This window comes from Wolffia australiana, chromosome 20 (genome assembly GCF_029677425.1).
Source record: "Wolffia australiana isolate 7733 chromosome 20, ASM2967742v1".
In the NCBI taxonomy this organism is placed as follows: domain Eukaryota; kingdom Viridiplantae; phylum Streptophyta; class Magnoliopsida; order Alismatales; family Araceae; genus Wolffia; species Wolffia australiana.
This window is the reverse complement of record NC_135854.1, coordinates 5,831,843-5,903,931: the sequence shown is the minus strand read 5'-3', so window position 1 is coordinate 5,903,931 and position 72,089 is coordinate 5,831,843. Positions and strand designations below refer to the sequence as shown.

Below are 72,089 nucleotides of genomic sequence, written 5' to 3'. Positions count from 1 at the left end.
TACAGTAACCAAAAAGGGTTGAGGGCCAGTACATAATTATGAGTAGCACAAACTTTTAGTTTTGTTCAAAATATAGCACGCGCCAATCAGAAGACGCCATTTGGCGTCTTCTTTTTTTTGTTTGCCAGCGATGGTCCAGAAGCTGACGTGGAGTCCACCTGGTAGCCAGGTAGGCTCCACGATGGCATCCACGCCAGGTGGACTCCACGTCAGCTTCTGGACTTCGCTGGCCATTGCCGCCGCTGCCCGTCGCGGACGGCCACCGCGGGCGCCCGTCTCTGGCCGCCGCCGCCCGTCGCCGCCCGCTGCCGCCGCCCCTCGCCGCCCGCCGCCGCCGCCGCCCGTCGCCGGCCGCTGCCGCCGCCGCCGTCCGTCCGTCTTTTTCTCGCCCTCGCTCACCCTTCCCGTTTTCTCCTTCTCATCGTCTCTCCCTCTCTCCACTCGTTCTCTCTCTCTCGACCTCTCTCCCCCTCTCCTGCTCCTTCTCTCTCCCTCGCTCTCTCTCCTCTCTGTCTCACCCTCGCTCCCGCTAGTTCTCCGTCTCTCATCCCTCTCTCGTGCTCTCGTTCTCTCGTGCTCCCTCTCCCCCTTCTCTTTCTCGTTCTTTTGGTCTCCCGCGGTCGTTCTCTCCCCAAACTCTTTCTCGCCCTCTCTGTCTCTCATCCCCTCTCTCTTTCTCGTTCTCTCTGTCTCTCATCCCCACTCTCTTTCTCGTTCTCTCTTTTCCCCCCTCTCTCTTTCTCGTCCTCTCTGTCTCTCATCCCCTCTCTCTTTCTCGTTCTCTCTGTCTCTCATCCCCTCTCTCTTTCTCACTCTCTCTTTTCGCCTTCTCTCTCTTTCTCGTTCTCTCTGTCTCTCATCTCCTCTGTCTCCCTCGCTCTCTCTCTTTCCGCCCTCTCTCTCTCTCTCGACCTCTCTCCCCCTCTCCTGCTCCTTCTCTCTCCCTCGCTCTCTCTCCTCTCCGTCTCACCCTCGCTCCCGCTAGTTCTCTGTCTCTCATCCCTCTCTCGTGCTCTCGTTCTCTCGTGCTCCCTCTCCCCCTTCTCTTTCTCGTTCTCTTGGTCCCCCGCGGTTGTTCTCTCCCCCAAACTCTTTCTCGCCCTCTCTGTCTCTCATCCCCTCTCTCTTTCTCGTTCTCTCTCTTTTCGCCTTCTCTCTCTTTCTCGTTCTCTCTGTCTCTCATCTCCTCTGTCTCCCTTGCTCTCTCTCCTCTCCGTCTCACCCTCGCTCCTGCTAGTTCTCTCCCTCTCTCTCTGTCTCTCGTGCTCTCTGTCTCATTCTTCCACTTGTTCGCTCTCCCTCTCCCCACATTTCTTAACACCTGCCTCTCGCCCTCTCCCCCGCTCTCTCCCTCTCGTTTTCTTTTCCTCTCCGTCTCTGTCTCTCTCTGTCTCTGTCTCTCTGTCTCTCTGTCTCTCTGTCTCTCTCTCTCTCTCTCTCTCTCTCTCTCTCTCTCTCTCTCCCGCTACTGATGTAGCCCTCTGTCTCGCTCGTTCTCTTCCGCTCTCTCCCTGTATCTCTCTCCCTCGTTCCGGTCTCACCCTCCCTCTCGTTTGCTCTCCCTCGCTCCTATATCCCCATCTCTCCCGCTCTCACTCTCTCCCTCCCGTTTTCTTTCTCCCTATTTCTATCCTACTCTCCCATTCCTCCCTCCCTTCCTCTCTCTGCCACCGGCTCTCCCTCTGCTTTCGCAAGGCCCTCTCACTCTCGCCCTCTTGCCCTCTCTCTCACCGTCTCTCCTGTTCACCCTCTCCTCCTCTCTCACCCTCACTTTCTCTCTTACTCTCTCTGTCCACCTCCCTCCGGCTTCACCTCTCTCTTCCTCTCGTTCTCTGCTCGCTCGCCCTCACTTTGGCTCTCCTTCTCTCCCTATCTCAATCTCTCTCATTCTCTCTCATTCTCTCTCATATTCTCTCATACTCTCTCCCTCTAGCCTGCTCCATCTCCCTCGCGCTCTCTTTCCCTACTGAACTCTCTCCTTCTCGCCTGCTCTCTCACTCTCTCTCCCTCTCACTTCCAGTCTCCAGCTCTGACTGAATATCGATTGTCCATCTCTCCGAGAACGCCACATCATCTTCCCTCTATTGGAGATCGATTTTCTCTCCCTCACAGTCTCGCTCTATTGAAGATCGAGAGGTGTTCTCAGCCACTTTAAGCCAGGTATAGCAGCCTTTTTCTCTCTCTCTTTCTCTCTTTTCAACCCCGCAATCTCTATTTCCATCCACTTGGAAGATATTCAGTGTGGATACTCCAATATCCATATTTGGATATCGTTATCGATATTGGGACATGGATATCGATATCGGTTATTTAGATTTGGATAATTGGTCATGGATATCGACATTCCACGATGTCCATATTTCGACATTGGAATCCATTTTTCAGATTTCCATATTTGGATATCGATATCGACCTTTTAGATTGTCATATTTGGACTTCGATATGGATATTTTAGTGCAGGCCATAAGGATCCTCCTGTGTCGTGCAACTATAAGATATTTAGCCAAAGCAAAAGAGAATGTAAGTATCATACTGATTACCAAATTGCCTCTGTATAATTATTTACATTATGCTTTTGTACCTGTTTGTCAAATAGGGCTGATGACCGAAGTTTTCTTTTTGGTTCGGACTCAAGTGATGTGTGCTCAAGTGACTCCGATGGATATTCAAGTGAAGAATGGAATGAAGAATTTTGTAACGGGCGAAGAAGTAGAAGAGAAGAATGTCAAGCAGAGCTATGTGGTGATGATGGGGGTGAAATTATTTTGAGCACACACAGCGGTAGAAGATATGATCCTGGGTGCCCCAACGATAAAATTACAATGCAATTGGGCATGACATTTGAATCAAGTTCACAATTTAAAGCAGCCGTGAAGAACTACGCCGTATACAACGGGTTCAATTTTAGGTTTAAAAGGTCTACGGAGAATATAGTGGAAGTTGTATGCCAGGAACATTGTCCATGGAGGATATATGCCAGTTGGGGTCCTATGAGGGAGGCCTTTGTCATAAAGGCAGTAAATGATGAACATAGGTGCAATAGGGCTCCCACGAACATACAAGCCGATTATCGTTGGATCGCGGAACACTTCTTAGATGCTATTCGAAGGGATATGAACTATAAGGTAGATCATATGATGCAAGAATTGCTGGAAAAGTATGGAATCATAGTTTCGCGGGGCACATGTTATAATGCAAGGTCCTGGGTGCACAAGATTCTTCATGGTTCTTTGAATGAGCATTATCACAGGCTACCCTGCTATGTGGCCGAGTTACAGAAAGTGGGTAGGAACAGTACCTTCCAGTTGGAGGTGGTGCATGTCATTCATAATTCTTTGCCTAGGTTTAGCAGACTCTATATTTTCTTCGAACCTCTAACAAGGGGGTTCTGTGAGGGCTGTAGACCAGTGATTGGGCTGGATGGTTGTTTTTTGAAAACCGAATTGAAGGGGCAGTTGTTGAGCGCCGTTGGGAGGGATGGAAATAACCAGATGTTTCCTATTGCTTGGGCGGTGGTAGAAGGGGAAAATCAAGCTTCTTGGACTTGGTTTATTAGCCTGTTGATGACTGATTTAAGAATTATTGATGGCTACGGTTGGACTATTATAAACGATCAGCAAAAGGTATTTAACTTTCTCATTCGCCGTATTCTACTTATCTTAAGACTTACTTGGTTAAGGTAGAACCAATGTTGTGCACTAAAAACCTGATACGCTTTGACATTTCGCAAGGTCTAGCAAATGCAGTGGCAGGCTTGTTACCTCATGCGGAGCATAGGAATTGCGCAAGACATATTTATTCAAATTGGAAGAAGAAGGGACACTCCAGTGACATCTTGAGGAACCTATTTTGGAAAGCAGTGAAGTGCACAACCCGTGAAGGATTCCAGAGGGTTATTGGACAAATGGAGACATTGAAAGAAGCAGATGCGCAAGATTTTGTAGAGGTAGGCGTACAAAAGTTTTGCAGGGCTTTTATTTCTGAAAAGCCGAAATGTGAGGTTATTGATAACAACATGTCTGAGTGTTTTAATAGCTTCATCTTGCCGAGTAGGTCTCAACCTATCATCGACATGTTGGAATACATTAGAAGGGCAGTCATGGAGCGTATAGTGAAGAAGAGGGAGTTATTCTCCGAGAGTGTTGATTCCTTATGCCCTCAGATAAGACGGGTACTCGAAGATAATAGACTCAAGTGTAGGACATGTAGTGTTATTCATGCAAGCTATCTTAAATTCGAGGTTAGCACACACGGAGAAGGGTTCGTGGTTGACCTGCATGCCCAACACTGTACCTGCAGATATTGGGCTATCACGGGCATTCCATGCCCGCATTCTATTGCTTGCATTCACTTTATCCGAGCAGACCCTACTAATTACGTCAACGAATGGTTGAAGACGGATTCATACCAGCTAGCTTAAAGTTATGGTATTCCGCCGATGAATGGGAAAAACCTTTGGAAGGAAAATGAGGGAAGCTACCTCTTCCCCCCATTGGCGAAGAAACAACCGGGAAGGCCAAAGTGCAGAAGAAGAATTGACGCTAGTGAAGCCGGTCCCAGTGGTGTACGATTGACCAAGAAAAGCGTGCAAATGCACTGCTCTCTTTGCAACCAAGGCGGCCACAATAGAAAGACATGCAACAATACAAGGCCACAACCTGCATACGAAGTATGGATTGAGTTTTATATTGAACTTCCATTATATCCTCGATTTTCCGTAAACCTGAGATATTAAGCACATCTTGAACAATCATACAGGGATCGCAGTCTTCTTTGGGGGGATTCAGCAAATTGTTGAAGAGCATGACCAAGTTCCAAGTTTGACTGTTTCTTCATTTTAATTCACTACTCAGATATTTGTTGGGCAGTACTCAGATATTAATCAGTCAGCATATTTTATAGGTATTAGTATGCCACCCGTCTTTGTTCTCGAGTGTTACAAGTCGTACAGGGGAATATTGGATTCCCTATATAATTCAGGATATTGAAATATTGAATATCAATATCAACTTATATCGATATCAATATCCAAAAACTGATTTCCGGGAATATCGATATTGATATCGAATATTGATAATGCGGAATATCGATATCAATAACTGAGAGAGAGACTGCAAGAGTTGTGGAGGGATAGAGGGAGTAGCTAAAGAGAGTAGAAGCGGGAGAGAGCAACAGAGAGAGAGGGGGTGACAGGGAGAGCCGGAGACGGGAAGTGAGGGAGCGAGAGTGAGAGAGCAGACGAGAAAGAGGGAGTCTCGTCCATCATCATCCATCATAATCATCATTCATCAATCATTATCATCACAATCTCACCGCAGCTGCCGGCGAAATGCTCGTCGCAGTCGTTAAGAACGGCATCGAAGCTGTCCACGTAGCCCTGCAGGCCGGATGATTTTCCATGGCCTTCGTACTCTATGCCGTAGACCGCATATCCCGCCTTGGTCAGCCGAATTGCCGTCCCTGCAGCGATACCATTCAATTCCAAGTCCGTCAATCCTCCGCTATTCACTTATTTGTCCGCTTATACCATCCGATATTCTCCATCCACTCACCTCTCATCGAGATGCCGCCCTCCATCGCATACCCTGTAGGACACAGATAAATGGGAGAGAGATGCACATCGATCCGTAGATTGATAGACTGATAGATAGAGAGAGAGATGGGGAGACAAGATATAAGAAGAAGTTGAGATAGATGAGAGAGGGATGGAGAGACGAGACATAACAAGAGATGGAGATAGATGGGAGGGAGAGATGGGGAGGCGCGATATAACGAGAGATGGAGGTAGACGAGAGAAAGATGGAGAGACAAGACATAACAAGAGATGGAGATAAATGGGAGAAAAAGATGAGGGGACACGATATAACACGAAATTGAGATAGATGAGAGATAGATGGAGAGGAGACATAACAAGAGATGGAGATAGATGGGGAGAGAGATGGGGAGACACGATATAACACGAAATTGAGATAGATGAGAGAGATGGAGAGGAGACATAACAAGAGATGGAGATAAATGGGAGAAAAAGATGAGGGGACACGATATAACTAGAGATGGAGGAAGACAAAAGAAATATGGAGAGACAGTACGCAACGATTTATGGAAACGGATATATGTGGGAGAGAAAGAGAAGGAGAGACAAGATATACCTTGAGATAGAGATGGGGAAAGATGAGAGATAGATGGGGAGACAAGATATAATAAGAAATGGAGATAGATGAAAGAGAGATGGAGAGACGAGACATAACAAAAGATAGAGATAGATGGGAGAGAGAGATGGGGAGACAAGATTTAGAAAGTGATTTAGGGGGAGAGAACGACCGTGGGAGACCAAGAGAATGAGAAAGAGAAGGGGGAGAGGGAGCACGAGAGACAGAGTGCACGAGAGAGGGATGATATTGATTTGTGGAAATATTGATTTATTGCCATAGGTTTCATAGCGATCGTTAAGTTTGCGACCATCATAGGCATACAACTTTGTTAATGCAAAATAGAAACCCATTGTTTGATTGTTGTAGCTGAGGACGTCTTTATCGATTGCGCACTTGTCCTCGAGTTTTATTGAGATTTTGGTTGGACTGCAAAGGAGATGTATCTCATAAAGTATGTAAGAACTCAGAGGTGGAATCTCAGGTAACGTCTTGAAAACATAAATCCTGATGTGTGAGTCTAAGATTTTTTAGATTACTGAAGGAGAGACCTTTATACACTCAATGATGCAACGAATGATCTTAGAAACCTGGGCAACATAAAGTTCAGAATTCTGCATACGAAAGGTGGTAAGTCAAGATGATCTCCATTGAGGGCTTCAATAGGCCTAATTAAACTCCTCTTTAGTTGATTTTAAGAACATTTCTGGTTTTTTTATAATGAATGATAATCATATAAGTGAGCAATTTGTTCTGGGAATGATTAAAATATTTCTGCGAAAGCATCTGACTAACTTTACGATGAAGATGAGGAAAACACAATTCTCTCGACAATATCAGTCATGATTTTAAGGGATCAATCCGATGCGAGATTGTGTAGCCTACAAGTTTTAAATAACTCGAATCTCCAAATCATGTCTGAGCGAAAGATTCATCTTAATCCAAGCCTTGGAGGCTACCCACGGCCCTCATTTCAGCTTTTTGAGATTCCTACAGACCGATCTCCGAAACCAATTCAAATAAAAAAGAAATCTTTCTGGAAAGGCCTCCGAGCGTCGATATTTCAGAGCTGGAAATCGCATGAGAAAAAGAAACAAATAACAATGAATATCAGAGACGACGGGATTATCTAAAGCGAAAACCTTGTATTTTACTTTCCGCTGCTAGAGAGAGAGAGAGAGAGAGAGAGACCGAGAGAGACAGAGAGAGACAGAGAGAGAGAGGCAGAGAGAGAGAGAGAGAGAGAGAGAGAGAGAGAGAGAGAGAGAGAGAGAGAGAGAGAGAGAGAGAGAGAGAGAGAGAGAGAGAGAGAGAGAGAGAGAGAGAGAGAGAGAGAGAGAGAGAGAGAGAGAGAGAGAGAGAGAGAGAGAGAGAGAGAGAGAGAGAGAGAGAGAGAGAGAGAGAGAGAGAGAGAGAGAGAGAGAGAGAGAGAGAGAGAGAGAGAGAGACAGAGACAGACAGCGACAGAGAGAGAGAGAGAGAGAGAGAGAGAGAGAGAGAGAGAGACAGAGACAGAGAGACAGAGAGACAGAGAGAGACAGAGAGCACGAGCGACAGAGAGAGAGGGAGAGAACTAGCGGGAGCGAGGGTGAGACGGAGAGGGCGAGAAGGAGTTTGGGCGAGAAGGAATGGAGATACAATAATATTTACGTTAAGAATCAAGTAAATGACAAAAGAAAAGGCGAAAACCATAAAATTTGACGGAGCCAAGAAAAGAAAACTAGAAATTGTAAAATAAAAAATAATAATCATGGCCAATGACCGGAAAGGGTTGCTAACCTTGCCGAGTATGTTCCAAGTAACGCCTTCGGTACAAGGTGGAGTTGTGAGGGAACCGACGTAGCGATAATACTTGTTGTGTGTTGTGTGAGGGCTCTTGTACTCACAAACCCTGCACTCACGTTCGCATGGGGACTCCCATTCTTGACGGCCCTCGTTAGAGTCGTCACTTTCTCCGCCAGCTGCACCAGTCGTAAGACAGATGATCTTAAACGCAAGAATTGGGTTACGCCGACTAAGCCAAGGGAAGAATAAGCTTGCATACCTGGGAGAGGAACGGATCAGCATGGCCGTATTTGTATAAAACAGCCACCACACTGATATCCCCGGTTTCACGCAAATGAACTAGGTGCATCTCTACTGGGTATCTGGAGACCAAATTAGAAGCATTAGAAGACAGCAGTGTAAATCAATAATGATAATAATCAGTTGAACAAGTCAACGAAATGATGACAAGGGCAAAAAGAAGAGAGAGGTGAAGAAGAGAGAAATCGTGATGGGGAAAATAAAATAAAATGATGACGTTGAAAAATAGAGGAAGACGGAATAAGAGCGATTAGCGGCTTACTGGACACCATCAATAGTATGCTCGGAAGGCGAATGCCAGTGGAGCTGCTGAAGTTTATACTTCTTCCCGTCGATAACGATGACCCCGACGTCTTCCCCGTATTTGAGCTGCAAAAGATAAAGTTTCTCTCTTAAAACTTTAATTACTCTGGATTAAGACTTTAACCAGAAGAGCTAATAATACGGTTCTAACCATGACGTTGAACCCATAGTCAATAAGAGTCGCGCTGCCAGGGTTGTACACGCTACCGAGAGGTTTTATATTTGGATCGGCTACAGCGGCACTGCGAACGATATCGATAGGTGACTGGCGAGTCCCGGTGGCGCAGAGAGCGTATTGGGGGCTAAGATCAGCCCATTTCTGTGGGGTTATACTTCCATCATACGCAAACCTTGCACGGCCTGGAGAAACAAAAACAACGTGTGACGAAATGTTGTTTTGTTTCTAGAGAGAGAGAGATAGATGAAGAGAGAGAGAGAATGAGACATGAAGAGAGAGATGGGGAGAGAGCGAGAGAGAGAGTGAGGGGAGAGAGACATGGAGACAGAGTGAGAGTGAGAGAGAGCGAGATGAAGAGAGATATGGGGAGAGATCGAGAGAATGAGAGAGGGAGAGAGAGATGGGGAGAGGGCGAGACAAAGAGTGAGAGATAGAGCAAGAGAGAGAATGAGAGACGAAGAGAGAGATGGGGAGAGAGCGAGACAGAGAGCGAGAGATAGAGTAAGAGAGAGAGAATGAGAGATAAAGAGACAGATGGGGAGAGAGCGAGAGAAAGTGAGAAAGAGAGTGAGAGAGAGAATGATAGATGAAGAGAGATGGGGAGAGAACGAGAGAGGGAGTGAGAGAGAGAGAGATGAGGAGAGAGCGAGAGAGAGAGTGAGGGGGAGAGAGACTTGGAGAGAGAAAGAGTGAGAGTGAGAGAGAGTTGAAGAGAGATGGGGACAGAGCGAGAGAGAGTGAGAGTGAGAGAGAGTTGAAGAGAGAGATGGGGACAGCGAGAGAGTGAGAGCGAGAGAGAGTTGAAGAGAGAGATAGGAATAGAGAGAGAGAGAGAGAGAGAGAGAGATATGGAGAGCGAGTGAGAGACAAAGAGTTGAAGAGAGAGATGGGGAGAGAGCGAGAGAGAGATGAAGAGAGAGATGAGGAGAGAAAGATGAAGTGCGAGACATGGAGAGAGAGTGAGAGAGAGAGCTGAAGAGAGAAATGGGGAGAAAGCGAGAGAGAGAGAGTGAGAGAGAGAGAGAGATGGAGAGAGATGAGGAGAAAGCGAGAGAGAGAGTGAGGAAGAGAGACATGGTGAGAGAGTGAGAGAGAGAGAGAGAGTTGAAGAGAGAAATGGGGATAGAGCGAGAGAGAGAGTGTAAGAGAGAGAGATGGAGAGAGATGAGGAGAAAGCGAGAGAGTAAGGGAGAGACATGGAGAGAGAGTGAGGGAGAGAGAGTAAGAGAGAGAGGAAGAGAGAGATGGGGAGAGAGCGATAAAGAGATTGAGGGAGAGAGAGATGGGGGGAGAGCAAAAGAGAGAGTGGGAGAGAGCGAGAGATGGGGAGAGAGAGAGGGCGAGAGAGACGGGGAGAGAGCGAGAGAGAAAAAGAGTGAGAAAGAGGGATAGGGAGAGAGCGAAATGGGGAGAGAGCGAGAGAGAGACAAAGTTAGTGAGAAATAGAGACAGGGAGCGAGCGAGCGAGAGAGAGAGAGAGAGAGAGAGAGAGGGGGAGAGGGCGAGAGCGAGAAAAAATGAGCGAGGGAGAGAGATGGGGAGAGAGCGAGAGCAAGAAAAAATGAGTGAGGAAGAGAGAGAGAGAGAGAGAGAGAGAGAGAGAGAGAGAGAGAGAGAGAGAGAGAGAGAGAGAGAGAGAGAGAGAGAGAGAGATGGGGAGAGGGCGAGAGCGAGAAAAAATGAGCGAGGAAGAGAGATGGGGAGAGAGCGAGAGCAAGAAAAAATGAGTGAGGAAGAGAGAGAGAGAGAGAGAGAGAGAGAGAGAGAGAGAGAGAGAGAGAGAGAGAGAGAGAGAGAGAGAGAGAGAGAGAAAAAAAGTGAGTGATAAAGAGAGATGTGGAGAGAGAGAGAGTGAGTGACAAAGAGATGGGAAGAGAGCGTGACAGAGAGGAAGATGGGGAGAGAGTGGGTGAGAGAGAGAGAAAGAGATAGGAGAGGTGCAGATATAGATATAAACATAAAGGATAGAGAGGTAGAAAGTATGTATTCTGCCATCCTGAGCCTCGACACTTCCAGCAAGAAAGGGAACCACAAAGATTAGGCCTACAAATATCAAAGTGGCCATCGGGTAGCGATATATATCCATCTGGGTTCGCCAATTATCTCTTCTAACTTTTGACGTTGCACAGAGGAGAAGGAAGGATGGTGGGAGCGAACTTGACCCGCCCATGTAACCTTATATAGGCCATGGAACAGGCTTGGCCAATGGTGGATCGCATACGGTCCTCTTATTTCTACCAGTAATCACAGAATCTCTTTTAGTCAACCCATATCCGTTCCTCACGTCCTTCCCGTCAACCATACGCCATTTCTTCTTTCAGTCAGAGAGGAGAGTAATACTACTCGAAGTGATAAAATACACTGGGTTCTGAAGAACAGGAGGATGGCCGAAAGAGACAAATCAAAGAAAACGATGAACTCAAGTGTATTTGACTTCTTTATAGCCTCAAGATTATGAACTACTGGAATTCTCCTCTCGCCATAGCTCCTGTGATGACTTATTGACAAGAAATGGCGCGCAATGGACTTGGACGCCTTTTTGTCAATGTCCATATATTTAAATCTACATGGAGCCCCATATCCTATAAAGTCCACGCTATCACTTCATTCGGCTTCCAAAAAGAAAAGTATTAAATAGGAGAGTTGCTGCTTTCGACTGGTGAGCTGGCATGAAATGAAAAACAGTGTCGCGTGCGTTCCACCTCCTGCCTTCAACATAAAAATAGACAGCGGACCGAGTAAAAGGAAAGAAATATGGATGCATACTTCTATGCATTTATGTTCGAACTGGAAATGGATGACATTAAAAGTTATCCTGATAGTTGTTCATGATTTAATGCTACGTTTTTCTCTCTTAATTTGAATTCGTAAGCATTAATTTTTACATGTAAATTTATTTTCACCTTTAATTTTTTATTTACGTGGTAAAATTAAAACTTTTACTTTAATGTTAATGGTTTTTCATCTATTTAATATCTCGCCCTAAACTTTGAAAGGTTTAAATACTGGAATGCATAATTATAGGCTCATTTTTCAACAAGTGTGTCCCGAAATCTTACTTCATTCCCTGTCACTGACCATTCCAATTTTTGTCTCCGATAGTCTCCCTTACAAGTCAAAGGGAGAATCCATTGCGATCCCAATGGATTTTATCCAAATCTTTGCTCGCCTACAAATATTCCTGCATCTCTACGAATCAATCAATTCACGGAGAAACTTCTTTCATTTCTTTATTAGTTTGACATGTATCGCCATACAGGTGTTATCGTGACAGGCTACAACCTAAAGTAAACAATATTCTTTTTTTGACGCTTCACAATCGATGCCCTCGCATCTTTCTATTTCATTTATATCTATTTATTTCGTCCCTTATTACACACAAGAGCTACCGATAGGCCAGTGCCGATGAACGATTAATCAACGTCGGAGTTCCATGCTAGCCACAACTGCAGTCTATTATCAAGCGATAGGTGTCGCCCAGTCAGATTCAAGCCAAATATATTCTTTTGTATGTTCTCTATCTTCCACCACCGAATGTATAAGCCAGAGGGCGATAGTGACCTGTAAGCGTTGACTCAGATAAAGGCTGCAAATATCAGCCTGCAATTCTACATGGAATCTTACCCATCAATTAGTCCACGATTAAATTTTCTGGACCCGTCATTTCTATCAATTCTTGAGTATCTACAATACAGGCAGGAGTGTAAATTGTTAAATTCGAATTCACCAAGAGGTAAATTTCCTGGTTATAACTAACAACGAAGCACCTCGAATACGGTAATTAGATAAAAATAACATAATATTAGCCTATCGAAGGACAGCCCATTTGTGTAGACGGATATTATAACTCCGAAACTGTTCAGCGCTCTGCTCACACATCTCCGCGTATATATTGGATTTGATATTGTCCTGTCCCTGTAAATGTTAGATCACACATGTTACGTTCAAATAGTCATAAATAAAATAGAAAATGTGTCTAGAAGCGAAATGTTCGCCAAGAATAATGAGCACTGCAATAGCATTGTATCGATGTTTTTATTGCATTATGAACGGTAAAAAAGGATAATAATTTCTGGAATTACATGTACCGTAAGTTCACTTGCATCTTTCGTGCCATTGTAAAACCGCAACGCCGCGATAGCGATTAGCGAAGTCAGAATTAAAAAGAACGGTTATAATAAATTAATTTCAACAAACTAGGGAAGTATTTACCGATTCCTTACGTTAGATCGCCATCGGAACGTTAGTAAATATTTATTATTACCCGGCACTGAAACCGTCCCCCATTATCGTCAGCGCGTTCGGCAGCGCATAGGGGGAATATACTTACACACTGAGCTACAGAACCGTAAGCCTCTAAAAGAAGAGCCCACCCCCCTCCCCCATCTTAAAGTCGATCAAGGACCAATGCCAGGCGGCTAATAACAAAAAAAAAAGAATAGGAATAAAAAATATTCAAATTACATTATAAACTCTTCCGTGCTCTACCACCGTATCTTCCCGCATGCCTTCTCTTTAGTCACTTCCTGGGGACAAAGATTTGATTTTTCATTCGTTTGACTTCTCTCCTGTGACAGATGTTCGTGAAAGGGGAGAGGCTCATGTATTTAATATTAATCTTAGCCTATGAAAATATTTTTCATTCGTTCTGTTTGGTTGGCAATAAGTGGTGGACGCTTGCATGGCGCAGTCTTCAAAAGCGATTGATTGACGTGAAGGTGGAGGCTGACTGGCGAGTATGGGCGTAGTTGAAGCCATACGTGTCATCTAAATCTGACTACAGTGCAACACATTTCGCTATCTTGCGCTCTCTTCCCGAAGCGTTGACTAAACTACAGGACGATATTCTCTATAGAATCCGACTTATCAGTGATCCTACTCATTGTAGGCCCATTATGCCTATTTCTTTTTCTCCTTATTTTCAATACTCCTTTAGCATAGGCATATCATTTTCTCTCTTTTCACAGTAATTATGAAATAAGGAGACGTAGGGGACCAGAATAGATAGAGGCAGATAACAGACACACAACACCAAAGAGTAAATAACAGAGCCACATAAGAGACACAGATAGGCCGAGAGGGAAATAGGGAGGGACGCTGATAACAGACAGAGCGAGAGTCAGAGCGAGAGTCAGATACACAGAGAAGCGTAAAGAGAGAGAGGCGTAGACAACTAAGTCTGTGGCGTTCAGGCGAGTAACGAGCGAGAGAGGCTGCCTCGTCTTTCCTGTTGAAAGGATTAACCTCGTCAAACTCCTTAAATTATCTCTGACCCACGGAAACCGTGATCAAGTAGTGAGTAAATAATGAACGAGAATATCATGAGGACCAAAACGTTAAGGAAAAAAAAAGACGAGAAGATAATGCTATACGAGGTTTCTCAAACTTGGGTACCAACACACAGAGAATCATGGAGTAATCCCTTAATATCAGTAAAAAATGCTCATACAGTTATCTACCTATGATCCATAAACTCGCACATCTTGCGTTTGTAAGTACGTATATACCCTTACACTCTATTTTCTTTCTCCTCTCCTTATGTGTGCCTGATCTTGTCTAATGACCTATATCTAATGACCGATATATCTCATTAACATCAACTGATATCTATAGTATTGTGATCGAATATACTTGCAGAAAAGAGTGGAACCACATATTTTCTTTTGACTTGTCAGTCACCTATTTCGGTATTCAGTGGAGGAGAAAGAACGCACGCGACGATACTTTTAGTTCATCATGGTAAACCGAACGATTGCACCAGGTATATCTATAAAGAAGTGTGATCATCGAGGGAAGAAGAGTAGAATTCGAAAAACAAAATCAAGAACGGCGTCAGATGAAAAGGAGAACGAGAGAGAAGAGAGAGAAAGATACATGGTTAATATTAGTTATTTTCATTCCGTATAGTAGTTAGTTGTCTGCGGCTTAATCCTAGCCGTTTGAATAAGCATAAAGGCTATATCAAGATGAAAGCCTACCGCTACATTGGTTCATATCTATGTGCAATTCCGACCATCTACGTTCGATCTTATCTATGTGTAATCCTTTCTTTAACCTAGCTGTCTATTCTGAGCAGTATCAGGGATACTTGTTCACTTCTTACAATCTAATATGATAGTTAAATGCTATTGGTTCATTTTCAGCTCCTTGCTAACTTGGGTGATGACGCAATGACGATTTGATGACTAGTCTACACCCCTGGGCAAGTACAATTGGGGGGCAGAGATGATAGCCTTGGAACTCAACATCAACGGCTCGAAGGTTCTATCAATGCGTCACCTTGCTGTTTTTCACTTCGAACAAATTGTAGTTGAATATTCTTGGCAGAAACTTGTTCTCTGCTGAAATGAAAATCAATCTTTATATGCAAAGTCCTTCCATGAAATACGCAATTTGCAGCTAGATCTGTTTGACCAGTATTGCCACACCACAGAGTTGGTGATATTTTCATATCAAGATGGATTTCTTTTAGAAGGGATTGAATCCATATGAGTTACGAGTATGTAAATTGTCTGAGCGTTATATTTAAATTGTGACAGAATAAAACCATTTTCATGCTTAATAAACTATATTCCTGAGAAATAGTGTGCATGACCCAGATCTTTAATCACAAATTCTGAATATGTGACTAACTAGATCTTCAATCTATTTGGATTTTATTATTGTATAATCTACATGCATATCAAGATAAAATTGGGTTCTCTAGACAATGAAAAAAAAGCAGTATATATTCTTCATCATAACAACCTAAGATTCACAAGCTAAACATATAATTTCATGAATTAAGCTCTAGGCAATTGTTTCAAACCATAAATTGACTTTTTATGATGACAAAATGACTCAGGAAGTTTTTTTGTCTTTGAAGCCAGGTAGTTGTTCCATGCATACGGTTTCATGTAAATATGCAGGCAAGCATGCATTACACACATCCAATTCATGAATTTTTGAGTTATTTGTGTCATCCAATAAAAGTTGAAAACACATTGCAGTGTGCTTATATTATAACTGGACTGAGGGTCTCAGTCAAATTGAAACCGTTGTGTCCATTGTATCCTTTGGAAACCAAATTAGCTTTATAATTTTCAATTTATATTTTATTTACAAACCAATTGGCATCCACTTACATGCAAATTAGGATTTCTGATTTTTGTTAGAATTAAAGCTCAATCTTTGCACACTATAGCTTGCATCCAATATTTGTTAATTGATGCAGTTGTAAATGATGTGCAATCATCATTTACAACTACATTAGCTGACAAGAAATATGGCATGGGATGTTTGCTAAAATAAAATTTAAACATTTACATCTGGATTTGACTTTTTAATGGGAGCATGGTCATGCTTATTTAGGTCAACTCCTTCCGATTCATAGACATCTCGAAGTGTCCCAGGTTATGGAGTTCAGTCCAAGTTGGAATAATATCTTGATCAGTTTCCACTAAAGACATAATTTTAACTTCAAATACATGATTTCTTTTATTATTCTATATTATTTCCATTTATATATAGATTGGTCTTGAGATGAAATTGGTTTGGTAAAAGATATCTGATCAGATTTTTCATTGCCAATTTCAGGGAAATTAGAATTTTTTTTGAACAATAATAAATGACAAATCCAAATACTCAGGAAAATTATAATTATTTCCATGTTTAAATCCGAGTATTCCACAATTTCCTATCCTAGATATGATTCAAAAGGAAAACTTTTTTTGAAACAAATAATGTGTCGTGAAATAAGAACTTTACTGTGGATCAAGAGAGGCATCTCTAACCAATATGCAGGGAACTATATCCCAAAAAAACACATATTTCAGATCTTGATTCAACTTTATTATGTGCGTAAGGGCTTAGATAGGGATAACATAAGCAACCAAAGGTACAAAGTTAAGAATACTCCCATTGTGTCTTAAATCAAACTACATAGGGAGATTGATCGTTTTCATTTGCGAGCTTTGCACACACTAGCACCTGTAGGCATAAGAACTGGCACTTGAACAAACGACAACGTCTAGATCTGAACAAACCTGATGACTCTGATACCATGTAAAGAACTGTTTTCGTCGAGGGAAAAAAAACTTTTCATGCTCATCTTGAGCTCCTTCTAGGCTCGAATACCATGTAAAGAACTATTTTTGTCGAGGGAATAAGAGCAAAATCTGAAGAAGAAAAAAAAAGGGAAAAGAGGAAAATAAAAGAGATACAATAGAGAAAAAAATATGGTTAAGATCGTGGTACTCTTCCATAATTGAACAATACATATTTGTTCGTAATTGTTAGTTCTCTACACTGTAATCCTTGCTCTAATAACAAACATACCAACTATATCAAGATGAAGACCTACTATTAGATTAGTTCACATCGATGTATAATCCTGACCGTCTACATTTGATACTATCTTTGTTTGGTCCTATCTATAACCTTAGCCATCTAATCTCATAAAAAGTATAAAGGATATGTGTTCACTTCTCACTAGCTAATCTTAACGTTAAATAATCTTGGTTCAAATTTGGCTCCTAGCTAACTCAAAACAATCACATAAGTATAAATGTTTTCTGGAATCCTATTTAAGCCATGTGTTGGGTTATTAACGTTTGGATTTGGATGAAGAACTCGGAATGATCTGGATTAGAAGGCTTAAATCGGAATCACAATGACATCAATAGAACATTGAAAGGACTAACCGAGCCATGGATTGCAACCCTGATTACTTCGATCCTTGAGTGAGTGATGTGGAGCTGCTCATGTGTGCAGCCTCTAAATGTATCCACATGATGCCCGATATACCAAATCACCTCCCTCACCATGATGAGCTTTGTTGAACCTCTGTCATAATCGCTATGCCATCCTGATCACATCGAGAATGGAGTGGAGTTGTGTTGGAGAAGGGAGAAGAGGGGGAAGACTCTTAACAACTCTAGCCAAGGTAAACTTTGTTCAAGGCCTTTCCTCATTTATACTGAATAGTGTTCATAAAGATTCCAAATTTTAGGTATCTTTTGATGTCTAAAATACCTTTTGCATGTGATCCTCTAGGCCCGTGTACTAATTTTGCTAACTACTCTGGCTGCCCAATAACCATTATTTGCCTTCCAAATTAATCATTTTTTAAAGATAAAGCTTTAATGCCATTTTGGCAAATGTTTTGATATGTGTTTTGATGAATGTACAAAGTAATGTATGCCTTAATAAGGGGCGTGATCAACGCATTACAGGTCCTCAGTTAACTAGTTGACTGATTGTAAAAGTTGATAAAATAGCACCCTTACTTATATTAAAAGGCTACTTAGTTTGACAATATGGTGAAGAAGCCAAATAATCTATTTAGGACTTTTATTTTACCTGACATGAAGATACACATATTCTATAACAACATTTAACTATTTGTCTTAAGTTGACTTCATTATGAGGTTCTTCAACTTCATAACTACTACTTTTGTTTATTTAAGGCTGAATTTATTGATGCTTTAATGAAAATTAATTGCATGAGGATTTACTATCCAATGGTAATATCTTAATTAAAAAGATGTTGTAAGCATACCTGATATTTCTGATTATTATAAAGCTAAAATTATCTGCATAATGGCTAGTTTTTACTCCTAACATTTAAGAGGTATTTTGAACTTATGGCAAAACAGTAAGTATTGAAATTCCAATTTAAAATGATTACTGTTTGATATTGTGTAATAATAATCCATTCATATGACTTTTAGACCATCAAAAAATTATATTATGCCCTTTCTACTTCTATGTCCAAATACACAACTTTGAGCCTTCACTTCAAACACCCCTTATCCTTGCACGTTGAAATCAGAGTCCAAGAGATAGAAAGATCTTTCAATTCATGAGCACATTTTCAAACAGTTTTGAGAATTTTGTGAAGATGATATTTGTTGCTGACATCAATTTAACTTGTAATTGTTGTTTTTGGTCTAGAGGGGTTCAAGATTTAAAGGAAAGAAGCATGCCCTATGAATTTCACACATCCTCGACCTTGTGATAAGTTTTAAATCTTTAACATAATGCTTACATTGATGTCGAGACTATGTTCAACTTACGAATAGTTGGTAACATCCCCACGAGTCCAAAGAATTTGGAGTCACATCTTTTGGTTGAGTATTGAAAGTACTACGGGTGTTTGCACTTGGACACAAAGGAATTAGGTGGTCAACTAAGATTGCAAAAATATTGATCTCTGGAGCTTTATTTGATTTGATTTAGAACAGTTTGTATGAGATTAAATTTGTGCATAATTGTTCTACAAAACTGTTCCCGATAAAATCATCATATTGGGCACAGGAATGAAGAATGTATTTTAGGTTTAAACACCAAATATCAATCATGAATCGAGGAATTTAATCCAAAGAGAAACGAAGAAGGGAATAGGACGTAAGGAAAGCACAAACACAAATAGGGAGACATTTCCATAGGGAACTCATAATTACATTTTTTCACTTTTATCTCTAAAGTAATGAATTTATGATCTAAACTATTTATTTTGAAATAAATGATATTAGTCTTTGTCTTGAATACTACTTAAGGAGTTGTTATAGTATGTGTTGTTGAGAAGAAGATATTGTTGAAAAATATATTATTTCTCTAGATCTTTGTGGTGAATCAGGTTAAGGCTTTGGGGTCATACGACGAAGACTTTAGGGGCCATGTTGAAGTAGGTCAAGCAATATCATTCTGTAGAAGACTTTAGGATTTGAAGATAACAAAGCTTCATCAACTTTTTCCTTTCTTGGTATCCTTGTTCACCCTCAGTTCTAAATGATTTCATTGGGGGTCATTCACACAAACACGATTAGGGAACCTCATCACCTGGCACATATACCCCTGAATAGTATTACGGATTAGCCTAAGCTGTCTAAATAAAGTGTTACATCTCCCATTTCCGCTAGCTCATTTTCCACGTAGAAAAGCCATCTTTAATTAAAAGTTAAAGATATAATATAGCTACATAAGCTAATTCACCCTCCTCTTAGGTTATTCCTTAGCCACTTTAACTAACAAATATATCATCATAGATAATAATAAACATTGTATTGATTTAATAAAATTGATAAAAAGAGTCTCCAACCCGAGGGGTGCCAAGGTACACCTCGTGCTCTAAAAGATACAAAGGAGGGCATTTTGACTCACTCATGGAACCTGTTCATCATTCGTTACCATCCGTGTTTGGTCCTCGTAGTTTGTACTAATGTGTTTGAAAACCATCAGAAGACTCTTCTCTGATATTTCACTATATTGGCCAAGGACTTCATCGCATCATCTTCCTTGAGCTATCTCCTCTTATGCTAAGGGTGGATTATCCTAGCTTTACTACTTAGTCATCTTCATGAACTTTTTGATGCACCCCAGCTAAGCCTATTTAGAAACCCATGACTAGAGACTTGTAGATCATAGTCAAAGTGCGACTGCCCATCCACAAAACATATGTGGCATCGATGTTTAAGGACCACTAACAAGATTGTGACGTGAATGAACCTGATTTACAGTTAGGTATACTACTATTTAGAGATTTGTAGAAATGCATTTATTGGACTCTTTCTTAGTAGCTCCACAATAATTGCTATAAGACTGGCCATACTTATCATATGAGTGAGGCTAGATAGTGATATTCTATTCGGATACATTGGTGTCTTTCTTGAGTGTCCTTGAAATAGGAATTTATAGAATTCATGCACAAATACTAGTGATCTCCGTATTACAATCTCATCATTATTTACAAAAGTGAATCATATATTCATGGGCTTTGTCATAAGCATCACACATACACTATAAGGAAGATGTAACATCAATGATCCTATAATGAGATATGTAATGTGTCATTGGCTTGCGGGCCACATACTTTTTTAAATATGGTGGACTTTAGAGACCTATCATTGCCTTATAGTTATGACTATTTGAGCAATCAACGAAATGATATCAAATGATAATGGTTTCTATTTCTTACACCTAAATTTGATTTCCACTGATTACTCAAGGTTTGAATTTTTTATTACAGTGGGACAATTATTCGCGCATTGACATTGTAAAATGTAGAGTGTGCAAATAAAATATATAGCAATGAGTTGCAAGCATTGTTGTGGTTTTAATCACGCATAACACAATTGGTACAAGATAAACTTAACAACTAATTGTTTCTCTCCTCGACCCACCCAGGTTTACAATTCTTCAGTGTTAAGTATTTAATTATACTTTATACTTATTTATTATTTTACTCGACATGCACTTGAACTAGAGTTCCTAAGTTAAATGAACCAAGTTACCCAAATTGAAGGAAACATTGGTTAGAATAACTCATGTTTTACTGAAGTTAATGCTACTGACCTTCTTTACTAGACTATGCGTATACAAAGTCTATAATCTAGCTGTTGCCTCTAGCTTGAGGGGAAATTCGGCATTCTATTTAAAAGGACTGTCTAGAAGTTATGTATCTTGAAAATAAATTATTAAATTTTTCAGAATCAGTAAGATAAAATCGGCTCCTTGAGTTATAGTTTCAACATGGCTTGCCCAACACAGTAGATAAACATTTGTGAGCAAATAAAGGAAATTTGTTTGATCACTGGACCATTGAATGAGGAGACCGGTAAATTAGTGCACACAATTTTCCTGAATTCCCCATGATTGCTTTGTTGTAACTTCGGCTCTGTATTCTTTACTTTTCCTCCGCACACTCACCTATATAGGAGACGAATTGATCACTTCGTGGATCTAAATCCTTCTGTTTCCATTTTAAGTGATAGCATCTATCATCCCTCTTGCCACTAAGTATGTATTATAGAGTTAATCTCCTTGAGCCGTACTGGGAATCAAAACCTCTTCAGAGAAGTAAGGCACATCTCTTCCAACGATGGCACATGTATAGGATGGGCACGATTTGGACTTAGTGCATGAGTTTTATTGCTAATAATCTGTTCAAAAGCCTTCAATTATGTTAGCAACTTAAACTTGATTATATTAAATGATCGTCTGTAAGGATAACTATAACACAAAGAATACACATTGGTTGATATCATTAACTCTAATGTTAATGAAGATTTTTGAATGGTCTAGAATTTTTTAGACTCTTCCAGAACATTCTAGATTCTTCTAGGACCTCCAAAACATCAAGAATCTTCTAGAATCTTATGGAGTCTTACAATCTCTTAGAAATTATTCTAGAACCAAATGGATCCTACTATAAGCTTGAGGCTCTTCCAAGATTTTGTAGAAAGGCGGAGAAACCTTCTACAGAGGGTGGTTCACAGAGGCTTCCGTGGTGCTCACCACAAGCTTCTGAGATCTTCGTAAGGGTCCATTTGAGCATTATTTAGAATCACCTTTGAGGGTTCAACCTATGTAAAATGTATAGTTTTATCAGTTTGGTATCAACATAACATGCTTGAAAGAGGCTTCTGCGGGGAGGTAACATCATGTATGGCTATTCTTGGTTGTTTCTCCATTTGGTGAACTTGTACTATTTCTCAATTTTACCCATCTTTTGAATCTCTATTTTGAACATTGATCATCCCGTCAAAGAATTTTGTAATCTCACAAATCAATGTGTATGGTTTGTTTTGTACCATGCAGTAGTCTTGGTGTACTGTTGAGATTGGTGGGATACACATTTGACACTCAATTTAGTTCAAATTCTATTTATAGAAAAGACTCTATCATAGGCCAATCTATTTATAAGATGTTCTTTCTAGCCCAATACAAGAAGCAAGTTTTACAGTGAAAATCTTGATGGGAACATGGACTTCGGCCTTTAGAAAATTGAAATGAAGGCTATTTAGAACCATCAAGGACTTCATCAGGTAGTATTAGTGAATACAAATATGGCCAGAACATTATCATTGGAGGAAAAGTTACGATACTTGAATGAAAATCCACTTGCGTGTCATTCAACTGTGCGTATCTAATGGGATATGGAGAGAGGTCTCTTATTAAAACTTTAATATTACAATTGTATGAGGTAAACTCATTCTATAGGAGCAAAATGCTTACTTGAAGGCTATATTTGAAGCAAAGGTTAATTACGCTTGGAATGGTCGATGGAGCTTCTCTCAAATCTCATATGAGTTTTTTAAATCCGTTTTCAAAGACAGATAATATCCATGTGAAGATCAAGCTCTTTGAGCTACTTTTCTGATTACCGCCTTCTTACAAGAACGTCACGAAACTTTGTTCTAGAAGGGAGCCAGTTACCCATAAGATGTGAAAAATATCTCATTGTGCAATGACATTTTGGATGAAGGGCTTAGACGTGCTAGTGTTGAAGGGAAGGATTTTGAGGATTATTTTCCAACAGGGCATCCTCCAATAATTGTAAAATGAAAGAGGATATTAAGGCTTATTGTTGGAGGCGAGTCTGGACAAGGAGGAGATAAGTGAATAAGTTCTTTCTGTTAACACCATTACACCCAAACATGATTGCATTTTGGATTCAGCATGTACGCATCACAAGAGACCCAAAACATAAATCGTCTCCAGAATGAAAATATTAATAGAGGAGCTGTCTTGAAAAGAAAAAAAATTGCTATACCGTCTGGAGCAGTGTAGAACAGATGCTTGAAGTAACGGAATAAACTAGAGAAGGATAAAATGGAAGAATCTTAATGAGTCAGCACGCAGTAGAATCATTGATTGCGAGGATTCTATTTAGAATCTCCGCCTCTAGTTTAGTCAACGCGTCCGAAAGAGAGAGCTAGATAGAGAAATGTCTTGCGCTATAGTCAGATTAGATGAGTCGGATGACTTGGCATTCATCCGTAGTTGGTGGCTACCCTCTAACTCTCACATTGACCAATCGTTTTAGGCACTGCTCGAAGCTTGCGTCCTCAAGTTAAATGATCAGCCAAACAGACAACGATAAAAAGGAACGATATGGATGCTCCGCGTGTGAAGCGTAAGCAAAGGATAATATTAAATAACATGAGTGTTTACCCTGTCACGAACACCTTTCACAAGAGAAGTCAAACGAATAAATAAATCAACTCTTTGTTCCTACGAATTAAATGAAGCGTGGAGGTCCAGGGAGATGCGGTCGTAGAACACGGAGTTGTGATTTAATTTAAACCAATTTGGAGTGCATTGTTCTCGGCCGCAAGTTATTGGTTCTCTTAATGAGGTTAAGAGAACCATACAGTGCAATAAAAACAACCATACAATGGTTGTCAGTCCCCAGACCGTCTAGTTTTAATAAAACATTTTTTTATTTAATTTATCTCCATTTAGACTTTACATGTGTGGTCGAATATTTATAGGGACTGGATAACACCCAATCCGGTGTCGCCTAAATGAGAATTGGCCATATATGAAGATAATTCGCCGGTTAATTAGCCTTTCAATCCCTCAGTTGAGTCAATAGGAGCTGGAAATGGATAAAATTAAAAAATAGTACAATAATTTTGATTATGTAATCGAACATATCCTGGTTTTAATTTTAATTTTCAGTTTATATTTTTTACAATCAGCTTTATTGAAAATGTTTACTTGTTTGCACTTAAGTATATATATTTATGTATCATAATTAAAGATTTTACTTATAATCTCAATGGCTTTTCTTCTATTTTATGTATTGCACAACACTTTGGAAGCTTTAAATGCTGGAATGGTTAATTATAGATTTACTTTTACGCTTAAATTTATAGTTACTCATAATAATTTAATATTTTACTATCATCTCAATGGTTTTTCTTCAAATTTATGTATTGCCCAACGCTAAGAAATCTGTAAATGCTGGAATGGTTAATTATAGATTTACTTTTACGCTTAAATTTATCTGTATGTATTATAATTAGAGATTTTACCAGTAATCTCAATGGTTTTTTTCTATTTTATGTATTGCACAACACTTTGAAAGCTGTAAATGCTGCAATGGCTAATTATAAATTTACTTTTACGCTTAAATTTATAGTTATGTATTATAATTAAAGATTTTACCTATAATCTCAATGGTTTTTGTTTAATTTTATATATTGCCTCATTTGAAAGGTGCAAGTTCTGTTTCATGTAGACAATAAAATCCTATTTTTGATTTTGTCTCTCGTTTTCCTCGGCGCGCTCTGAACCGATTGAAGTAATTCAGAAAGAAGTACCACTTCTTGAGGCGCAGGAGGCTGAGAGTCCCTCCATTGCGATCGAAGTCGATTTTACCAAAATCTTTCCTATCATACTCATCTTCTGGCATGTCTCTGAATCAATCAATTCCTCAGAGTCGTTTTTATTTATTTACTTCTTTGACATTTTTGGTGCCAAAGGTATTATCCAGACAGGCTACAACGTAAACTATTTAATATTTTCATTTTTTGACGTTTCACGAGCGAAACTCTCGTTTCTTTATATTCCACTGATATCTATTAGTTGGCCCCAGATAAGACCCGAGGGCGGCCGATGGGGAAATACCAATAAACTATTAATCAACGTCGCCCAATCAGATTGTGGGGCAAGAGTTTTTTTTGTACACACTTTCGTTTCCACCACTCAATATATAATCAAACGGAGATGTTGACCTGTGGGGGTTGACTAAGATAGAGGCTGAGATTCTACATGAAATCTTTAGTATCAATTATTACATGATTAAATTTCTATACCTGCCGTTTCTATCAATCTCCAGTACATGCAGGAAAGAAAATCTTTGAAGGTCGAAGTTGCCATGATGTAAATTTTGACGTTATCGCGACCCACTAACTCCCCAGAGTTGGGAAAATAGTTAAAAATAGCATAATCTCATGCCCAGAACGCTAGGCCTATCCAATAACAAAGCTATCAAATTAGATTAATTACTTTGGTTCATTATGTTTATGTGTTTGACACGCTACAGATAATCGTGACACGCTACACGCTGATGAATTTATTCATCTTTCCTTGATGTTTGACCCTTGTAGCTGCCATATCTTCCTACTTCATCGTTCTTTATTCGGTAGACGACATAACGAAAGACTTATGCTAGCTCTTGTTCACTTGGGCTAGCTCTCATTTCAATCACATAATGTTTAAGCCTGATGGAGATATGAGCCTGTGCCGTTCAAAGCATCAAAGAAATAAAAAAAAAGAAATATTGGATGAAATAAACAAAAACTAATAATTAAATGAGTGAGAATATAAGGAAAGAGGAAGAAGTTAAAAAAAAGAAGAAAGAAATAAAGAAAGATTGTCCTGCGGAAAAAAACAGTGAGATAATCCCTTAAGTCAACAAACAACTTGGAGAGTTCGAAAGCTTGCATCTAGAAACATGCAGGGAACCTTCAACTAATCATTTTAAATATATTTACTAATTCTTGCTTTTACCGACCGTTAAAGTTTTGCGAATTCTGTGCACGCTGATGCACATATATTTGTTTCCCCGTGGGTCTTTTTAAGTGAGTCTGGTACTGTGTATCTCTATACCTATCAACGGATCCTTCTCTTTAGATATCAAACGATTCTATATTCACATGTTCGAACATACCTTATAGAAATATGCATGCATATATGCTTTCTTTTACTTTTCTGTTGTCTATTATTTATATTCGAGGAGGAACTGAAACGCACGCGACAATAGTTTTTCGTTTCATGACAGCTCACCAGACGACAGCGCCAACTCTATGCTTTTTAATACCAATTTTATTGGAATCCAATTGAAGTCATAGCGTGGACTTATCGGCTTACCATTTTGTAGCATAAGCGGCCTTGAAGAAGAATGGATTCCGGTCCCCCAGTTGATTTAAAAATATTTCCACAGACGCGAAAACGTCCAAGTCCATTGCTCTCCATTTCTGTTCAATGCATCATCGGAGGCTATGAATGAGTTGATCAAACATGAGGCTATGAATGAACCAAATACACTTAAGTGCGCCATTTCATTTAATTTATCAGTTTCCCTCATTCTTCTGTCACAAACCGGGTTATGGATTAGACCATTTGCAGCAGCATTACTCTCCTCTCTGACTGAAAGAGGAAACGGAGGAAGATAGACATGAAGGACGCGAGGAATAGATATGGGTTGACTAAAGGAGAGGCTGTGATTACTGGTAGAAATAAGAGGGCCGTATGCGATCCACCATTGGCGAAGGCTGGTTCATGGTCTATATAAGCTTACATGAGCGCTGCAAGTTCTATTCCACCATCTATACTTCTCCTCTGTGCAACGTCAAAAGTTAATAGGGTAAATAGGCGAACCCAGCTGAATATATCTGGCCACCCGATGGCCATTTTGATTTTTGTAAGCCTACTCCTAGTTCTTAACTTCCATGCCGGAAGAGTCGAGGCTCAGGATGGTATAACACATCTACATCCATATCTTTCTCTCCCTCTCCATCTCTCTCTTTCTTTCTCTCTCTCCTTCCTGTCTACATCCATCTCTCCATCTCCCATTTCTCTCTCGCTCTCTTGGTCTCGCTCTCTCTCTCTCGCTCTCTTGGTCTCTCTCTCTCTCTCTCCCTCGTTCTATTGGTCTCTCCTCTCTCTCGCTCTTTTGGTCTCTCTCTCTCTCCCTCGCTCTCTTGGTCTCACTTTCTCTCTCTCCCTCGCTTCGTTGGTCTCACTTTCTCTCTCTCCCTCGCTTCGTTGGTCTCTCTTTCTCTCTCTCCCTCGCTCTGTTTGTCTCTCTTTCTCTCTGTCCCTCGCTCTCTTGGTCTCCCTCTCTCTCTCCCTCGCTCTCTTGGTTTCCCTCTCTCTCTCCCTCGCTCTCTTGGTCTCTCTCTCTCTCTCTCTCTCTCTCTCTCTCTCTAAACACAGCAACATTTCGTCACACGTTGTTTTTGTTTCTCCAGGCCGTGCAAGGTTTGCATATGATGGAAGTATAACACCACAGAAATGGGGCGATCTTAGTCCCCAATACGCTCTCTGCGCCACCGGGACTCGCCAGTCACCTATCGATATCGTTCGCAGTGCTGCTGTAGCCGATCCAAATTTAAAACCCCTCGGCAGCTCGTACAACCCTGGCAGTGCAAGTCTTATTGACAATGGCTTCAACGTCATGGTGAGAATCGTGACATTAGCTCCTCTAGCCAAACTCTTGAGTCTTGAGTAAATAAAGTTTTAAGAGATAAACTATATCTTTCGCAGCTCAAATACGGAGAAGATGTCGGGGTCATCGTTATTGACGGGAAGAAGTATAAACTTCAGCAGCTCCACTGGCATTCACCTTCCGAGCATACTATCGATGGTGTCCAGTAAGCCGCTAATCGCTCTTATTCCGTCTGCCTCTATTTTTCAACGTCATCTTTTTTTTTTTTCCCCATCACGATTTCTCTCTTCTTCACCTCTCTCTTCCTTGCCATCATTTCTTTGACTTGATCAACAGATTATTATAATTATTGACTTAAACGGCTGCCTTCAATGCTTTTGATTTGGTCTCCAGATACCCAGTAGAGATGCACCTAGTTCATTTGAGCGAAACCGGGGATATCAGCGTGGTGGCTGTTTTGTACAAATACGGCCGTGCTGATCCGTTCCTCTCGCAGGTATAAAAGCTTGTTATTCCCTTGGATTAATGGGCGTCTCCCAATTCTTGAGTTTAAGATCGTCTGTCTTACGACTGGTGCAGCTGGCGGAGAAAATGACGACTCTAATGACGGCCGTCAAGAGTGGGAATCCCCATGCGAACGTGAGTGCAGGGCTTGTGAGTACAAGAGCCCTTACACAACACACAAACAAGTACTACCGCTATGTCGGTTCGCTCACAACTCCACCTTGTACCGAAGGCGTTACTTGGAACATACTGGGCAAGGTTAGCAACCGTTTCCGATCATTGGCCATGATTATCATTTTTAGTTTTATAATTTCTAGTTTTTTTTTCTTGGCTCCTTTATATTTTATGGTTTTCGCCTTTTCTTTTGTCATATACTTAATCCTTAACGTAATTATAATTGTATCTCCATTCCTTTTTCTCTTCTCTCGTTTAACTTAATTATCAATTGCATTCGTATTTCGAGTTTCTATGTTTGACGCTTTGGTCTTACCCCCGGTTCAACCTCAGGTGATGGAGATGAGTATCGAGCAAGCGAGCTCTTTAACATCTCTTTTGGAAGATGATTGTCGCCATAACGCAAGACCAACCCAGCCTCTCCTTGGTCGTCGAGTGCTACTCTGCAACCAAGGTGTCTAAACCACCCCCCATAATGCACAAGACGCATAAATATGTACTGGTTGTGAAGCCTTTGTTCGTTACTGTGCAATGAGCTGGAAGTGATCTTCAACAATTGGGATCTTCCGCTCGCACATCAAGAAATTTTTAAACACGTTGCGAAAATCACTTTCCATTTCTCCCCTTGTTCTTTTTGCACCAACGATATATAAACTGGACTCAAACCTTCATCAGATACCAACTATGTCGACGAAGGTTTTTTACCATATCAATCAACAAATTACATTCGTCACGCTTTTCTCTCTCCCCCCCCTAACTATACAAATAATATATATAAACTAGAAGATGAAATGAGGGATCCAAAAAACTAGAACCACAAACCTTTGTCGACCCTACCTTAAATAAAGAAGATTCAGCAATCGCCACGTCAGAAAGAAGCGTCATCGACAAATAGGGATTTTTAAATAACTGTAGTTTAGTAAAAACATGATATCTAATACTCGTTATGAGAAATGGGTGCATAGGATTAAATATAGGAAAACATAGATGGCTAGGATTACATCTAGATAGGATTCAAGATAGACACGAAATGGTCAAAACAAATGACTGGACAAGATTAAATCTAAAAGGGAAGTTACAACTCGATTGGTAACTTCCCCATACTAACCGTTATCAATATTAGCTATAAATACTAACTCACTTGTATTAAGATTTAAGGTGAATAAAACCGATCTCGATCAACTACTCCTGGCGTTGCTCTACCTCCTTATCATCTACCTCCTCATTCTTCTACTTCTTCATCTTCAACTATGTTCACATCCCATTCTCTTGAGTGATCTTTATATTAAATACATAGATACACAAACCCGTTCCGACCGTGTACTTCAAACAAAAATAAACAATAAATAGAAAGAAACAAAAATACTGATTCCAAGATGGATACACCGACAGACATAGAACAACAAAGTCTGACCCACAATTACAACACTTGGATAGATAAAACGATCTGAAGATGAGCAGATCTATTCATTGATTCAGTGATTTCTGCATAAAATAGATCTATAGATAGCTACAGATATATATACATATATAGATACAGAGATATATACATACATATATAGATACACAGTTAATGCATAGAACGATCGATGGATAGATAGATACACAGTAAATGCATAGAGCGATTGATGGGTTGGTAATGAAAAGTTCTCTCATGGAAGTGGAAGTAGTAGAAGAAGAAGATTGGAGATAGAGGACAAGGAGAGAAATGATGGAAGCCAGAAAAGGAGAAGATCGTTGTTATTCCTTGAAAAGTTAAATCTTTGTCAAACAGATGTGTTGATATTTATAGAGAAATTGTAACGGCTAGTAATAGGCAGTTAAATATCTCAAACTATAACTACCTCTTAAAGATTTAATTTTAATCGTTAGTTTATCTAACGGTTATAAAAGCCTATCTATATTTAATCGTATCCACTAGATTTATCCTATCTATATTTAATCCTAACCATCTATTTCTCATATCGAGTATGTCCATTTCTTATTAATCTAAGTTATTTAAAACCTATTGGTCGATCATGATCTTACAGGGCCGTTGTTCCTCTTTAGTCCCCCACAAGATCATCTGTGACGGAGATGACGTTGAGCTTGAATCAAAGCTTCCAAAATCGTTGTTTGGAGATGGGCTTGGTCAAAACATCAGCAATTTGGTCATCACTTGAGATAAACTTTATATCAAGTAATTTAGCAGCAACCTGTTCTCGTACAAAATCAAAATCTATCTCAATATGTTTCATGCGTGCATGAAATACCAGATTTTAGCGAAGTAAGTGGCACCAATATTGTCACACCAAAGTGTAAGAGGTAATGATTATACTATGTGAATTTCTGTCAAAAGAGAGTTAATCCAAATAATTTCAGATGCTGCATATGCCAAAGCTTTATATTCTGCTTCAGTGCTAGATCTAGCCACAGTTGGTTGTTTTTTTGAACTCCAGGAAATCAAAATTTTTCCAAGATAAACTAAATAAGCACTTGTTGATATTCTATCAGTATGATTCCCTACCCAGTCTGCATCACTAAATGCACTTAGGACTATATTGGAATCAGAATAAAAAATTAACCAATGAATAAAAAATGCACTTAGTAACACTGCTTTTAAGATAATGAAGTAAGTGTTTTAAAGTGCGGGAGTCATTAGAAAAAGGATTATACATTTTCTGACATGCCTTGTTAACAGAAAAAGAAAGATATGGACATGTTAAAGTAAGATATTTTAATCTTGCAACTAAACTTCTACAAGTAGAATCATCGAGTAGATCTGATGAAGGAGATGATATTGAAGATTGACTTAAGGGACAAGGAGTTGCTATTTTATAAATTAGCACGTTGTAAAAGTGAATGTACGTACTTCAATTGAGATAGAATAAATCCATTTTTAGTTGGAATAAGTTGAAAACCAAGAAAGAAATGAGCTAGTTCAAGATCTTTGATTGCAAAACGTGTCTCAAGATTTGAAAGTAGTATATTATCTTGATAGAGATCAGGACAAATAATAATAATAATGTCATCAACATAAATAATGATAAAAATGAGGGATCAGATTTATAAAACAGAGAAGTATCAGTCTTGGATCCTAGAAAACCAATAGTTAGAAGGAAAGAAGTTAACATGAGAAACCATGCTCTAGGTGCTTGTTTCAGACCATAAATAGAATTTTGAAGTTCACATATATGATTTGGGTACTGAGAATCTTAAAATCCTTGAAGTTTACAAATATGATCTCCATGTAAGAATGCATTAGAAACATCCAATGGATGGATTTTACAATTATTAGTAATAGCAAGAGATAAAAATAAACTAATATTTGTATGTTTAACTACAGGACTGAATGTTTCAAAATAATCAAAGCGTTCTTGTTGACTATATCCTTTGGCGACAAGTCAGGCTTTATATCGATCAATATCTCCAGAAGATTTGTATTTTATTTTATATACCCATTTACATCCTATTACATGCAGATTATGATTTCTAGGAACCAGAGATGAAGTATTATTTTAAATGAGAGCATTAAATTCAGCTTGCATTACAAGCATCCAGTTCTTGTCTTTAGATACTATAGAGAAAGAAGTGGGCACTAAAGATTTTGGGAGGGTGGTAAGGAGACAATGTGGTAGAGGATGCCTAATAAAAACATAAGAATTTATTGATGAGTGTATAGAGTGTGTAGATGAAGTAGAGCATATCATTGGATTTACAGAAACATGAGAATCTTGGAGATAGATATCTGGTAGGAGTTGGATTAAGATGATAACTTTAAAATGAGTATCTTGTTCTGGTATGTGATCTAAGGTATGAAGTAAATCTGCATCTAGATTGATTCAGCTGGATGAAGATAAAGATTACAGACTTTGTAAATTTGAGCTCATAGGAGTTGATAAATTAGGAATTGAGTTTAAGCAAGGTTAATCAGAAGAAGATGAACGATCCAAGGAAGTATTGGATAAAGATGCAACTGAAAAATAAAAAGGAGAAGAATAGGATGTGTTATTTGGACGAGATCCAAGAAGACCAGGCAATGTAATATTAGTTTGAACATTTGAGAAAGGAAATATATTTTCATAAAAAATAACATGTTGAGAAATGAAAATTATACTTGTATGGAGAGATAAAAATCTATATCCAAGATGATAAGTGCTGTAGCCCATGAAAACACACTTCACAGATATGTCATCTAACGTATGTTTTGTATATGGTCTTAAATATGGAAAACACAAACATCCAAAAGTTATTAACCATGAAAATTTTGGAAATTTTTTAAAAATAACCTCAAAAGGAGATATATTTTTTAGAATAGGAGTAGACATTTGTATTAATACGAGTTTGATGAAGTAAAGCTAAAGCTGTTTCAACCAAGTTTCGGTGTTTTCTTTCAGCAGTTGCATTCTGCTCAGGAGTATGTGGACAAGAAATCCTATGAATAATGCCATTTTATTTAAATAAGAAGTGTAAGGCTTGAAATTCTCCACCCCAATCAGACTGAAAGCATTTAATTTTGGTAGAAATTGATTCTCTACTCTTTTTTGAAATTATGTAAAGGTTGTTAAGACATGTGATTTATTTTTAAGTGGATATAACCAGGTAAATTTACTAAAACCACCAACAAAAATAACATAATAAAGAAAACCAGAATGAGACTGAATCTGTGATGGTCTCCATAGATCTGAATGAATGATTTCTAAATTTTCATATGAATTATGATTTGTAGGATTAAACGTGGAATTTATGTGATTTGCTAATACATCAAGATTCACTCATAAAGTTTTTTCTAAATTGAGAAACATGCAAACCGAATTTTTTTTATAATGAGAAAATGATGATGCCCCAGTCATGAGTGCCAAGTATCTTATGAAGCTTTCACCCCAATGTATGTTTTGGCATAGTTGAGTTGGAAGAGGAATCAAGACAGTAAAGCCCATCTTTAATTGATCCTCGATGAAGGTCCCAGTTTGTTTTCTTGTCCTTCACAAGACACTATGAAGAATGAAATTCAACATAAACATCATTATCTAGAGTTAATTGTCAAATGGATAATAAATTCTTAGATATATATGGAACATGCAGCACATCTTTTAAATAAATATTTCTATCATAGGTAACAATTCAAGGAGATCCAATGGAGAGAATATTCAAACCTGAGCCATTACTTAGTTGAAGTTGATCATTGCCAAGGTAGTTGGTGGATAAATGTAGCAGATTTTTGTCTGATGTAACATGATGTGTAGCACCACTATCAGGGTACCATGCTTCATTTGAAGAATTTCTACCTGCATTGGCAGTGTAAGCTCTAGGTTATCCTGGAGATGATTTTGCTTCTTGAATTCTTGCTGATTTGTATTTCTCTAGGGGAAATCTGTGTTGCGGCAAAATTCACTACACTCACATGCTCAATGTCCAAACTGGAAGCAAATCTTCCATCTTGGTTCCAATCTATTATTTCTGCCACGACCTCTGCTACGACCTTGGTAATAGTTCCTATTGTAATACCCATCTCTTCATTCCTGATTGTATGTTTGAGTATTATGTGCTGATGGACCAAAAACTTTTCAAGTAGTTTCTTGTTGATAGGCCAGATAGGGATCATGAGCTTTTAAATTCATGATAATATCATCAAGTTTCATACTGTTGATATTTTCATTGATCTAACAACAAACTGTGAGTATTCTATGCCTAATCCTCTCAAAACTATGAAAATCATAGTTGGTTCACTCATCACTTGATTTGCAATTTCAAGAGATTCAACTATAGATCGGAAGTAGGCTATGTACTCATCAGTTGTCATAGTACCTTTCTTCATGGTATGGAATTTTCGATGAAGTTCCATAGTTTTTTATTGACTTTAATTGGAAAATATATTTTCCAATTTCTCCCATGCTTCTTTGGAAGAGCGTGCTTTGATGATGCAAGGTATAATTGACCCAAATAGATTTGAATACAGGAAGCCAAGCACTTGTTGGTCTGATCCACCATGTTTTGAAAGTTGGATTTACAATAGTATTTCCTTCAGAACCTGTAACAGAGATAAGGGGTGATGAATCTTCTATTTATTTAACTAATTCATTCCCATTGAGAATCGGTAAGATGGAGCTCTTCCATGCTTGATAGTTGTCATTTTTAAGCTTTATGGACACCGCCATTCCAGTTGCAAAAAATGCCGGAACTTGTCATGTGGCGGTTACTAAACCACTGCTCAAGGTATCCATGACATAACCGAGAGGCAAACCCAAGTAAGAGAGTCAATCTCTTGCTTGTAGCGATGTGGGTGTTGATCTCTATTGTCGGGTGGAGATGTTGTTCTTGGACCAGGAAGTTTGCTGAACAGGACTAGTTGCGCAGCTTCAAAGCAAGAAGTTGTGCATTAATGATGCAGCTTTGTCGCACGGGCATTTCTCTGGTCTTTGGGTGTGACTTATTGTCGGATTATCTTTCTGATGGTGCCGGCGCTGCTGGCTACCGTCCTTGCTTCCCTATTCCTTGCTGCGAGCTTGGGCGGCCGCTTCTTTGGTACAGCTTCACACAAAGAAAACGTTGATCTTTCACAGCGACAAATCTGCATTGGCGGATCAGACTAGTTTAACAACTCTTCTGTTTCCGCTCCGCAAGTTGAGAATCAAACGAAAAGTTTTTTCACAACGATAAATTGCAGTGATGAAGTCTGCACCGATGGATATCTTCAAAGCACATTCAAATCTAAGGCTCAGATACCAAAAAAGGTTCTCTCACAAGGAGTTGAAATAGAAGAAGAAAAAGAAGAAGAATGGAGATAGAGGAGGGGAGAAATGATGGAAGCCAGATAAGGAGAAGATCGTTGTTGTTCCTTGAAAAGTTAAATCTTTGTTAAAAAGATGTGTTGATATTTATTGAGAAATAGTAACAGCTAGTAATAGGTAGTTATAGATCTTGATCTATAATTACCTCTTAAAGATTTATTTTTAACTGTTAGTCTATCTAACGTTTATATAATCCTATTAATTCTATCCACTAGATTTATCCCATCTATATTTAATCCTAACCATCTATATTATCTTATATTTAATCATAACCATCTATTTCTCATACCGAGTATAGATATATGTTCATTTCTTACTAACCCAAGTTATTTAAAAAACCTATTGGTCGATGACGATCTGACATGGCTGTTGTTTCTCTTTAGATATATACACCGTAAATGCATTGAACAATCAACGTATTGATAGATACATAGTAAATGCATAGAACGATTGATGGATAGATAGATACATCATTAATGTATAGAATAATTGATGGGTACATAGATACATCATAAATGCATAGAACAATCGACAAATAGATTGATATGCAATAAATGAATAACACGATCAATGTATCGATAAGTATATAGATACATAGTGAATTCATAGAACGAAGATAGATAGACAGACAGATAGATAGATAGATAGATATATAGATAGATAGATAGATAGATAGATAGATAGAAGACCATATTCAACAAAAATACCATGCGGTGATATTGTCAGATTCGTTTTCAATATTTCTAGCAGGTTGTATGTGATTTTGAATCAATTAACAATAATTTGATGAGAGGAAGAGATAAGGTGTCTCATTTGTGTTGGTATAGGAAGAAATATACAGCTCAAGGATGCCAAACCAAGATGATTGAACAGAAACTGCCCCTAGAAATGAAAGGATTGAGATAAGTAATACATAACAATGAGAATGTTCTACAGTCAATCTACTATGCTTCTCCAACTTAGTTACACAAACTCAGACTATGTGGGACACAATCAAACATGTGGCGCCACATAAATACAACTAATTTCTGAAACAGTAAACCAAACTAAAAGTGGAAGGATTTTTGACCAAGCACTTTTCAAGACATCCACAACAGTGATCACCACAAGGTTAACAAATTCTAATTCAGAAAGTTCACAATACCTGGAAATCTCATATCTATAATATTTGCCAAACGGGCATTTTAGACAATGCATTCTTAAGTTCAGAACAATGAATATATTGTCTTAAAATAAAGACAGATAGATAGATATGTACATAGATAGACATATATGTATGTTGCTTGAGTGTGACCCCCTAGACACATCTATAAAATGTGAGATTCATTTAAACCAATCGATAGGTTTAGTGTCAAGTGTGTGGGGTGTTAGGCTACAGCCCTTGCTCTACAAGATATAAAGGAGTGTGTATCAACTCACTGATGGAACATCCTCATCATCTGCTACCATGAATATATAGTCCTATATCCACTTGAGCACCTACGTCTACTTAGGGTATAGTCAACTGCGATATCCTAATAGGTCATCTGAGTTAGTAGTGATATGTTTGGAAATCATCTAATATCTCTTCTAAGATATTTCACTACCAAGGAGTTCATTGCATTGCCTCTCCAGCTATCTCTTCTTATAACAACGTCATACAATCCAGTCTTAACTATTCAACTGTCCTTGTGAACTTCTTGATGTAGTCCAATCTAGAATATTTAGAAACACATGATTACAAACTCGTAGGTCATTGTCAAACTACAACTGTGAGTCCACAAGAAGTTTTTGGTGTCTCATGTCTAAGGACCATATACACAGTCATGATGTGAATGAACCTGATTGACAGTTTGGTATGATACCATTTAGAGATTTGTACACATCAATTCAGTAAACTCTTTCTAGTAAAGAGTACACCCTATATATCCTTAGTGTCTCCATAATACTTGTTACAAGACCAATCATACTCATAGTATGAGCATTCTATCTAGATCTTTGATGTTTTTTCTTGAGTATCGTTCAAATAGGAATATTAGAACTCATGCATTAAAGCTAATGATCTCCATATTATGACCTCATTCGTAATACAATAAGTCTGTTCATGTTTCATGGACTTCGTAATAGGCATGAATACTACCTACTAATGAACACAGAAAAAGATAGTGAATGTTTGATTGGCTTGTTGGCTACATATACTTATAACATTTTTCTCTAGTACATGCTATGGTTTTGGGTTGTAAAATTATATGTGAATCCAAATGTAAAACCTATGGATTAATAGGGATTTATTTAGATTCACTCTTGGTCATCATTGTGGCAAAATATTGGCTTTAATGTAATTTAGAGTGTGAGCAAAGCAAGGAGTCTATACTTGACGTATGACAAGAAGTTGCATATCATGAAAGTGTTCGCCTCGTTAGCCTTCATAGTCTATGTTTAGCGTGGAAGGTGGTTATCATTTAGGTTGTCACTATCCTTTTGGCAATTTACTAATAAATGAAAGTTATGCAAAGTGGTATCCAATGAATGAGTACTAGTTTTCCATCCTCATACCTCCATAGTTAAAGAAAGGAAATATATTTTTAGAGGCCTCCACATTTTGAATATGTGATCTGAACTATTCTAATGGAAAATTAAATTCAATAAGATTTTACTCAATCGTGGTCGACTTTCTGTGTGGATTATTCAAAATCTTATTCGGGCACCAAAATGCAACATGCTTCTTGTCTAGAGCTTGGTAATGAGTTCCATCAATAGTTTGTGATAGTATTTCAAATTCGATGAGACCATCACACAAAGATGAACATCCTTCAAACATGCTTTAGTGCTATTATAAAAATAATACTGCAAAAAACATCAAAATAGAGTTATAGGGTAGTATCATATGGTCACACTCATAGTTTGAATATGTCATGTCCTATTGCCATTTGTGTACAAACAATAAAGAATGATATCGAGTGCTCCTCCGTTGAATTATTTCACTGAATTTAGTCATATTGTTCATCTCAGGTTTTTTTAAGTTATGTTTACATCATATGGATCATATGGATGGAGAAATGTGTTTTCCCTATGACTATCACTTCATATTCATCCAGAATGAACCGTTTCGATCAGAAAAATGTATCCACATGTATGATTTAGCAGTAATGCTGAAATAATGTGTATATGGTGTAAGAGTACTGCCATTAATGTCCTTAGCCAATGCATTTGAATATTTGAGAATAACACTTGGATAATTTTAAATACTTTAGTCCTATTTAAGATGATAAAATAGGTTGGATCATTGATTCAATGCATGTTTGCCATATGTAAAATCCAATGGATAACTAGTGGTAAATGTTTGAGGAGAAAGCTAAAATACTTATTTGCAGTTCTGTTGCCATCACTGAAAAGACAATGAAGACAAAGAGTGGGTTCTATTTTGTGGAATGGTTACATTGAATTTTGTCATCTGGTTCATCTCAGATTTTTGTAATCTATGGCTATACTAGATGTAACACAAACATTCCATTAGTGGACCATTGTATTTTGTGTATGACACATGACTTATTATTCATTAAAATTGAATCGTGTAGAACAGCAAAAATTATTAACATTTATGACTCAATGGCAACAATGAAATACATGTCCATGGTGTAAGAGTAAACATTATCGTTAAAGGCCTTAATCAATTCATTCGAGATTTTAAGTACAGCCATTGGATAAATCATAGACTGATTAAACATTAGTAATCAATGCATGAATTAATATCCAGACAAGAGATAATCCATGAGGTTGCCGATAAAGGTTATTACTAATGGATATTATGTGGCTGTGAAATGAATCAAATCATTATGTTTATTTAAATTCATTGAAAAAATATTGCGTTCATTATTATTTTAGTGTGATGTTTATAATGAAGTCCATGAATACGTGCAATTACATAGTGAATTATTATGAGATTATAATATATGGATGATTAGTCTTTAAACATGTATTCTAAATATTCTTATTCGGTGGATAGTTGAGATGGACGTCAAATTATCTGGATAGAATAACACTAACTGATCCTGCTTATACCAGAACTATAGCTGATTTTGTGACTCTTAGTGTGGAGACACTAGGGATAGATAATGGGTGATCTTTGGAGAAATAGTTCATTGAATTGATCCATTAGGAATCCCTAAATGGCATTATACCTAACCGTTAATCAGGTTGATTCATCTCACGGTTGTATAAGTGATCCACTGACCTCAGACACCAAGGACGTCTTGTGAATGGACAACTACATTTTGTCTATGGCTTACGAGCCTCTAGTCGTGGGATTCAAACAAGTCATAGCTCGGATGTATTGAGAATCTCATGGAGGTGATTGAGTGGTCAAGACGGGATCATTTACCCTTGGTATAAGAGGAGATTGACTCAACGAACATAATGCAGAAAATCCCTGGCTAGGTAGTGAGGATATTGGAGGAGTTTTCTAGTGATCCCTATTATGCATCAGTACTAATCGAATGATAGATTAAGGTTTGACGTTCAACCATACCCTAAGTCATTCGAGAGTTTAACACGGATGATGGTAAATGTTCCATGGCAGAGTTCAAACACTACTCGGTATCTTCTAGAGCACAAGGTGTAGCTTAGCACCCCACGAGCTGGAAACTTAACCTATTGATTGGGTTAAATCAATCCTTAGTAAATTAATCTATATGTTGATATAGTTAATTAATAAGGTTAGCTAATAATTGTTATTGGGCCACTAAATTTATTAAGTAGAATGATGCATGGGTCTAGAGGGTGACCACATAAGATTATAAGGGCATTTGTAAATATATCTTACTTTATGGGTTTTTTGGAAAAACTTGGGTAAAATATAAATAGAGAAGAGGCGCTCATTTAAAGCACCTAGGCCAGCCAGATTTGAGAGCCGCTCATTTCTCTATTCTACTCTCTTCTCCACTCAACCAAGGAGAGTGTCTCCATGGTGAGAATATCTTCAAGATTTTCAAGGAGAGTTGAAGAAGAAAAAGTGGAGATCCAAGCGCCAAGTGATCGCATGGATACTTCTAGAGGTCGGGCGTGTGAATGGCTTCAGAATGATCTCAATGAGAGCAGGTCAGGGGTGGAAAAGTTTCTCCAAGAGGTACACTTGATCTATTTATTTTTAAGATCAATTTTGAATTAATTAACATGTTTTCACTTCATAGAATCATGTTTTCCATGGATGGACCAAGGCATAGTTTCCCACAATTACCCCACTAGATTTATAGACTAGATTGATACATGAGTTCAAAAGGTCACACATTACTTGTGTTTTAGATGTCAAAAGATATTCTCAAGTTTAAGGGCTTAATGATCATTAGAGAAATGCTTTTTGGAAGTCAGCATATAGTCTGAAACTTCAAGGTTCAATGTAAATTTTACATAAACAGCATTCACTAGATTTGCATACTTCCTATGTACTTGGAAGGGAAGAGGAGAGAAGTATATGACGAAAGGATGGCATTCAAGGTTCTTGGTCATCCCATGGATATACCTAGGGAAGAGAGCCACAACAAGGTGAACAGGTCTTGTTTGACGAACAAAGGTATCGTATACCTAATTAGTGGAAAAATCATTTGATCATCTCATTTGCATTGATTTAATGCATTGTTATGATTTTTAATATTTCACTGCACATAATATTATTACATTGTATTAATCATTGTCAGATAGTCTAACATTGAAACCCACTCTTCTTTTATTATCAAGTCGGAGTTTGATATCTTTTCTTTATAGTATGGTTACCCCTTTAGACATGTTTAAGAGATTACTAATATCTGATATTTATTTTTCAGGGAATAAATATGTTGGATATTCTCAGCATTATCTAGATACACAAAATCCTTTATGAGATATCACATAGCTTGATACTACTTCTTGCACAAGAATATATCAATTCTACTTCTTCTTGATACACATATTTTTGATAAACAGAGTCCTGATAAATAATAATCTCTCGTTCATAAAAAAATCAAATAACTATTGCAAATTTAAATATAGCATTATCAATTTGTGAACTAAAAAACTGAAGGGTTTTCCGACAAATTTCCATACCACCCAAATGAGCACAATATAATAGATTTCCTGCATCACCATAATGAAACTAGAGTTTTCTTGATCTCTGAATGAGATTACAATCTAAGAGTACCAAGAGTAGTCATTCAGAACACCTAAATAGTCATTACCAGCTAGTTAGGTAAATCTATCATCAATAAAAAGAAGAGAAAAATCAACCTTCCCCTGGCCAGACTCAACTTTCGACAATGCACATTGGCTCTTCCCTTTGTTGGTACCCACTTTGGAGTTTCAACTTATTTATGTTGATTATAACTGTAATTTTTCCTCTGTATGGGCGCATCCAAAGAGTATCAAAGATGGGGTATAGGATTCTACCGTGTAGCCATTTCCTTTATAGGATCCCAGACTCAACAATTGAGTCATTTCGCATTTCTTGCTCTTAGGAATTGGTATCGATTTGGATTTTTTGCATAGAAGGTTGTAGTCAAGTGTCTCAGGTTAGTAACCTACTATCCATTCCCATCTGAATTTTCTTCTTGTACACTAAACAATTGTTTTTGTTGCTGTGTAGTGGGCTGCCTTGATATTAATGCTGGTAAAGCTTTCAGTATATAGATGACAGGGTAGACAAATGTGGACTCAGTTGTGTATAAGTCTAAGTATGACTAAAGAATTCTATATATGCATATTTCATGGGATTCAACTTTATATTATCTTATGAAGTTAAGGGATTCTTCGAAACCATCAAAGTGGTTGTCAACCACTTCCACTACCCTGTTGTTTTTTGGAAACTCAGATACATGTTTTATCAACCATGACATTTTCTTATTTCACCAACTATTTTCATATATTAAGCTTGATATTATTATTTTCCCAGTCTGTCATTGCCTCTGATGCCGCCATGAAAATGATGCATATCGTCATTAGGGATTGATTGAGATCTTTCACTTACCTTCACGTAGACAACTTTTAGTAATGATAACTTCAAATAGGAAAATGAAAGAACTTCAAATACAGTCCCACCAAAAGTTTTATTTCTTATATATTTATCCATTTGGGTTCTTTCAATTTAAATTAGGCCTTCTCAACGAGACCAATTCAAGTGCTTTCCACTTCTTTTCTCCAGTGTTTGCTGTCTATAGCTCATTTTACACGGCTATCTCCATGAAGATATAAAACTCTTGCATTAATCTCAAGCAGACTTGTTGCAACCTCAAAGTGGTTTTCTACCCCTTCCATTTCTCTAACATATTCTGGAGCTTCAGATGAATATCTGTCAATGAATATTTAGATGTTCAAGTTTGTTAACCCTTTTCCTATTGTGAGCTTCATGTCATCATTTTCCCAGTATATAATGTACTTCTTTGCTGACATGGAAGGCTTGATTGAACTCTTTTGGTGGCCTTTATGAAATCAACCGTAAAATTAATTAGGGAACTAGGTGTTTTCCACCGTTACCACCATATTTTTTAGCCATGTGATTGAATTGTCTACCAGCTCCAAATGGATGAACAATGGATTAGAACCATGACTTAAAGTCTGATTAGCATGGCATATAAATATTCTCTTACATGAAGCAGTGATTGTATAATCTGTTGGTACATGTGCAATTTGTTTACATGCAACATGTAAGCTGCTATGTGGTTGATAACCACAATCGAAATGACTGTGGTTATAATTTGTTTATGGCTATCAAGCAAAGTAAATCCGATGTTCAATGTTGGTTAAGATAACACAGTAGAAAAGGGAATATGATGTGAACTTGTGGCTTGCTGATGAATACTCCTTTCCTCTCCATGTGCCCTCTAGTGTTCGCCCATCCTATACTGAGAATAATATGCCCGTATGAGGACGAGTGCTGAACCATATATTGGAAAGCACTATTCCAATATCTATTTTTCACTGATATCTAGCTATCGGATGACGATACTGGAAATCGGTTGCTACAGTAACAAAATCTGATATCATTATCTGTTTTGATGTCCTCATCCACCTCCATCTCTCGGAATGGATGAGGATATCAGATTTTTAGAGTTGGATATCAGATTTCAATATCAAAAAATTTAATAATAGTAAAAACAAATATATTCTGTTGAAACTTGTAAGTTAGAATAGGTTGGAGGGGAAATCCTTTGGCCAGCAGGTATCAAGAGTATCTTTTAAATACATTATTACATCATAAAATATATATGCTTCAAAATTTCTGTTTTCTTCCATATGGTATAATAGGATTCTGACTTTAAAATTACAATTACATTTACGAATCCTATTATCCCATATTGAAGAAAATAAAACTTTTGAAGCGTACGTATAATATGAAGTATTTTATACTTTGAAAACTTATGCGTTGTTAATATTTAACATCTAAATTTATGTACAGTTGTACACTGTTAGCTTTTTCTCTTGTACACGAATCCTATTTTCCCATATGGAATAAAACAAAAATTTTGAAGCCTATATATAATATGAATAATTATTTTATTTAAAAGATTTGGGCACTGTTTAGTTTACGTATAGCATGTTAAATTGGGCTTTTTCTCTTGATATCGGATATCGATATCCGGATATCAGATTCAGTATCTGGTATCAGAGATCCGCCTCCTCCCTAGCCTAGTCGATATCTGTCCCGATATCCATTATAGATAGGAAAGACGACATCCGTTCGATATCTGATATCCGGTATCAAAAACCACCTCATCATTTACCAGACATCAGATATCGGTTGTCCGATATCGGATATCAAACGATTATTGGGCGGCTGATCATTAGTGCCCTCCCCCTCATTTTTTAGTCAGTCCATGTAAGTTTATCCATTGGTTCATGTAGAGACATGGCATTTTGGAGGCAAAAAATCAGCCTGATATGTTCCTTGGGTAATCAGCCAAGTGAATTTGCTTCCCACCACATTTAATTGTTAACACCCTTAAGTTATGAAGGTAGAGAAGGAAGTTGATCTTAGGGTTCAAGTTTATCCTTCGTTGTGTTTCTAGCCCCGTTCTTTGCCTGGATTTCCCTGCATTGTTATGCATTGTGAGAAAGGTCGTTTTTTATACCATCTTCATTATACTGTGTTATGCATTGTTAATGTAAAATTCTTACCCATTCTGGTCTAGCTCATGCTTAAATTATTCTACTTGTTCTATACTGAGGTGACTATGTATCCGTTTGATGCCATACTGGTTAATGTGATTTTGTTCTTGAAGACCCATCATTATTCTGAATAGCCCACCCGGTTGATTCAAACTCTCTCGGATGCTAATTTCCTCAACCTTTTAAGGTATGTTTTTCTGTCCATCAAGTTAGTTTATATGAGTTATCAATTATCGGGTTTATACAGTGCTTTAGTATCTAAGAGATCTATCTTTTAAAATCATGAACTTCCACATTTGAGTTTCCCGTGCATGATGAACTGCTAGCTGCATCTAGCACCAGCCAATGATACTCAGTTAAGCATTCATGGAATATTATCAATAGTACCTCTTGGTCGGTTATATAATTAAGGGCCTAATATCATTTTAGTTCCTTAACTGTTCTCATACATTCTTCAAACACCTTCTGACATGTTAATAAATTTCAAATACACCAAAAATAATACCAAAATGTCTTTCAACTTTTTTCAACAACTAGCCCCGCATATTGATTTTAATATAAAACATAGGAAAACACTTAATTATTTACATCTATGATTTTCAACAACTGGAGAGATTGCTTTATTTTATGACTAGTTTTACAAGGTAGGCAGGGACTCCATGTGAGATTCTGGTTCTTTTGATGGCATGTCTGAAATTAACTTTAACAAATAAAAACTGGATAGATGAAAAAAAAAGTGAATACCATATTATGACATGTTTAAATGGGTTTCTAAGGACCTAGGACACCCTTGAAATATGCCCAGCTTTTAGATAATTTTGGTGTCTCTCTACTCATTAGTCTTCCTTCCAATGCCGAAACATTAAGTTTTAGTCTGAAGAACACATAAAAATAAACATGAATAAATGTTGAATCTAACAAATATGATGATTCACTTAAGTTTTGTAAAAAAAATACAGCATGGGTAAGTAGACGACACAAAAATAAAGTCTAATTTTATTGTACGAAGGATAGCTAAACTTCATTCCTTGTATTGACTCCTTTCATACCTCTCGAGATGTTGCTTGATCATCTATATCATTTTTGCCCTTCTATTAAGTCATTATTTGACTAATTAAAGAAACAGTCAGCGAATGCAGTTGGCGAAGCTTTCCCTGATTAATAGATATGTGTTAAGGAAAATAAAAAGTCACCATTAGGTTGCCAATTTTGTTATTTTCAGCCTTCTCCTCATTACAGACCCTGGTAGCTATTTGTCTTTCCATAAGCGTATTAGTATCCTTATCAAAAATTACTAGCGTCTGAGAGAAAGATGCATGTTCTGCCAAAACTTAAATCTCAAAACATATTGTTTGCAAAATAAGTCTATTTAAAATTGGGCTTCAGCGTGATTGTTTCCACTGCCCCAATATCACTTCCCTTCATATTACTCATATGTCATTGTCCTTTTGGCTGCAATTTTTAACCTCCATATCGGCCAATCCTAGAGACACCTGATATGAAAATAATATTGATCCCATCTAGCAAATTTTATGGATTAATCTAGAAATTTTGATGATGAGTTAATAGATTTACACCTACTCTTTACGGATGCATATGATTCACAAAACTCGCAGTCCTTCCTTAGCGCATGATCATCACCATGGCTGGAAATGTGTGCTACCCTTAATTTCATGCATCATTGTAGACTGCTACCACACTTTACTTGATGGATGCAACTTTTTGAGGGGGCGGAGGGCTAACGTGCAAAACAATTAGAAAACTAATTTTCCTGACATTAAATTCATGGGAAAAAAACTTTAAGAGCTAAAGAATCATTATTTTCCATGATTAAATGCAATTATTGATTTTTCTGGATTTTCCTTGTATTTTTCTCAAATTTTCCAACAACTAATTCAATCCAAAATTAATTTTTAAAGTCAGAAATAATATTCTTTTAGTTTAATTAAACACTTAATACATTTTGTGAGTAAAATGCAGATTTACATGTCTTTCTGTGAAGTGTCATGATCAAATTAGTTTATAATCATTGGATTTTGTCTGTTATTGTGGGCTACATTGGCATTGATCTTGCGATTGGCAAAGTAGAATGACCGACTACGAATTAATTATTGGTGCTCTTCAGAGTTTCAAGGCATGTGGGAGAGAGAGACAGATTGTCGAATGTCATTTATCTAAAATAGGCACAATAAAGTGAATATTGACAATGAGACAAAACTGCAATGTGATGAATCAAGGAAAAATATCTTCCTATTAAATGTTACAAAGTAAAAATAATGTATGGTGTGAGAATTTACCCTAGTTCCTAACCTTATGCCAGGACCACAACATTATGCTGATGTGCACTTGTGTTCTATCTTATCTATTCCTCGTTATGAGCATTAAATACACCAAGTAGAACTTGATGGATCATTCAAACCTCAGTTTCTACCAATCATCTTACCAAGGTAAGAACTAAGTAAAAAAGTTGTTTACAAATACAGGTGACTCATTTTATAGTTGTGATTTATAAATGTTGAACACAAAGAAAGAGACATCTGCCTTTAAAGTATCACCACATCAATCTTCATGATTTCTAAGTATCATTCCGTAAAGTTAGATGTACCATCATCGGTTATTTAAATTAAATATTTGTTCATCCATACTGTTACCAACCTTTGCCCTGTGTATGGTTTCAAGTTGTTACTTTTGTATTATTATCTATTGATTGGATGAAATTTTTGTATGTTGCTGTCCATCTATGGCTAGGAGATTGAAACATATCACGACATAGAAAAAGACAAGAAAATAGTTGGTGTTCATTAATAATTAGCTTGTGATGTGGCACCACATGAGCCCGCACCACCTTGAGCATTTTATCACATCCATTGATAAAACAACAAAAGGTAGGCCCCATGAATAGATGGATACCTCACTTGTCAATCTGGATTTCTATGTTTGTGACACACGATCTATACCGCCATCTTGGAACATTCAACGGTATACACAATTAATTTGGTATTATCTTACAAGTTTGGGCCTGGTTGTTGGGTGGCCCTTTTTGAAGGGATACGACTGGTTGATCAGCTTTCCCTGCTGGAGTGACTATGAGTACTTAAGGAGCTGTGCATACTTGAGTGGTAATGGCTACTATGGTAGATGTGCTTGTATGCAGTAGCTGTTTACGTAGCTTCCCCTACTTGTGTAGTTGCACCTAATAACCGTAACACTACACATTTTACCTCTTTTATGAAACTCTATAAATATAAAAATAATAACCTCAAAGAGTATTCTATGAGCCTTTTTTCTTTTTGAAATAGGTTAAGGATATTATTAATTAGAAAAACACATTAGCTAAAGGTTAAGCATCACCATTCAATATGGTACTGATTTATGAGAACTGTGAAATTCTTGAAGTACCCATGCTCCAAAAAAAGCCATTGACACCATATAATTTAAATACAATATGAGCTACATAAATTCCAATTCGGTTAAATTGCGATGCCTTTTTGATATTCTTGGATTTTTAGCTATTTTCTAAAAAGTAAATCAACCAAATGATGAAAACCTAGAAAACTATTTAAAATAATAAAATAAAATAATAATTATAATATTTTATTCTGATTTTTACGAAGTTTTTGGTATTTTTTTTAGGGGAAAAATAAACCTTAAGGACAAATAGAACCTTAGGTTGCCTTTCCCCTAATATTATTGTGACACAAATGAGTAATGGATGAAAATCATTCTAACTTTTGCTACATGAAGAATTTTTTTAGTGTCGTTTGGTGCCTTGGAAAGCTTGAAGTCTAGGCTATCCTCTTGAATCTATACCTAGACAAAATGGTGAAAATTTCAAATCAAACATTGAAGAGATCACACGAACCTTGATCACCCTTGAACTCTCTTTCATACACTCTTGTAGAAAAATAATGGATCAAAGAAATCTGATGCACTAGCCTCTAACAACAAGTTGGGTGCAGAACTTCAAGGTGAGATACAAAGAGAGGGGAGAAGATAATAAATCAAACTGCCCTAACTAGCCCATCCATTAGATTTAATTCCAAGGGCTTGGAGGGCTAAGATTTCTTAATTTTCAGCGTGGACCCACATCCCCTCCTCAAATTTGAAAATTGACCTTTCAAATTCAAATTGTGGGTTAGTTCCAAAATTCTTGCATTTAGTTGACTTGGTCTTGAGGAGGTTTAAATGGGCTTATTATGCGTTGGGCCTCCTTTTTTATCTATTAGATGGCTTATGTCTCTACTTTCCTCCCATTTTTATCTCAAATTCACCATTGTATTTACCCAAGTCCTGTTTTTCAAAGAAAACTCTAATATGATGTGAGAAATCCACTTGACCCTAAAGAGTCAGGTGGGGTTAATCTCAATAATCAATAATAAAATATATAAAAATAGAGCTTCAGAAAATAAATCATAATTTTCTTATTTTATCCTTAAATGGTGAATAATGCTAGTGCAAATCTAAAAATATGAGGTAAAAAAGAAGTGTAAAAGCATAATTTTATTGATCTGATTTGATGCTATCAATATACATTTAAAATAAATATAGTTGTATAAAGCCATGACAATGGCTATCACTCCTTTTCAGCTGTTTTGTAATGTACTTAAGCATTGCCTAATGGTATACTGCCGTAATAGATTGCCATTAGCTTCTTTTCCTCTACTGACAAAGAAATCATCCTACTATAAACTTGAGAGTTTGACAAATAAGCTCAAAAAATATAGTGGAATCTAAAGCCTGTAAAACTGGTGACTTTGCAATACTATATTAATTTATGACAAATTCTTATGTGTTACGTTATTAATCTCAAAATCCATATCTTTAACTAGTAAATTATTAACTAGTAAATTATTTATCCATATCTTTTAACTTATGTGTTACGTTATTAATCTCAAGGCATGAGACATTTTAGATAACTCTTGAATGAACTTGTTATACCACATTCTGAGTTGGGGGAACGTTTACAGTTTCATGGCATTAGAAAAGGTTAGAATATTTTGGATAAATTCTGTTTTGTCCTCTCCCAAATCTACTGACTGTGACTAACTGATCTAGGAGAATTCACCCTTTCACCATAAAATATGACTTTTTCCGGCTAAACTCCAGCTTTTTCTACATGCATATTTAAAAATAATATAAAGTAAAACCTCTAAGGTAGCACCTCATGTTGTAGGAGAACTGCTTCATGAACTTGGCGGCCAACTCAGTTAATTTGTAATAGATTTAGCTGGAGGTTAGGTTGGTAAGCCAATCTAATGCTTCCCTAGAAAGGTTTCATCAGTTAGTTTTGACCAATTGTTCAAGTCAAAAAAAAATCTGTTTGAGAAACAAGAAGATAAATTTTGGGTCAAACCAACAGCCAGAAATTATGGATGCAGCTTCTGCTCAGAAATCGCTCGTGGCTGAGCATATTGAAAAAAAAAACTAGTCACAATTTCGCTCCCTTCTGCTCCACTCCATCACGCCTTTTTCGGTATGCATTGGGAACACTTATCCGTTGGATAGTGTTTTATGTTAAAAATAACATAACCTTCTCTGGAGAAGCAAAAATAAAAGCAGATGGTCCAACTATAGAACTTCTTCTTTTTCATTACTTCCATGGTGGTGCCTCGTGGCATGGCAGCACCCGTACTACTGAAATTTTCAGTCATTGAGATGTTCCCACAGGTGCCCCTTTTTCCAATGGTATGTTAATTCCTATTCTTATCCCTGAATTCCCTTTTTTAGTCTATCTACATTCTAGGAAATTCATAGACTCCATGGACGGAGCTAAAAGTGGAGTGTTGATCAGAGCAAGTTGCCATAATCTATTACCAGACATAATTTGGAGAAGCTCATCTGCTAGAAATGCTTTATTTTTTTTCGTTCCCATTCCTCATTTTCGTCTTATCTAATCCATGGGGGACTTGTCATATTTAGAATCTTTCTGCGGTGTGCTCTGTTTACTATTCTTTTGTGCTTTCTTCTCTTTACCACACCATAGGTTAGCGAAGCGTGAGTGTGCGTAGAGTGCCTGTACTACCTGCCTAACCCTTCGGCCTAACGGGAATGAGCAATGACAAAATGACAAGAAACCCGGGCACCCCCATCTAGAAAGAGGAGTAGAAAGTTTTGGGCCTTCTGCTTTACCCATCCCCTCTTCATCGGGGAGTGCGAGTTGGGGGGGTGTGCCGCAAGAAATAGGCTTGAAGCGCTATGCGCCTTACCAACGAGCTGACTGCTGATGGCTGTTGGTCACGACTACTACCAGAAAGTTAACATGAAGATTCATATTTCACATGGAGGAGTGTGCATTTTTATCTTGGGTGTTCTTCTGTCGTGCGACCCAGTGGCTTATGTGCGACCTATGGCCCACGCCTCCTATTTGTTCAGGGCGGGCGGCGTGAACTCTGATTCGATCCGGGTATTCAATCCCAACGCTGAGATGCTCAGTTGACTCCTTAACCTTGATAGGAAGATGGCAGATTCCAAAATTAGTGCTAAAGGTTAGGAAGTGTTGGATGAACTAATGCGAATGGGTGTAAGCCTCGCTGCTCGGAAACACCTAGTGTTAACCACACTGAGAGACATGAAGGCGCAGGTAATGCCAGTTGGTGTTCTTCTGAAGTGCGACGTGCGAGGCACAAGTTTACGAGTGTTTAAGAGCGTCAAAGAAAAGAAAGAAAAGAAAAGGGATAAGTAAACTCAAGTAAAATAACTACGACAATTCTTGAAGAATGATAACCGCTCCTGCACGTAAACTCGCTAAGCGCGAACCAACATCCATGATACGAAAACCAAAATAATAATGAGGAAGAAAAAGATATCGTGATGTAAGTCATTTATTCCTTGCCTAATAGGTGTTGCTGCGTCTTGCCATGGTTCTGTTGCTTGAACCCTAAACCCTAAACCCTAAACGGCCTTTTTGACGAATGGGAGATCCTATAAAAGGACAAGCATTTCGTAAACAAATCAGTGTCTTGTCTGAATCGAGAATAGCAATTACATTTCTTTGAAATGATGAGCAGCTACACCTATTATGCAAAACGCAGACAAGACACAGCAACACCTATTATGCAAGGAATAAATGACTTACATCATGATATTTGTTCTTCCTCATTATTATTTTGGTTTTCGTATCATGGATGTTGGTTCGCACTTAGCGAGTTTGCGAGCGTGAGCAGTTATCGTTCTTCAACAACTGTCGTAGTTATTTTACTTGACTTTACTTATCCTTCTTCTTTTCGTTGACACTCTTAAACGCTCATAAACTCGCGCCTCGTGCGTCGGGCCTCAAAAGAACATCAACTGGCATTACTTGCACTTTCGTGTCTCTCAGTGTGGTCAGCACTGGGTGTTTCCGCCCCCCACTCCCATCCCGGTTTGGGGGTTATGTTTTTGGAACAGACGGCTCGCCTCGAACCGACGTTTTGTTGCGACATGCTATGTTTTCTCCCCCATTGCTAGTAGGTACTGAAGAACGTGAGACCCATCAACCTACTAGCATGGGGGAGAAAACATAGCATGTCGCAACAAAAGCGTCGATTCGAGGCAAGCCGTCTGTTCCAAAAACATAACCCCCAAAGTCTATAGATGTGGTTCAAAAATATAACACCTTTTTTATATCCTGATTGATTTTTTTCTTCTTACATGTTCTGCAATAACAAATGTTAATGCAGAAATTGACTTCTTCACTCAGTTTCAATGTCACATCTCCACTCCTAAAGTCGCGCCTATGGATGCTTTCTTTCATTTTAACAATTTGAACCTTTGTTCTTGCAACTGCTTAGACATTAGGAGATCAGCCTGATTAGAGAGCACTTCGAGCCCTTATTAGTAAAGCATTGGAGTAGCTTATCATAATTTCTGCATTAAAATGGGGCCAGAATATTTCTGCATAAAAAATTCTAAATAATATTCTTCAGCTAGTTCTCAAACTCGTTTCAGTTTACACTCCTCACTCATTTATTGTCACAATTATCCATATTTTCTGATGAGCCACAGACACATGTCACTTTAAAGAAACTTCATACATTCCGCAAATCAAACCATATTCTAACTATCTCAATATGTATTTTCAAGCTATATTGCTTAATACTGTTTAATGGCGTGTCATATTATCAACTTGTTTTTGCATATTCACAAGAAAAATGTTTAAAGACCAAAGCGCAGATGTTCTAATCCATGTATTACCATTCATGGGCCAACCAATATGAGATTATACTTTCTTAACATACCACTTCATTTAAGATCATCCAGTATTGGTAAATAAGAAAAGATAACAACAATGGTATCATAATTCAATCTTACAAATCCATACATCAAAGTATATTTAAAGGTTAAAAATCACAATTGCGTCAAGATAATGAACATCACTTCGACTAAAGGTCTGAAAATAATCACAAGATCTGAGATGTAGGATATTCAAAATTTTGGAAGGAATTTACTGAATATACCTCTTTATAATATATTTAAAGACATTTTTATAAATAAAAATACTAATTTTGATTCTTTTTACCTTTCAAACCTTTTGCTCTACTATTCGTTTTCCCCAAACATTCTTGTTCCTAGATGTGATTGAGAATTTTTCACCTTATGGAGATTAATCACTTTTCCTTGTGGAGATGATTGTAAGTCATCATTGCCAAAATATATCTCAGTGAATAATTTTTATCAAAATTTTCAAATATGAAACTCAAACCTAACAATGTAGTTAAAACCTAGATTTTGAGTTTGTCACATCACTTGCCAGTTGACTATAATAAATTTCACAAAAAAATCAATATGCATCCCATCTCAGTAGTTCTTTCTTACTAGTTATCTCATGGTAAGATTCAAATTTCTATGGAATTACCTAGTTGCCTTCCAATCATATATGTAAACACTATTTGGACACACATCCTTGCAATAGTTAATTTCAGACTACAAATAGGGTAACCATTAGAAGATAGTTTCCAACACACCATTTAATATATTTGTTTACTGCAAGTTCTATTAATGGGATAATCATGACATAATATTAAAATTTCCAAATTCGGCATACACATTAATGGTTTCTAATAACTGAAGTTTCAAAATAATGAGCATCATTTCCAATAAGCTTGAATAATGATAAAAATATCCAAATGTGACCAATAGTTGCATAAGAATCCACAAATTTTGTTAGATATCTAAATAATAAAGAAATATTATTCAAACATTTTTCATTTCCAATTTTTAGTTATATTATGTTTTTTCCCCAATTTCTGTTTCCCTATCTTGGCAAAGAATGATCGACATAAAATAAGTTAAGCACTTGTAACATTTTCAGTTACCTTCATGTCAGCTAAAATAAAATCAACAGGAAAACGACCATGATATATATCCACAAGAGCACCTTCCGATCTGACAGCCTAAATAGATCCGACGGTCGAAAAATAACAAAATAAAAAAAATGAAATTGCAAAAACCCCAAAAAAACTTAACTTTGACGCCACCGAGCTGACCTGGTCAACCTGACCAATTTTGACCAAGCTGACCAGGTCAACATTGGACATGTTGACCAAGTCAAACAGGTCAACTTAGTCAAACCTACAGAGCTTGACCAAGAGGACATAGTTGACTTAGTCAGCTTTGACCACTCTGACCGAGTTGACCGAGGCGATCAGGTCCACTCGATCAACACTGACCGAGTCGACCAGGTTGACTTGGTCAACCCTGACCGTGTCAACCAAGTTTACGGTCCACCCTAACCGAGTTGACCAGGTTGACTCACTGAACCCTAACTGATTCGACCATGTCAACTCAATCAACCCTGATCCTATCAACCGGTTCGACTCGGTCAACCCTGACCGAGTCCACCCGGACGACTTGGGTCACTTATACTCAGCTCATTCAGTCGACTCCGGCCAAACCGACTCGATCGGCTTGCTCAGCTACAACCGAGTCGACCCGGTTGACCCGGTCAACTTCACCCGAGTTGACTCAGTCAACTAGGACCGGATTGAACATGTGGAATCGAGGGATAGTGACCAGTTCGCCCCACATGCCCAAGTCAACCCAAGCATTGGGGATCCAATCAATTTGGTTGTGTCGAGGGACTCCAACCGAGTCGGCTTGACGACCCGTAGTTGCCGTCTGGACCAACCCTCTAGTGATGGACATCCTAGGTCGTGTCGACTCGGGTCCCTTGCCCATCTTGGCCTTCGCTGACCCACTTGGCGTTGATTGACCCGGGGCAGCCCGAGAGGGCTTGACCAATGAGGGCATGGATGCTTTGGCGATCCACACTGTGGTTACCCCCCCTGCTCTAGATAGAGTCGTACCGCTCGAACTAGAATCCACAAGCTTGGCGGCACGGAGAGCACAAAAGGAGCAAGGACAAGCGCATGATGAGACACTACTTGGACAAGCTCCACTGATGACCTGGGTAGCGAAAGTGGTGGGCACTACACACACGCTTATCAATCAAACCCTCCCCAAGCCCACACTTCCCCCTCTTTATGATGACACGACCCCCAAACGGGGTTACATTGACTCTGAGGGAATGCGAGTAGTAGCATTCTCCAAAGAGGAGGTCTCGAGGATGGCAGCACCATTTGCTTACACCTTGATAGGGAGATTTGCTACGAAATGCCCACTTATTGACGATATCATGAGGGTATACTTAGCGCTGCGGAATTTCCTTGGATCGGTGGTTATTAGCGCACGCAACCATCAGAGTGTCTTCATTCGCTTCCAATTGGAAGCTGACTTTAGGAAGGTTTGGAGTCAAACTACATGGACGATCAGTAGCTCCACCATGCACACCTATCGCTGGATGGCTGAACAGACGAGTACCTCCTCAGAACACTGCCCCCACTCTGTGCCGGTATGGATAGGTTTCCTAGGGCTATGGCCACATCTATTCACACCCACTGCTCTCGAATCTTTAGCTGGTGTAGTTGGAACATTTATATGTCTTGATAAAAATGTGCATTTGTTGAATCTCCCCAGATATGCATGGGTTTGTGTTGAGATAGACCTACTTGAGCCCATTCACCGCATGATCCTCATTCGCAATGACAATGAGTCGATACGCCAACCCATTGTGTATGAGAACCTCCCATAGTTCTGTACACATTGTATCCTCCTTGGTCATACCCTTCATACGTGTCGCCAAAAGGCATCGCAAACCGCCTCTACCCCCATGGAGGAGTACCTTCCCCCTTTGTCATACAACGATTAGATAATAGCGGCAAAATCCCCTACCCATGACCGTTGTCATACCTAGAGGCCACCCCCGAGCGCACGTCCCACCCCCATATTTCAGGGTGTGCCTAGTGCTTCGCCTCCATGGGACTCTCTGTTGGTCAAGCCGGCCCAGGCCAAACCTGCCCTGCCCACCTCACAGTGGGTGAAGAAGGGCGCTAATAAGCGCCCTCCAATCCTATCCCCAACCCCGGAGGCCCCTACTGCTAGTAGTCGATCAGGCAAAGGTAAAGAGATAAGGGCCCCACCTACCTCAAATACTTTTGACCTTTTAGATGTGTTTGAGAGACATGATGGAGATTGCATGGAGGTCAAACAGATCGACTCTGGTATACCATCCCCCTGTACTTCATCTTCGCGCCCCCCCCCCCCCCCCCCTCGCCGTCATCCCACTCCCCCCCATCCACAACTCTCCCCCCTCTAGCACCTTCCTCTCCACCATCCCGCTCTCGCCCCGTCCACCGCCATCCATCACCACCATCCCCACCACCTTGCTCCCCTCAACCTCCATCTTCCCATCCTACCTCCCCTTAGCCCCCCACCCCTGCACCTACTTCCCCCTCAGACTCACTCCTCGCTCTACCTCGCTGTACTTCATCTCGCGCCTCCCCCTCCCCGTCATCCCACTCCCCCCCATCCACAACTCTCCCCCCTCTAGCACCTTCCTCTCCACCATCCCGCTCTCGCCCTGTCCACCGCCATCCATCACCACCATCCCCACCACCTTGCTCCCCTCAACCTCCATCTTCCCATCCTACCTCCCCTTAGCCCCCCACCCTAGTTCCATCCCCCACCCCTGCACCTACTTCCCCCTCAGACTCACTCCTCGCTCTACCTCGCTCTACACCCATCCCCATCCCTAGCTTACCGCCACACCCTAGCCGCAATCCTCCCCACCCCCCCCCCCCCGGCCACATACTCACATCCCTGCCCGACCTTCACCCATCACATATCCCTTTTGAGCGGGAGGATGGCTTGGCTAACCATCAAGCCTCACTCCCTGGGTCTGAGGGCACTTGTGGGGACACTAGCGGCCACACTTCTACAAGAGAGGAGGACGATGATGCCTCCATCTTTGGGAGTCAGACATTGGAAAGAGTATTGACAGACGAAGGTAGAGGAGATGAGAAAAGTTGAAGAATTTAGGAGCTCTAAGCTGAATTAATTGATCCAAGGGATAGGATCAAGGAATTCACTTCAGAGGGACTTAAGAAGGGTTTTTAACTTGGTTTATTTGTTTTGTAGATTGGATAATTCAGAACTAACTACTACACTATTTGATTAGGATAAAAGAAACTAAAGTTTTAATACCCTTGAATTCAAAGTTAAATTTTTTAGAGTTTTTCTTTGGGAATGCAATTAAATGCCTAGTTGAATCCCTCAATTTCTCCTCTCAATTCTAATCAGGGCTTGTTCATGCCGCTCAAGCCAAGCGATTTAGAAGTTCAGAACAGAATCAAGAAGAACAAACAAGAAATTGAACTAATTTCATTCAAAATGCACCAAAATTCAAATACAATGAAGGAAAATGTACTAAACAGGTTGATCCAGGCTGGGGCTCCTCTCTGTCTTGCAGCTGTGATAGAGAACCATCAAGAATGACCCCCTCCTCTCAAAATTTGGCTTTTATACCTAGGTAAAATGGAATAAATGACCATTTTACCCCTAATGAGTAATTAATTTATATCTATCAATACAGGCTTGATCTCAATGATCCAACTGTAAAGATAGAGGAGGGGATCAAGATGAGAAAATCCATAAAAAAATCATCTCAATCAGACTTCTGGGTTGAAAGTTATGAATAAATGAATTTAAACCAATATTAGCCCTTAGATTAAATTCATTTATTTAATTTTTTCTCTTTTAACCGCTCGTTGATGTGTCGTTCTTTTATTGGCAGCGAATTTTCAACTTCTCCAGGCGGGCGTCTTCTCGTTGAGCCACGTACCCCCCTCTTGTAGCTGACATATGCGCAAGCACCGTTGGATCTTTATCTGACGTCCATTATTTTGCCACGTCGACACACGAGAAGCTCTTAGACGTTTTTTTTCGGCAAAACCCTTTATAAAACGTGAAATTGCGTGTGGACACCGCCCTGAAATATTTGTGTATATGTCCTTCCCGTGTTCTCTCTCCTCTGCTTTTTTTCTAAAACATTAAAACAATTAATAAACCAATTGCGATAAAACCCTGAAACTTTTTAAATCACATCTTTACGCCTGCAGTCACGACCGAGAGCTGTTTTGAGGGTCTTTTTGCAACGAAACTTTGCAAAAAGGCCCTTCAAAGTTCGAAAATGATATAAATACTTTTTTTTATTATAAATATACCTTTTTTCTTTAGAATAAATACATTTCCTCTTCAAATAAATCTCAGAAAAATCCTAAAAATTCGTTAAAAAATCTATAAAATTCTAGAAAATTCACTGATTCATCCCCATGCTGATAAATATCAAAATTAAATATTAAAATTGTCATTTTCATTCAAAAATAGTTATTTTGAGCTCCAATAAATCCTTTAAAATTCATAGAATTAATAGAAAATTAGGGAAAAATCAGAAATCATCTGAAAACAATATTTTCATCTAAATATATGATAACAACCCCATTTTATGCTCTTTGAGTGCATAAAATTGTGCTAATAAAATGAAATAAAAACTGAATTTTGGGTGTTATCAACACCCCATCTCCTTTAGGACATCTCTCACATGCTCCTCATACATGTCGTATCTATAACACCCAATCGCAGGTGCGTCACGTGAGCCGATAGTTTTATGATTCTAAGTCTTGTTTGGAATTGTAGAGGGATCGACAACCCTCTAACCCAATCACATCTCCTCTCCCTAATCAATAAGTACAACTTAGGGATAGTTGGGCTCAATGAGCCGATGACTACATCGGATCACTCCCATTCCATTGCAAGGAAACTCTAAATGGACCATGTTTATTGTCATTCCTTGAATAAGCTCTGGCTTTTTTGGAAGCGAGATTATTCATTGGAACTACTGGCAGAAGGGACCTAGTATGCCACTTTTGACGTACCACATTCCCCGAAGCCATATACGCTTACAGTAGTCTATGCATCGTATAGACACCTAGTACGCGAGGCCGTCTGGGAGGAGCTCACCTTACATATCCATGCCCATTCACGACTTGTTGACCTACATTGGTTTATCGCTGGGGATTTCAACTACATACGGGTAGTCCAATAACGCCAGGGAGGCCACCCACCTCGGTCATGATCTATGGAAGCGTTTGATGACTTTATCCATTAGGCATCACTCGTGGAGTCACCTACCATCAGTGAGAAGTGGACGTGGTGTAATGAACATCAAGCAGATGTGCGTATGTACGAGCGGCTCGACCGTTGTTTTACTAATATCACTGCGCTGATGCATGGCACCATCACGATTGAGATCCTACCGAGATATTACTCAAATCAATCACCGATCCTCCTTCTTTTGGACTTGAGTAATCGAGTTCGGCGTCCTCCATTCCGATTCCAAGCCATGTGGTTAGAGCATAACGACTTCCATCGTTTTGTACACAGCCATTGGCGTGGAACGATGTCTACGTCGCCTATGGAGAACTTCAATTTTACGCTGAGGAATCTCAAGTTCCACCTCAAATGGTGGAATCGACATATCTTTGGAGACGTACACGCACCGGTTGAAGCGCTCAAGAAGGAACTAGCTGCTGTCGAGTGACAGCTGTAAGAGGGTTGGACGAACAACGTGGGAGAGCGCCATCTTCGACTTAGAGAGCAGCTTAAGGATGCTATGCTACGTTAGGAGATTTTCTACCTCTAGAAATCGCGGGTCCAAGGGCTGCAAGAAGGTGATAGAAACACATGTTTCTTTCACGCTTCGATCCGTCATAAATCCCATCCTAATTATACGACCATATTAGAGACGTATAATCATGACCCCGCCCAACTAGCCACCGCAGGAGTATAATTTTATCACTCGCTCCTATCCTCACAACTAACTGTTGTGAGTAAGGATCTTCTCGCCTTTATCCCTCCCTTGGTGACCGACCAACAAAGCACAATTCTCACAGTCCTACCTACTCGAGTAGAGATCAAGAAGGTAGTCTTTTCCTTGGGTAGGAACAAGGCCCAAAGACCGAATGGATTTTCAGCCCTAAACTGCATGCCGGGATATCTCAGGCACTGACTTGGCGCTTGATATCAAGGAGGTGTTTACGTGCAAAGTTTTCCCCCGAAGTTGGAAATCCATTTTTCTGGCACTTATTCCAAAAGTGGACACTCCAACTTCCTTCAGAGGCGTTTGCCCCATTAGTCTTTGTAATGTATGGTATCAAGTTGCATCCAAGATCATTACAAATAGACTAGGGAAACTTCTTGATAGACTTATCTCGCCTGAACAGTGTGGTTTTGTCAAGGGTTGATAGATCCATGACTGTAGGATGCTAGTTCACGAGCTAGCATAGTCATTAAATGCTCATATCCTGGGCCCAAATGTCATCACCAAAATGGATATGGAGAAGGCCTTTGATGTAGTCGAATGGAATTTCCTTACCCAAGTGCTACGTTGCTTTGGGTTCACCGATGCATTCATCGATTTTATCGATGCCTGCATTAGAGAGAATCATTTCTCTCTCATGATGGATGGAAATTCTAGTAGCTTCTTCACGGCCAAGAGAGGTCTACGTCAAGGTAATCCTATCTCACCCACCCTTTCTGTATTGATGGAGGAGGTCTTTAGCTGATCGCTCACACGTGCGATTGACCACGGCCTCATCCAATCGTATTTTACAAAAAGGGGCTGCCTGATTCTCTCGCACTCTCTATTTGCAGATGATGCCATCCTTTTCCTCCATGGATCAAAAAAATCCATTAAGGAATTTATGAGTATCCTCACAGCATACGAGCAAGCTTCGGGCCAGCTCGTCAATGCCCCAAAGAGTAGCTTTATAGTTGGTCATTCCACCACTATAAAGCGCTCTCAAATACTCCAACACTATACCCGCTACTCTCAAGGACGCCTTCCTTTTGACTATCTCTAATGCCCTATCTTTCTCGGACCTACTAGGCTTCATTACTTTGATGCACTACTGGTTAAAATGAGAAAGAAACTAGAGAGATGGAAACTTTTTTTCCTATCCCTTGGAGGACGTATCCAACTTATTCGACACATCCTCATGAGTATCCCACTACATACCCTTGCGGTTCACTCACTATCTGTCACAATCCTCTGCTTAGTGGAAGGACTATGCGCACATTTCCTATGGTCTGGTCACCTTGAGGGAGAGTGTCACCATCATTGGGTCTTTTGGGAGAAAGCTTGTAGGCTGAAGACCGAGGAGGATCTAGGGATCAGACGCTTCCCGGACATCTAAGACATGCTTTAAAAGAAACTCGTATGGCATATGCGCACCACACATTTCCTATTGGAAAGTTTTGTTTCTGCCAAGTATCGCGAGTGGGCCCATCAAGAGATGGATATTAGGGGCCCTCGTCGATGGCGGCTTGGCACAAACACTTGCTTGAGATAGCCCAGGTCACACGTTGGCACGTTGGCCGAGGTGCGATTAGTGCCTTGTTTGACACTCGGCATGGTGACGAACCCTTAGCTCGCCATCCACACTTTGTACCTCATCGACTGAGACTAACATTGGCCCAAATGCTGATGGACAACGCGGGACACATATGGGAGTAGCCTGGCCTCCCTTTAGACGCACTCTCATAGGTACAGAGTACCCCTATAGGGACCACTCCTGACCGTGCGATTTGGACACTCACACTCGATGGAACCTTCTCCTGTAGATCTTCTTGGGAGCATTTGCGTGAGAAATTCCCCGACCAGCACTAGGTCGCCGCATCATGCATCCGGCGATCCTCACACGTGTCTCCTTTTTCCTCTTGAGACTCTTACATCGTGGACTTTTGACTAATGATCAGGATATCCGTATAAGTCACTCCCTCAGTTCGCATTGTCACTGCTGCCCCGCATCACCACAGGCTGAGACTATGGAACATTTATTCCTCCATAGTGAGACAGCCCTAGACTGTTGGCGTCACATCTTACACCTATGCCGTCCACTCCTTCCCATCCCACTGACCTTGTTCGAGTGTTTTGGCAAGATGTTTCTCTCGCCAACACACTCTAAATGGAGCCCCATCCTACACATCACCATAGCTCACTTACTATGGGAGATATGGAAAGGGCGAAATTCTTCTCGTTATGCAGGAACTCCCATGTGGGTCGCAGATTTCAAGCATCGAGTCAAGCTCTAGATACGGCGCACCCACCTTCTCATCTCTCCTCACGACCACATCTCAGCCCTCACATGCAGCTTCTTTCGCTCTTGGAGCATTTCGGTGACCCTTGCCCCCATCTACATTCAGCTACAGGTCGTCTGTTGGCTTCCACCACCACTCAGCATCCTCAAACTGAATGTAGATGGTGCGGCCAAAGGGAACCCGGGGCCAGTAGGGGGAGGTGGTATCCTCCGTGATCATATTCTCTTCGTTTTTTTCCTCTTTATATGGCATACAAACTAATACAGTAGCCGAAGCTATGGCGATACGTGATGGTTTACTCTGCGAGGAACAAAACCTTCACCATGCTTCGTGTAGCTACATGCTCCTAATGGCGCCTACATCGCATATGGCAAGACATCATGCGGTGCCGCCCTCGCACAACTAGTATATGCCGCCAGCTGCGAGAAGGCAATCAGACAGCAAATGCCCTCGCAACCCATGCGGTACACACACGACACCCCTCCTCTCTTTTTCTTTTTTGGCAGGCCCTCCCTCCCTTAGCTCCGGGATGCTATCACGTGGAACGCCTCGGCTTGCCGACTCTCCGTACATGTCACATACTACCAAAGGAGGGCCCACAGGAGTCGCGGATTGCGTGTAACACTCGAGGTGGGCGCGCCCAACCTCTCGCCTGATTGGACGACTTTCACAATGGCGGTGTGGACTGCGCACACTTCCACCATCGTAGCTGCTCTGCGGCCACCGCACTCTCTGCCCCCACTTTCACTCGAAGGGAGCACGAATGAGTGAGGTCAGCATGTGTGAACTTCTCTAAGCTCCTGCTAGGTATCATTTATGTATCTTTTCCTATCATGCACATTGGCGTGGCCGAGTGGGATTCGAGTGTAATTGGGATATTTATACTCGCTCCACGCCTATAAACAATGATAAACACTCCATTTCATATATAAAATCCCATTGGGTGGCGTCCAGGGCATGGCTGGATCGGACTACGGACACAACCACAAGGTTGACCGTACCAGACACCGTGTTTTTTGCTTAAAAAAAAAGAGCATCTTCCAAAAATCCAAATAAATCCCTAATATAACCATATATTACTTCTTATTATAGTTATGTATATTTGAATACCTGAAATTTTATTCTAAAACATCAGCCAAAAAATTAACAATTGCCCCTAAATCAAGTATTGTTTTGATAAGGAGCTCATGGTCCCTATGTTTCACCATATTTCACATTTTATTTAAGGAGCTCATGACCCGTATGTTTCCAATTAGGATTTTGTTAAATAAAACTAATCTTTTCAAATTACCTCTCCCGATTTGATCTGCCACAATTTTCAAAATTTGTACATAACAAGGAATACGTTGTAAAGCTTCAGTGACATAACAATTAACAATCGCTTAGAAATATCCAAAATATATCCATCATTGGCATTTAATTTCTTCGTAGAATTTTTCACCAAACTAAAATATCGATAGAATGTAACGAATTAGCTAAACAAGTTTGTGTTATCTTTGTTCCTTACATTCCTTTTTATTCTTTCCTCTATAATTTCATTTTCTCTTTCATAAACATCGAGAAAACAGTTTCCATATGTCATTTCTCAAATCACATGCATGTTTATAAATTTTTCTTGGTAAAGACATGAGTATTTATATAATCTAAATTTATAGGATTAATTTTTCTCACTTGGGAGTCGACCTGATTCATTGATGTGACACCAATTTTAATTGACTAAAATTTTATATTGGGGTACATTCTTGTATCATGACCCTCTCATTTTCTCTATTTGGTTTCTCAATTCTTGAAATAATCCTACACTTTCATCTTGTGTGTTCCACATTGTATGATGTTTTCTACATTTTTCTATAAAACTCATATCCTAGGATTTTATATTCTTCTGAAAGGTTTTCCTCTAGCCGTGCTAATGAATGGAAGATGATTTATTCTGATAATAATATTTTTGAATTATTTCTAGAATCCACATTCGATCTGTTATAGACTCCTACGATATGAGTTTTATAGAAAAATGTAGAAAACATTTTTTAATAATATTTCTGAATAGAAAATGTAGTCATGCTAATGAATAGAAGATGATTTATTCTGATACTAATATTTTTGAGTTATTTATAGGATCCACATTCAATTTTTTATTCATATAATTTTGAATAGTAAGTTTGCATATACGTATTCCGATTGATCACCTTGACCTTTTCAAGCATAAAATACCCCCTTACGCATGCTCGCAGCTAGAAAAAACATGACAAAGAAAAATATCACATTGAAAATAATTAAATGAAATTCAAGTTCTCAACTAACGGTATGTGTACGTAAAACAAAAAAAAATTATAAATCAGGTTAATAAGAAACCACATTAATCAAATAATGTGTATGCTCTTAAGTATATTTCCTTTTTCATTAACTCATGTTCAACATAAATTTCCTTTTTGATTCCACCTTTTAGCATATTTATCTATTCCTTTTGGGTTCATACCAGCATCAAAAAGCAACTTTCCAGCAATAAGTCAAAGATTTTCCACATAATTATTTGATTTTTCATAATTAAAGCCTCTGTATATACAACATTGTACATTTTTCCAATCTTGATCTCTTAGACCTGCATAAAATATTTTGACATTTTTATAATATTTTATTTCATGGGGGACATTTATTATGTTGCATTTTTTCCAGCATCTCGCGGAGATTGATTAGTTTCTTGATAAAAATCTCTTATAAAGATTCTATGGGCATTCATTTTTCTATAATCTTATCAAACTTCAATTAATTCGTACATCTAGAAATCAAAAATTATAGATTAATGTGTTTGCATACTTCTAGATTTGTGTGCAAGGACCGATGGAAATAATCTTGTTTTAGTAATCCATACTAACATTATGAAAATGACTATCAGACAAATAATAGTAAGTTTATCCAAATGCAAATACACTATTTCTTGAAACATATATTCTTTATTACGAGGAGACAGAGTTATATCATGATCAATATTGAATTTTATCATGATTTATTAAGTATAGTAGCTATAATCAGAGGTTCTTGCCCAAGGAGCAGGAATTTATTTAAACCATCCCTTCTTTTATTTTCTGTGGGACTATAATCATTATCAAATATTTCTCCATTAATTACCATTTCCAATTTTTTACATGATCTTTGACATAATTATCAATTTTTAATATATGAATATTTTTATAAAGATTCATATCAGAAATATAAGTGTGTAGATGAATACCCTTTCTAAATATTTTTACCACTATTGGGGCTAAATGCCTTCTCAGAAAAATATTTGTATAAAAAATACCTAAAAGAAACAGAAGAAATCTCTAATGACAGTTGTCGATGGAAATTGTTACAATTTCTTACTCAAATTTGTGTTGAGTGAGAAAACATTAAATGGATGAGAGAACTAGATATGAGGGAGAGAATATCAGATATTATTTATAATAGTTATTGATACTAAAGATAATATGAAATTAGAGAAGATTAATAAGATATATAGAATAGTAAAATAATGCTGAAAGAAGATAGGGGGTCATATATTTAATTAACAGTAATATTTTGGATTGGAGATAGCTATAGTAATAGTGAATATTAAGACATAATTATATACTGAAGAGTAATTTTATTCTTAGTAAGAATTAATGAGTTAGCTAATAGAAATGGTTATTATAATAAGAAGTAAAAGGAAGAATGAAAGATGGAGTAGAATTTTGACAGATAGGGAGAGATTATTCAATTAAGTTTAGATTAGTGAGGTAGAGAAATATTGCTATGTGCTAAGAGTTTAAGACTAAGAGAACTAGGGGGAGAAGAAGGAATTATTTGATGTATTTAATTAGATCAAATGGGGTGATCAGAAATGAAAGTTAAGGTTAATAACACTGATTTAGATTGAATACTTTTAATATTATATGATTAATAGGTTGATGATAATAGTGAAGTACAGCTTATAGAGATGTAATATTTGATATATATATATATAGTGTTTTTATATATTTTAAAATATAGTTTGTATTTTTTATAGGGTGAAACGAGTAAGAAACTTTTAAAAATTGTAGAAAAACCCTCTATGAAAGTAGGTGTTCAATAAAATGCCTCGAAGAGGCTGCGGTAACAAATCTCGACAAAAACTAGACCAATATCTAGGCTGAATCAAAATTCTCAAAATAATGAAGTTCCTAACTGTTTCTCAACAAGATGAAGTGAAGAAGAATACCAATTCTTCCCTGAATTGAAGCTCAGATGTTGGAATGCCGATTGCTGCTCCCTAACGTTGGTTTGTAGTTTCCCCCTTTCTTCTCTCCTGTGCTGGCGCAGTTCTTTGTCTTCTTCAACCTCTTCTGGTGCCCTCCTGAGCTCTAGGAGCAGTTGGACGGGTGTAACGACCCTCCTCTTGCTCGCACAGCCACCGGAAGGGTCTTCCGCCGTCGCTCTTTATCTCGGTCAAAAGATCCCGAATTAGGGATTGGAAGTCCCATTTTAAGGATTTTGTCAAGGCTCTGTTGGTCGTGGATGGGCTCGAGAGGACTTAGGATTGCCTTTGGTCCCCCCCTTCTCACCGGAATCTGCCATGCGCTACCACTATCGATGCCAAGGGTGAGATGGATGGATCTGCCCTTGGCCACTTGATTTCCATGATAACTTGTCCAACGGCTGAGATTAAATTGCAGCTGCAAACTCTGATTAATAAAGTGCACCTATTTTGCCATGTCAGCAGCCTAGTCAGCTTGCCCCATCACTGTTCGCGTGCGTGATTTGTCTGTAGAGGGATCTCGTTGTCCTCGTCAACCACTGCAGCCAACCAGAGCCCTTGAAAATAAAGAAAAAGATTAAAAAATATGAGGCATATCTCACCGTCCAATCATTTGCAAATATATTGGACAGCTGAGATCATGTATGTGACAAAAACATCCATAACATTCCAACCTTCCTCTATACAAATTCTAGCCCTTTTTATCTTTATGATATCAACACCATCGTATTTTAATTTCACATTATGGACAAAATTATGAAAATTTTGAGTACATCTAGGTAGCAATAAAATACAAAGCGTATATAAAGGGAGATCTTTAATTTTATTACTTGATGAACAAAAAACAATAGATTACCACGAATATGCAATAAAAATTTGGGTCAGGCTTAAAAGTTATGACCTACTGTCTTTATTTACTTCATACAAAGGCTAAAAAATATTTTTTTACTTATATAAACATATTTTTCATTGCAGCAAGTGCATGATTGTATATTTTCTCGCTTTAATAAAGTTACGGATTAAAACATTTTCACTCAAAGTTTTAAATGAGAGGGGCATGAAATATGTTCCTTATTCTACTCTGGGAGACTGCATAGCAGAGAAATTCCCCAGCTGACATTATTAGTAAAAATATTTTTGGTTTGATTTTCATTTTACATATAAATATAGAAACCTTTCCAGGTAAGGATTTCATAAGATGGTGATTTGGATGCATTGTAAGTAACCTCGAGAACGGTTCTCAATTGTATGTACTTCTATCTGTAGGAAAAAATGCTTGGGTGGGGCTATCTATCAATTGACAAGTCCATGTTTAAAAAATAGGATAATACACTAAGATAGGAGCACAAGATATTGCATGCCTATATCAAAGATTGTGTTCAGTCTGCTCATTGACCTAGATAGGAAATAAGTAGAAGATTCATTTCTAAGATGCCTAGATGGTCTCTTCTCCACTTAGAAGCAATATAGACTTAAGTTGAGTCAATTATATTGGGTTCTATTTAAGTGTTAAATCTCCCACAGCATCCTTTCACTCAGATTTGAGCATCCAAATAAAATTTTCATCCCCTGGATATTCCCATGACCTCTATCTTTATAAAAGATTGATTTCTCCCAAACGTGAAAAGAAACAGTCAATTCATTCTGTACGAAGATCTTAATCTATCTTTGATTATATAGTTATGGGATAGGATACATTATGACACATCTGACATTAAAAATGGCAGGAGAAGTACCACTTTATAGTCAACAGGTGAATGCAGCAAAATCTCAAACTTTAGAATGAAAACAAATGCATCCTATCATGAGAGGGAACATGGACCAACATAGTAGGTGGAACACAACCCATCACCGGCAAGAATCCATTTACCAAGAAATCTTATTCGCTTATTTTTTACCTGAATTATTGCGTCTTAACATTTAATACTCTTAGAATACCAAGTCAAAGTTGTGGAAGATGAGTGTAAAACGGAAACTTCAGTATTTTAATCAGCCTTTCGTTTTCTTAACAATTAATACTCTCTCTCTCCCTCTCCCTCTCCCTCTCTCTCTCCCTCTCTCTCTCCCTCTACCTCTTCCTCTCTCTCTCTCTCTCTCTCTCTCTCTCTCTCCCTCTTCCTCCCTCTCCCTATTCCTCTCTCCCTCTCCCTCTTCCTCTCTCTCCCCCCCTCTCCCCCCCGCTCTCTCTTCCTCTCCCTCTTCCTCTCTCTCTTCCTCTCCCAATCTATCTATATCCGTCTTTCCCTTTCATCTCTCTCTCTCTTCCAGTGTTTACCTTTCATCTCTTTTTCTCTATCTCCTCTCTCTGGTCCGGTTTTTCACTTACATCTCTCTTTCTCTCTCTACATATGTTCCTTTCTTTTGTTTTATCTGTCTCACTTCCCGTCTACATTTCATCTCTCTCTCTCTCTTTCTACTCCGATCTTTCACTTTCATCTCTCTTTTCCCCTCCGTGTCTTTCATCTCTCTCTATCTCTATCTCTACCAATCTATCTGTTTATCTTTCTCTCTATCTCTATCTCTCCCCCTTTCTCCTTATCTATCTCTCTTTTATCTATATCTCTCTCTCCTCCCCTCTTCTCTCCCCCTTCTCTCTCTATCTACCCTTTTCTTTCTTCCCCCTTCTCTCTCTCTTCCCTTCTTCATTCCCCCTTCTCTCTCTTTGCATCTTCTTTCCCCCTTTTCTCTCTACCCTTCTCTCTTCCCTCCCTTCTCTCTCTTCACTCCCTTCTCTATCTCTCCGCCCTTCTTCTCCCCTCCCTTCTCTCTTCCTCTCTACCCTTCTCCCTCTTCCTTCCCTTCTCTCTCTACCCTTCTCTCCCCTTCTTCTCCCTCTCTTTCTCCCCTCCCTTCTCTCTCCCCTCTCTTTCTCCCCTCCCTTCTCTCTTTCTCTCTTCCCTTCTTTCTCTCTATCTCCCCTTCTCTGACTATCCCTCCCCCCTTTTCTCCCTTTCTCTCTCATCTCTCATCTCTCTCTCCCCCTTCTTCTCCCCTCTCTTTCTCCCCTCCCTTCTCTCTTTCTCTCTTCCCTTCTTTCTCTCTCTCTCCCCTTCTCTGTCTATCCCTCCCCCCTTTTCTTTCTTTCTCTCTCATCTCTCATCTCTCATCTCTCTCCCCCCCTTCTCCCCTCCCCTCTCTCTTTCTCTCTACCCTTCTTTCTCTCTCTCCCCCCTTCTCTCCCTTTCTCTCTCATCCCTTCTCTCTCTCCCCCTCCTAGTCTCTCTCCTCCCTTCTCCCTCTCTACCTCTCTCTCTCTCTCCCCTTCCTCCCCCATCTCTCCTGATGCCACCGGTCAACGGGCAGCCCCCCCCGCTGACCTCGCCGTCCCTCCTCCATCTCCCCGCCGCAACCGGCGGCGCCGCCGCCATCTCCCCGGCGGCGGAGCCCCTCTCTCCAACCGCCGCCACCGGCTACACCAGTCTGCGAGACTTACTTCTTACGCCGCCAACGCCGTCGCCCGCGGCGGCGCCGCCGCACGCCGCCATCCGCAACCGCCTCGTCAAGCGCGCCGCCCACGCTTATCTTCAGCCCATGGCGGCGGCGGTGGCGGCGGCGCAACCGCCGTCCGCCGGCGGCGGCTGTTTTACGTGGCTGTGCTTGGATAGTTGCTGCGGCGGCGGAGACTAGCGCGTGGAGAAGGATTTTTTTGTGAAGAAAGTTGTTATTTTTTCCTCCCTAATATTGTGTAACTTTGGGAGAAATCCCTGCATTATCCACATTTGTGAAGAAAGTTGTCATTTTTCCCGCGTTATTATTGTGAAACTTAGAGAGATGTCTCTGCATTATCCACATATGCGAACGATTTTGTGAAGAAAGTTGTCATTTTTTCCTCGTTAGACTTGTGTAACTTAGGGAGAAGTCTCTGCATAATCCACAAGTTCATGCGAAGGATTTTGTGAAGAAAGATGTCATTTTTACCTTGTTATGAATGTGTAACTTGGGGAGAAATCCCTGCATTATCCTCATGTTCATGCGAAGGATTTGTGAAGAAAATTGTCATTTTTTCCGCGTTATTAATGTTCAACTTAGGGAGATGTCTCCGCATTACCCACATGTTCATGCGAAGGAATTTTTGAAGAAAGTAATCATTTTTTCCTCGTTATTCTTGTGTAACTTAGGGAGAAGTCTCTGCATTATCCACATGTTCCTGCGTAGGATTTTGTGACGAAAGTTATCATTCTTTCCTCGTTATTATTGTGTAACTTAGGGAGAAGTCTCAGCATTATCCACATGTTCCTGCGAAGGATTTTGTGAAGAAAGCAATCATTTTTTCCGCGTTATTATTGGGTAACTTAGGTAGAAGTCTCTGCATTATCCACATGTTCCTGCGAAAGATTTTGTGAAGAAAGTTGTCATTTTTTCCGCGTTATTATTGTGTAACTTGGGGAGAAATCCCTGTATTATTCCCATGTTCATGCGAATTTGCGTCGAAATTTTCGTTTTTCATGATGATTATTGTGGGACGTTGGATGGGGATTCATCGTTTGTTCGTGTGAGATCGAATTTGGACTCTTGAGAAGTCTGAATTTTCCCTTTTGACTAAATGCAATTATACAAAGATTGACCCATGTTTTAGGCAGTCGTTATCGATACTGATCACTGCCTGAAAATAGTTTATTCCCGTAATCACTCACGTGAGGAGAATGTAAGCTTAAACGAGGTTCTAGGAAAAAATTAAGACAAGTATACTTATTAATAGATATAAATAAACTGCTAAGATACCGTGGTTACAGAACTTTGAATTATACTTGAGTCCAATGCACTTAAAAACTCTTCCCCTTGCCTTAAAAACATCTGACCTCATACATATGTATCTGAGACCAGAATGTCAATAATTAATTGTCAAATTTATACAGTACAAATTTTCATAAAATCAATCATTGATTAATTCTTATTTAATCAACTTGATTAGACATAAGATTGTAGTCAGTTATGAATTTGATTTCGTAAAATAACTGGGAGCTATGTACATTATATATAAATATAATCAAGATCCGGAATGAAGATAGCGGATATGGATGGCACACCAATTTCTAAAAAGGTTGGCGCAGTCTTTTATCTTATTGTGGAATGCTGTTTTCAACATACTAAGATTCCCACATCCACATATATCTTTACTCAAATTTTAACCAAACTTCTATCTTCGTATAATACTTAATATTTCACATTATGTTGCCCACTTTAAATCTAATTATCCTACAATCACTTCAGTTTAATTTTTATATACCACTCATACTTGAGCTATCTCTTTGTAAATCAAAATTATGCATCAATATATTTCTTCCTGATCAATTCATAATTTTGAGTATAAATTCATAATTTCTCCAATTGAATCTATATATTTCTACATTTCTTTCCTATTGTCTCAATATTTATCATTGTTTAGTGATGTTGCAAGTCAGAGATCAAAATTCAAACTATTTGAAGACTTAAGTCCAACAAATTTCAAGATCTAAATTCAAACTTGTTAAATAATTTTGTAAGCTACACAGGTAAATCCAATTTTAATCTGGTAAAATAACAGTAAAATACGGTAATATGTATCAGAATTTTCAAGAAATTGAATGATAAAGAATACATCAGTTCAAAGTAGTTTGGCCAAAGTAAACACTTTGTATCTTGATATTCATGTTTAGGCTTTGACAGGTCTGGTATGTTCCTGGTTTTCAGAAAGGACCTAAACCTAATTGAATGTTCGGTCTGGTTCTGACCTAGTGTATGACAGTCATGTTGACCAGTCAATGTAAAAGTCAAATTAAAAATTTGAAAAAATGGCAAGGAAGAAGAAGAATAAATAAGACAAAAGGAACAAAAAGAAGAAGAAAATGAAAGAATAAGAATGGAATAACAGAACAATAATAAAATAAGAATAAGAAGAAAAATAAAGAAAAACAGAAAAATAAAAATAATAAAAAGGGAAGATGAAAGGACAAAAAGAAAGTAACAAAACAAGAAAAAACGAAAATGATAATGAATAAGAAAAATAGAAAGAGAAGAATATAAAAATAACACGAAAGAAGCACGAAAGATTATTAAAAAAGAAGAAGAGAATAAAAATGAAGATGAAAAGAAGAAGACCATAAAAAGAGAAGAATAAGAAAGGAAAATGAAAACAAGAAGAAGAAAAAAATTACAAGAATAATAAAGGAAGATG

The 72,089-nt window shown here is 38.8% G+C and overlaps 3 protein-coding genes and 1 pseudogene across 4 annotated transcripts; 3 read left to right on the top strand and 1 right to left on the bottom strand.

Annotated features, from left to right (window-relative positions):
• Positions 1 to 3,595: 3,595 nt before the first annotated feature.
• LOC144716048 (uncharacterized) lies at positions 3,596 to 4,420 on the top strand. Its single transcript, XM_078591062.1, has one exon. It carries the CDS (start codon positions 3,689 to 3,691, stop codon positions 4,418 to 4,420), a length of 732 nt encoding a protein of 243 aa, XP_078447188.1. The 5' UTR covers positions 3,596 to 3,688.
• Positions 4,421 to 7,655: 3,235 nt separating this feature from the next.
• LOC144716187 (alpha carbonic anhydrase 1, chloroplastic-like) lies at positions 7,656 to 10,025 on the bottom strand. 2 transcript variants are annotated; one of them, XR_013584836.1, is made up of 4 exons: positions 8,689 to 10,025; positions 8,497 to 8,603; positions 8,194 to 8,296; positions 7,656 to 8,110 (listed from the first exon to the last, which is right to left on the bottom strand). XR_013584836.1 is itself a non-coding variant. In XM_078591264.1 (4 exons), the coding sequence occupies exons 1-4, from the start codon at positions 8,689 to 8,691 to the stop codon at positions 7,898 to 7,900; spliced, it is 426 nt and encodes a 141-aa protein (XP_078447390.1). In that variant the 5' UTR covers positions 8,692 to 9,629; the 3' UTR covers positions 7,656 to 7,897. The 2 variants fall into 2 exon arrangements, 1 of the variants encoding a protein (XP_078447390.1); XM_078591264.1 differs by having other exon boundaries at positions 8,689 to 9,629.
• A 16,745-nt stretch (positions 10,026 to 26,770) lies between these two features.
• LOC144716296 (alpha carbonic anhydrase 1, chloroplastic-like) lies at positions 26,771 to 29,009 on the top strand. The gene is made up of 6 exons (XM_078591414.1): positions 26,771 to 26,963; positions 27,459 to 27,667; positions 27,754 to 27,860; positions 28,049 to 28,151; positions 28,235 to 28,417; positions 28,667 to 29,009. The coding sequence occupies exons 1-6, from the start codon at positions 26,786 to 26,788 to the stop codon at positions 28,793 to 28,795; spliced, it is 909 nt and encodes a 302-aa protein (XP_078447540.1). The 5' UTR covers positions 26,771 to 26,785; the 3' UTR covers positions 28,796 to 29,009.
• A 20,764-nt stretch (positions 29,010 to 49,773) lies between these two features.
• Positions 49,774 to 50,941, top strand: LOC144716255 (cytochrome c biogenesis CcmF C-terminal-like mitochondrial protein pseudogene; annotated as a pseudogene).
• Positions 50,942 to 72,089: the final 21,148 nt, after the last annotated feature.

Coding starts and splice junctions, on each gene's coding strand:
- LOC144716187 (XM_078591264.1), bottom strand. Junction 8,297..8,496: donor CATACTATTGATGGTGTCCA/GTAAGCCGCTAA, acceptor TTTGGTCTCCAG/ATACCCAGTAGAGATGCACC. Junction 8,111..8,193: donor CTGATCCGTTCCTCTCCCAG/GTATGCAAGCTT, acceptor CGACTGGTGCAG/CTGGCGGAGAAAGTGACGAC.
- LOC144716296 (XM_078591414.1), top strand. CDS start 26,786: ATGAGCGCTGCAAGTTCTATTCCACCATCTATACTTCTCCTCTGTGCA. Junction 28,152..28,234: donor CTGATCCGTTCCTCTCGCAG/GTATAAAAGCTT, acceptor CGACTGGTGCAG/CTGGCGGAGAAAATGACGAC. Junction 28,418..28,666: donor CTTGGAACATACTGGGCAAG/GTTAGCAACCGT, acceptor GTTCAACCTCAG/GTGATGGAGATGAGTATCGA.
- LOC144716048 (XM_078591062.1), top strand. CDS start 3,689: ATGTTGTGCACTAAAAACCTGATACGCTTTGACATTTCGCAAGGTCTA.